Below are 72,089 nucleotides of genomic sequence, written 5' to 3'. Positions count from 1 at the left end.
GGTAGGTGCCGGTCACTCAGTAACATCTCTGTGGGTCAGGCTTGCTCTAACCTGCCCTCAACACCCAACACAACACTGTAGCTCAGTGAATTAGTGAGTGAGTGAATGAGTGAGTGAATGAGTGAGTGAATGAGTGAGTGAGTGAGTGAATGAATGAGTGATGATGATGAATGAATTAATGAGTGAATGAGTGAGTGAGTGAATGAATGAGTGAATGAATGAATGAATGAGTGAATGAATGAATTAATGAATGAATGAGTGAGTGAGTGAATGAATGAATGCATGAATGAATGAATGAGAGAATGAATGAATGAGTGAATGATGAGTGAATGAGTGAGTGAATGAGTGAGTGAATGAATGAATGCATGGATGAATGAATGAGTGAGTGATGATGAGTGAGTGAATGAATTGAGTGAATTAATGAATGAGTGTGAGTGAGAGAATGAATGAATGAGTGAGTGAATGAGTGAGTGAGTGAATACTTTATTGTCCAAGGTATGCAAATAGTGGCCACATAAAGGGCAGCAACAAAGTTACACCATGTACAGTGTCCCTGCTGGGACCCCCATTGTTGTCCCCCTCTCTCGTGGCGGCCCCTCCCCCACAACGGCCCCTCCTCACTTCCACGTGTCCGTCCTCGTCCATCGGTCAACGCCACCATTGACCGCCGCACCAACCTCTCCACTATCGCCGCCGGGTCCGATCCGGACACCTCAACTACGGCGTAAAACTGATAATTGGGTAAATATTTAACGGAACAGGTTTTGGAAGGAACGGTAGAATGGTGCTGACTGTATTTATTTGCTGTAAGTTGGTACAAACTTGGTGGTGAAAGGTTTGTTCCAGAGCGGGTGTGTAACGTACAAATGTACAATGACACCACTTGTCTTGCTCTCTCTCTCTCACCGCAGGAAGTGCCCCACACCGGGCTGCGATGGCTCAGGCCACGTCACTGGGAAATTCATTGGCCACCACCGGTTGTCAGGCTGCCCACTGGCCGAGAAGAATCAAGCCAAGATAAAGTTGGATCTGTCGAACGCTGAGGGGTCATCTCGAAAAAGAGATTTCTTGTCATTTGGACGAAGAAAGAAATCAAGACATCGCGGGAGGTAATCGTGATAAATGCCAGTGTACACAGCCAGACAAACTGCAAGATGCAGTAATGGGGATTTAGGCATGTTTGATGGTTCCACCCCCTCAGACCCATTTAGTCATGTGATAGGAGAAGAATGAGGCCATTTGGCCCATCAAGTCTACTCTGCCATTCAGTCGTGGCTGATCTATCTCTCCCTCCTAACCCCATTCTCCTGCCTTCTCCCCATAACCCCTGACACCTGCACTAATCAAGAATCTATCTATCTCTGCCTTAACAATATCCACTGACTTGTGGCCTCTTCAGCCCTCTGTGGCAAAGAATCCCACAGATTCACCACCCTCTGACTAAAGACATTTCTCCTCATCTCCTTCCTAAAACAACATCCAAATACACTTTACAAAGAATTAATTGTTTTATGAACTGCAGGAAATGTTTCGATGATGTTATTAATTTGTTTTTGGAATCAGGCCACAAGGAACTGGAGGACCTGGAGGTCAATCATTCCCTTGCAACTTATCTGCTCTTCAAAAGATTGTGGCTGATCCAATCTTATCTCAACAAAACCTGTCCCACTTTCTTCCATTCTCTTGCACGCTGCCTGATTCAGGGACACATTTCTCTGGGTGAAAAAGTTTTTCCTCAACTCAGTCCTAAATAGCCGACCCCTTAATCTTAAACTGTGACCCCTGGTTCTGGGCTCCCCCAACATGGGGAACATTTTTCCTGCATCTAGCCTGTCCAATCCTTTCAGAATTTTATGTGTTTCTATAAGATCCCCTCTCATCGTTCTAAATTCCAGTGAATACAAGCCCAGTCGACCCATTCTGTCATCAACATCTTCCACCACATTGGAAGTGTGTTAACATGACCCTTGCGTCAGTCTGCTCAAGTCCCTCTGCTTTTCCACTGTTTGTTGGCCCTCTGTATATCGCCAACACACACATTATGTTCATCCATGCATTATGGTACATTACTGCACTTATTTATTTAAAAAGAAAAATAAACTTATTCTGCATTGGCTTATAGACAAACTCAGCAAAAGAAAACTAAACAAATATTAAAACATGTCAGAACAATAAAGTAATTGAGAGAAACAGTAGGCAGTTTATTCACCAATATTCCATCAGCTTCTTGTGCAGACAGTGTTGCGTACAAAATTAAGATGAAAAACCATCTAACTAAAAAATAGTGCACAGATTTGCTGTTTGGTGATCAACACAGCAACTTAAAGGTCTTCACTGGCGAGGACAGCTAACCTCGAGGGTCAGGGGGGAACAGAGAGCTCTCTGTCATCCTTAGCTGGGGCTCTTCATCATTGAGCCCCATATAGTTCGCTCTGCTTCAGCTGGTCAACAGGATGTTAACTATTTGTTCCTATCGCCACCCAGATTACATGCACTGCTTTTAATATATTTACACACAGGCACTGAATCAAATTGCTTTAGCCAAACACAAAATGTTGGAGGAACTCAGGAGGGTCAGGCAGCATCTGTGGAGGGAATGAAGGACAGGCGATGTTTTGGGTCAGTTCCTTTCAATTTGTCAAATTTGTAGGAAATAAAGAGGACCAGTAGATCAGTGGAGGTAAGTACAGGCGGAGAAAAATAGTAGACCATTCGACCCTTTGAGCCAGCACCACCATTCAATACGATCATGGCTGATCATCCAAAATCAGTACCCCGTTCCTGCTTTTTTCCCCCATATCCCTTGATTCTGTTAGCCCCAGAGCTAAATCTAACTCTCTCTTGAAAATATCCAGTGAATTGGTCTCCACTGCCTTCTGTGGCAGATAATTCCACAGATTCACAACTCTCTGGGTAAAGAGGATTTTCCTCATCTCAGTCCTAAATGACCTAACCTTTATTTTTAAACTGTGACCTCTGGTTCTGAACTTTCCCAACATCGTGACATTTTTCCTGCATCTAGCCTGTCCAATCCTCTAAGAATGTTATATGTTTCTATAAGATATTCTCTCATCCTTCTAAATTCCAGTGAATACAAGCCAAGACCACCCATTCTTTCATCATATGTCAGTCCTGCCATCCCGGGAATTAACCTGGTGAACCTACGCTGCACTCCCTCAATAGAAGAATGTCCTTTCTCAAATTAGGTTCACAAGGTCATACATGACAGGAGTAGAATTAGGCCATTCGGCCCATCATGTCTACTCTGCCATTCAATCATGGCTGGTCTATCTCTCCCTCTCAACCCCATTCTCCTGCCTTCTCCCCTTAACCTCTGACCCCATACTAATCAAGAATCTATCTATCTCTGCCTTAAAGATATCACTGACTTGTGGCCTCCACAGCCGTCTGTGGCAAAGAATTCCACAGATTCACCACCCTCTGACTAAAGAAATTTCTCCTCATCTCCTTCCTGAAAGATCGTCCATTAATTCTGAAGAACGTCCTTCAGTTCCCCTGTGATGTCATCTTCACCATGCAGGACCTTGTCAAAAGCCTTGTCCAAAGTCCACGTGGACAATACCAGTGTGGGAATGGGAGGGTTAGGGCGTTAAAGTGTTTAGCAACCGGGAGATCAGGTAGGCCGAGGTTGACTGAGCGGAGGTGTTCTTACTTCACACATTGGTACTTGGAGCAGCAATACCGGTTTGTAAACATATCTCTGCTCTACAGCACATGGGTAGAAGCCTGGTCACTTGGAAGTCCAATATTCAAATCAACATCAAAAGCTGATTCTGCTGGGATCTGATCGGGAGTTGTGGCGGCCTACACAGTCAGAAAGAAACTCTAGCTTGGGGAGATTTTAATCTACCTTCCTTAAACCTTCTGCTGTTTGTCTTTTGAACAGAATTGGCCGGCCTCCCAAGTACCACAAACTCCAGCAAGACGAGTTGAAAGTCAGCTTTCAAAGTGAGTTGTAACGCAAGGCCCACTGCAGGCGGTGTTATTTAATTTATTTATTATTCGACTGGGCTGCACGCTAGTGTGTGTAGGGTTTCACCACATCTATTCAGAAGGGTATACATTTCAGTCGACAAACGTCACAGCCCGTCAGTCTGTTTTCCGTCAGTTCATGCAGAGAATATTCACCTATTTAAAGTGTTGTCAAGGAGCGAGCTTACAGCTATTGTAGGAATTCTCTGCCTCAGAGGGCGGTGGAGGCAGGTTCTCTGGATACTTTCAAGAGAGAGCTAGATAGGGCTCTTAAAGATAGCGGAGTCAGGGGATATGGGGAGAAGGCAGGAACGGGGCACTGATTGGGGATGATCAGCCATGATTACATTGAATGGCGGTGCTGGCTCGAAGGGCCGAATGGCCTACTCCTGCACCTATTGTCAATTATATGAGCATGAACATACACTCACAGAGTTTGTCATTTCCAGTTTCACCATACAGTTACCTGAGCACCAAGGTGGTACATCCAGAAGTTGGTACCTTTTGTGGAAACCATGGATGAAAACTAGATGTTGTCCAGTTTCCTTAATTGAAGTGTCCCATGAATGAACGCACACAAGACCTGACAAATCATTCCCACCTTATTCCTTGAGCTCTTTTATTTTGGTTTTGAATTCCCCTCTTCCCTTTCAGAGACGAGTATACTTGTTAATTTAGTTTATACATTAATGCGATTATCAACAATTTATCATGTTACAAATGCAATATCGACACAAATAACTGGAGTAACTCAGCGGGTCAGGCAGCATGTCTGGTGAAAATGAATAGGTGACGTTTTGGGTAGGGGCCCTTCTTCAGACTTGAAACATCACCTATTTCTTTACTCCAGAGTTGCTGTCTGACCCACTGAGTTATTCCATTTTTTTGTGTCTATCTTCGGTTTAAACCAGTTCCTTCCTACATGTCTCAAATACAGTTGGGTCTTCCTCCTATCTAAAAAAAAAAGCCTTTCAACCTAAGTCCAGAAAATAAAATAAATGTTTATGAGAATTAGAAGGGACCAGACGTTTAACAGGGGCTGAATTACCCATGGCCATCTTGGTGTTCTAGATGTTATTAGACATGCCACAATGTGGGATGCTACAAGTCCTACATTGATCATCAATGGGTCAAGGTGAAGGGGAAAAGATTCAATAGGAACCTGAGGGGTGACTTTGTCACACAGAGGGTGGTCTTCTACTTCTTGTGTATGGCGTGCACAGCCTAAAGTTGGAGGACAACTTGTTTTATTTGATCTTATTTGATTGTGCACGCCAGGTTGATTGCATTCGTCGAAACAGGGTGGACCACGTGAAGGTTGCAATCTCCCCACCCCACAAAGAGTGGTGGGTGTATGGAACAAGCTGCCAGAGGAGGTAGTTGAGGCAGGGACTATCCCAACGTTTAGGAAACCGTCAGACACGGATAGGACAGGTTTGGAGGGATATGGGCCAAGCGCAGGCAGGTGGGACTAGTGTAGCTGGGACATGTTGGCCGGCGTGGGCAAGTTGGGCTGAAGGGCCTGTTTCCACACTGTATCACTCTATGACTAGTATAGCTGGGACATGTTGGCCGGCGTGGGCAAGTTGGGCTGAAGGGCCTGTTTCCACACTGTATCACTCTACGACTCTAATCGACGTTTGAAGGGCCTGTCTGTCCTGTTGCCTGCCCACATGCAGCTCGTTCACTGTCCGTGTGTTGGGAACAACACTGCAAGCTGCTTCCAGGTGTCGCTGGGATCAGTGCCAACAAGGTGGCCAAATGGACCATCGAGGAGGTAAGAAAAACGAAGGGAAAGCAGCGAGAATGTCACCGTTTAAATAAAAACTCATGCGTTCTAGGAGCAGAAGTTCACCAATCAGCCCATTGAGTTAGTTTGTTCAACCATGGCTGATCTATCTCTCCCTCTCAACCCCATTCTCCTGCCTTCTCCCCTTTACCTTTCTTCTTCTTCTTTCGTGTGGCATGCTCAGCCTAAAGTTGTTGGACAACTTGTTCTATTTGATCTTCCGTTTGTGCACGTCCATTAGTCAAAACAGGGCGGACCATGTGAAGGTTGCAATCTTCCACCCCCCCATAACCTTCGATGCTCATTCTAATCAAAAACCTGTCAATCTCTGCTATAAAAATATCCATTGACTTGGCCTCCACCGCCGTTTGTGGCAAAGAATTCCACAGATTCACCGCCCTCTGACTAAAGAAATTCCTCCTCATCTCCATTCTAAAGGTATGTCCTTTTATTCTGAAATATGTTATGTTGCCAGGGACTGACCTGATCCATTGTTCTGGACTAAAGCTGCCTGATTGTATGTTTTAGAAGGAACTGCAGATGCTGGAAAAATCGAAGGAAGATAAAAATGCTGGAGAAACATAGAAACATAGAAATTAGGTGCAGGAGTAGAGGCCATTCGGCCCTTCGAGCCTGCACCGCCATTCGATATGATCATGGCTAATCATCCAACTCAGTATCCCATCCCTGTCTTCTCTCCATACCCCCTGATCCCTTTAGACACAAGGGCCACATCTAACTCCCTCTTAAATATAGCCAATGAACTGGCCTCAACTACCTTCCGTGGCAGAGAATTCCACAGATTCACCACTCTCTGTGTGAAAAATGATTTTCTCATCTCGGTCCTAAAAGACTTCCCCCTTATCCTTAAGCTGTGACCCCTAGTTCTGGACTTCCCCAACATCGGGAATAATCTTCCTGCATCTAGCCTGTCCAACCCCTTAAGAATTTTGTAAGTTTCTATAAGATCCCCCCTCAACCTTCTAAATTCTAGCGTGTACAAGCCGAGTTTATCCAGTCTTTCTTCATATGAAAGTCCAGCGGGTGAGGCAGCATCTATGGAGACAGCATCTATAGATGCTGCATCACCCACTGAGTTTCTCCAGCATTTTTATCTGCCTGATTGTACAATTGGTGATTCCAGTTCCACACCTGGGCCTCTATAGGTTGTCTTTGTTTAAATTCATAATTCTCTGAACTGTGCCTGGAGGGGTCATGAGCCCCGAGGAAGGGTCTCGACCCGAAACGTTGTCTGTCCATTCCTTTCACAGATGCTGCCTGACCCGCTGAGTTCCTCCAGCACTTTGCTTATGCTCCATGTTCCAGCGTCTGGAGCTCCTTGTGACTCCGACACTTCTCTCCTTGGCACTGCTTGATGTTTCTTGATCAGTACAGGTGACAGAGGTTATGGGGAGAAGGCAGGAGAATGGGGTTAGGAGGGAGAGATAGATCAGCCGTGATTGAATGGCGGAGTAGACTTGATGGGCCGAATGGCCTAATTCTGCCTTTATTCCTCATGACCTGATGGTCCAGTTTTAATTAACTTTGTTCAGAGTGATTTAAAATATTTAACTGCAACTGACTATGAAATAAGAATCCAAGCGCTTGCCTCTGTTTATTCACGGATAGATATTTAAAGGCACAACTTGTGTTTTGTGTGTTGCAGGTGGGAAACTTTGTTCAGAAACTTACTGGTTGTGAACAGCAGGCAAAGCACTTCAAAGAGGAGGTAAGGCCAGCGTTAGTTCAATCCTGACCTCAGCTGCTTTCTGTGAGGAGTTTGCACGTTCTTCCTGTGACTGAGGGAGGGATCCTATTTCCCAAAGACATGTAGATTGGTGAGTTGATTGGCCACCTGTATAGCCTTTGTATGAAGGTGTGGGTTAGAGTCTGGGGTAGTTGATGAGATTGTGTGGAGGGTGAATATGGGGTCAATTACTGTGAATAGCTACACGATGGGGTCAGCATGGATCCAATGGGCCGAAGAGTCTTTTCCCGCTATCATTAAGAGCTCTCTTGGAAATATCCAGAGAATTGGCCTCCTAAGGCAGAGAGTTCCACAGATTCACAACTCTCTGTGAGAAAAAGTATTTCCTCATCTCCGTTCTAAACGGCTTACCCCTTATTCTTAAACTGTGGCCACTGGTTCTGGACTCCCCCAACATCGGGAACATGTTTCCTGCCTCTAGCGTGTCCAATCCCTCCACAGATGCTGCCTGACCTGCAGAGTTCCTCCAGCACTTTGTGTTTTGTCTTTTTAATTTTCATGTCAAAGTCAGCATGGATTTACGAAAGGTAAATCATGTCTGACGAATCTTATAGAATTTTTCGAGGATGTAACTAGTAGAGTGGATAAGGGAGAACCAGTGGATGTGTTATATCTGGACTTTCAGAAGGCTTTCGACAAGGTCCTACATAAGAGATTAGTATACAAAGTTAAAGCACACGGCATTGGGGGTTCAGTATTGATGTGGATGGAGAACTGGCTGGCAGACAGGAAGCAAAGAGTAGGAGTAAACGGGTCCTTTTCACAATGGCAGGCAGTGACTAGTGGGGTACCGCAAGGCTCAGTGCTGGGACCCCAGCTATTTACCATATATATTAATGATCTGGATGAGGGAATTGAAGGCAATATCTCAAAGTTTGTGGATGACACTAAGCTGGGGGGGCAGTGTTAGCTGTGAGGAGGATGCTAGGAGACTGCAAGGTGACTTGGATAGGCTGGGTGTGTGGGCAAATGTTTGGCAGATGCAGTTTAATGTGGATAAATGTGAGGTTATCCACTTTGGTGGCAAAAACAGGAAAGTAGATTATTATATAAATGGTGGCCTGATTAGGAAAAGGGGAGATGCAACGAGACCTGGGTGTCATGGTACACCAGTCATTGAAAGTAGGCATGCAGGTGCAGCAGGCAGTGAAGAAAGCGAATGGTATGTTAGCATTCATAGCAAAAGGATTTGAGTATAGGAGCAGGGAGGTTCTACTGCAGTTGTACAGGGTCTTGGTGAAACCACACCTGGAGTATTGCATACAGTTTTTGGTCTCCTAATGTGAGGAAAGACATTATTGCCATAGAGGGAGTACAGAGAAGGTTCACCATACTGATTCCTGGGATGTCAGGACTTTCATATGAAGAAAGACTGGATAGACTCGGCTTGTACTCGCTGGAATTTAGAAGATTGAGGGGGGATCTTATAGAAACTTACAAAATTCTTAAGGGGTTGGACAGGCTAGATGCAGGAAGGTTGTTCTCGATGTTGGGGAAGTCCAGAACAAGGGGTCACAGTTTAAGGATAAGGGGGAAATTATTTAGGACCGAGATGAGAAAAAACATTTTTTACACAGAGAGTGGTGAATCTCTGGAATTCTCTGCCACAGAAGATAGTTGAGGCCACTATATTTAAGAGGGAGTTAGATGTGGCCCTTGTGGCTAAAGGGATCAGGGGGTATGGAGAGAAGGCAGGTATAGGATACTGAGTTGGATGATCAGCCATGATCATATTGAATGGCGGTGCAGGCTCAAAGGGCCGAATGGCCTCTACTCCTGCATCTATTGTCTATGTATCTATGCCCTGGCCTGTGTTAAAATGCTGCCCTTTCTCTTTACAGTCGATCGATGGCGAAGCTTTTCTTCTGTTAACGCAAGTAGATATAGTGAAGATTATGTGTATTAAACTTGGCCCAGCTTTGAAGATTTATAACTCTATCCTTATGTTCAAAAACGCAGACGACAGCAGTGTGAACTCAAGTTCTACATAATCCTATAAGTAAAACTGCTAGGGAAACGCAGAAAACTCTGTGTTATTATCATTGTTGTTTTTGCATGGCAAGAAAGTTGGATGAAAGTTGGCACGCGTTGTATTAGTAATCTTCACGATGAACGGGAAGTTACAGATTCTGTTACCGATTAGATTATATTCCCATTCCTGGAATCCACTGCGAGTATTTGTGAGTTTTACTGTGATATTTTAAATGTAATTCAATGACACGATTATTAATCACTTTTATAAAAGTTATCAAAAGTATTATTGTACAGTAAATAACATTCAAATAGTATATGGTGCAGTACTATTTTGAATTATTTAATAAATTATTGAGAAATGTAGTCGCAGGTGAAAACTCGGAAGAGAATGTGATGTATTTTGTACATGTTTAAAAGTTATACAATCTGACATAAAACTCAGATTGCAAGTTTTCTAACTGTTTGTGAGTTTACACTTGGATCGAGTGGAACTATCTTGCCACACTGACGAGAGTGGAGTTTCACTCTCAAACCTGCCCATGTTGTGTGTATTTCAGTATTATTGGGCAGTTACTTGCTGTCCTAACATCCACACTGAGTTTCAGAAAGCGGTGATGGCAGGGCTGTTTTAGTCAGAGTGTTGTGCCACACTGGGGAAAACATTCCAGGGAAGCTTCAGTCGAGGGCAAAGAAACTTCCAGATTGTTCTGAGAATTTAAATATGATTGTCAAAAATCAGTCGACATGAATGTTCCCTCTCCTGCTGTTTTTGCATGAGTTTACCGAATTAAAGTAGGGGTGACAGAAATGTCCTATCATGGTGCCAAGAAGTTTCCGCTCATACTGCCGGCAGCTGTTTGTGTATTTTCTATGTATGAGCTGATGTGAATCACACACACGTCGTGCCCCTGTGTTTCTACCCGAGTTCTGTGCACACATCATGTCTGGTTTGAGCTTTGCAGTGACATCACGGATCTGTATTGACTGTTGCTTCATCTCTTCTGTAAAGGTCCCTAAATAGGATAAAGCATTATGAATAAATTACTTTGTTTAAATAATGTTGTTCTATGTTTACTTTCTGAAGCCTCCCTTCTCATTTTGGAATATTTCTCATAACATTGTGTGGCACGGTGGTGCAGCGGTAAATCCGGATTTGATCCTGACCTCAGGTGCTGTCTGTGTGGAGTTTGCACGTTCTCCCTCCGGTGTGGGTTTCCTCCGGGTGCTCCGGTTTCCTCCCACATCCCAAAGTCGTGCGGGTTTGTAGGTTAATTGCCCCTCTGTAAATTGCCCCTGGCGTGTAGACAGAGCAAGCAAAAGTGACTTAACATAGAACTACCTGTACTGTGAACGGATAATCCATGGTTGATGATATTGGACTCAATATCGTTCAATCAAACTGCTTTTATAACATAAATGAAGAAACATTATCCCACATAGGAAATCATGGGTCACAAAATCAGATCAGTGGTGCAATAAAATCACGTAAGAATTGTTTTCATTGTAAATGAGCCCATTGTAGATATGTTCAGAATTGTGCAACATCTGAGGTAAAGGTACTAAACATAGTGAGAATTTGCAAGGAACATTTACAATGTGAACTGGAGCTTACATAAATGAATGTGGATCAATAGAAAGACTTTTATTGAAGTGACTCACATAGGCATAGGCAGGGAATGGATGGATATGGAGCAAACTATGATCTATTCAACATTTTTACCTTGATCTCCATTCCCCTTTTCACACCTTACATTTCCTTATCTATGTATCTCCCTCTCCCCTGACATCAGTCTGAAAAAGGGTCTCGACCCGAAACATCACCCATTCCTTCTCTCCAGAGATGCTGCCTGTCCCGCTGAGTCACTCCAGCATTTTGTGTCTACCTTTTGAGGGATATGGGTTATGTGCAGGTAGATAGGAGATGGCATCATGTTCGGCACAGTCATTGTGGGCCGAAGGGCCTGTTCTTGTGCTGTATTAGAACGTTCTAATATATATATATATATATAAATGCACATAATTAACTTTTAAAAAATTCCTTTGCAGTTATCCCGGTAAATGTTCTCATGCCGCTGTTGATCATCGATCTACATTGTGGCCCAGGTGAGAATCGATGTCACACAAAGGGTGAACACACAGAGGGTGAATGGAACAAGCTGCCAGAGGAGGTAGTTGAGGCTGGCACTATCCCAAAGTTTAACAAAGTTAGACAGGTACGTGGATAGGACAGGTTTGGAGGGGTATGGACCAAGTGCAGGCAGGTGAGACTAGTGTAGCTCGGACATGTTGACCGGTGTGGGCAAGTTTGGCCAAAGGGCCTATTTCCACACTTTCACTCGATGACTCCATTGTGGTCCAGGTGAGATGAGGCAGTCTACCCCATGGTACCCACTCCTCTAGTTGCCCATAACAACCGGTGGCATTTAATATCATATGACCATGTTCAATATGTCTTTTCAGGCAGCATCTGTGGAGAACATGGATAGGTGACGTTTCACAGAGTGCTGGAGTAACTCAGCGGGTCAGGCAGCATCTGTGGAGAACATGGATAGATGACGTTTCACAGAGTGCTGGAGTAACTCAGCGGGTCAGGCAGCATCTGTGGAGAACATGGATAGGGGACGTTTCACAGAGTGCTGGAGTAACTCAGCGGGTCAGGCAGCATCTGTGGAGAACATGGATAGGTGACGTTTCACAGAGTGCTGGAGTAACTCAGCTGGTCAGGCAGCATCTGTGGAGAACATGGATAGGTGACGTTTCACAGAGTGCTGGAGTAACTCAGCGGGTCAGGCAGCATCTGTGGAGAACATGGATAGGTGACGTTTCACATAGTGTTGGAGTAACTCAGTGGGTCAGGCAGCATCTGTGGAGAACATGGAGAGGTGACGTTTCACAGAGTGCTGGAGTAACTCAGTGGGTCAGGCAGCATCTATGGAGCTAAGGAAATAGGCAACGTTTCGGGCCGAAACCCAGAAGGGTTTCGGCCTGAAACGTTGCCTATTTCCATAAGGATTTTGGCTCCGAAACGTTGCCTATTTCCTTCGCTCCATAGATGCTGCTGCACCATAACTCAGCGGGTCAGGCAGCATCTGTGGAGAACATGGATAGGTGACGTTTCGGGTTGAGACCCTTCTTCAGACAACAGGTAGGGCAAAGAGGAAAAATTCCATAGTGCAGAATATAGTTTCTCAGCAATGTGGTGTTACAGTTACAGAGAAAGTATCCAATGTCCACAATGAGGTAGATTGGAATATCAGGACCCCGAGCTTATGTGAGGACCACTCAGAGACCTGATAATAGAGGTGCAAAGCTTTCCTCATTTACCTCACTCATCTTCCCACGAACGTCACATCCTCCAATCCAAATGCTGTCAACCTCTGAAATAAAATTGCAATTCTGAAACTGGTGTGCCTAGCCCTTGTAAATAAATAGGGAATATTTACACTGAACGTAAAGGCATGCAATTGTAAATATGTAAATACTCCATCGCTTGTTTCAAGACACAAAATAGCTTCAAAGCGGAATTGACACCTCAGTAAATAGCTCACAGCAAGAAAATATATCTCTGAATCAGCACTTGCAACTTATCTCTGCGAGTTTTATCTTAGCTTGTTAAAGATAAATACTTCCTGCGGAGTAATTAAACTGAATGTTCAGATATAGAAATGTACAAAGGAGTTCTCTGTTCTGGATTTATATGATCTATTATCATCATAACAAAGGAGGGATCCCGACCCGAAATGTCTCCAGAGACGTGATGTTTTTTTAATGTAAACCAGCATCTGCAGTTCCTTGTATCTCCAATCTACTGGGGTTTAGTGCTGGGTAAAACATAAAGACAGAAGGGCCTTGACCCGAAACGTCACCCATTCCTTCTCTCCAGAAATGCTGCCTGTCCCGCTGAGTTACTCCAGCACTTTGTGTCTATGGTATAAACCAGCATCTGCAGTTCCTTCTAACACAAGACATTTCATCGTTGTTCATGATAGCATTAAATTCCTGGCCATTCCCTGCAATTCTCTGTTCACGTGGTACACTTTAGTTGGCTTCACTGGAACATATATGTAATGTGGCCATAGGGTCAGTCTGTTGTGTGTATAGACAATAGGTGCAGGAGTAGGCCATTCGGCCCTTCAAGCCAGCACCGCCATTCACTGTGACCATGGCTGACCATGGGTGTCTCCAGGGTTGGAGGACGCCTGTGCGTGACTTTGTTTAACGTGGGGAGACTGGTGCACAGACAGCCACCCCATTGTCCTTGACAGATCTGGGTCAGGATCCAGTGGCATGGAGTCCAAGACGACCGGAGACCCTTTTCTGCTGCAGCCTTCATCCGCCTTCCCTGCCGTTGTGACGCTCCACTAAGGTCAGCCATCGTCCTCCGCCTGTTCCACCGTTGAGGTCTTGGTTGGATCGCTCTTTGTCAGAGTCCTCCCCCTCGACCTTACCGCCATGGGTGGCCCTACCAGGAGCCTAGCTCCAGACGGCATCGCTCTCAGGATCTCAGGTCCACACGAGCTTCTCCACCACGACAAGGTGACAATCCACGAGGACTAGTGGGGTTATTAATTGCCTGTATTTTGATTCTATCTTAGTGCTGGTACATTTACAGGCCTGTTGAGCTGCAGCAGATAGGAATGCCATTTAAACGCTGGTACATATGACAATTAAACCCTTCTGACCCCTGAAAACAACATATACTTTCAGGGCCATGATTTTGAACTTTAAAGGCTTTATCCTTTTTGGCATTGTTCAGATATCTATGTTCACAAAGGCTGGGAACTGTGATTAATTTTCAGAAAAGATTATAGTTGAAATGGCACAAAGTGCAAGCAGCTGTGCAAATATGTTTCAGGGCACCTCGACATGTCATTTGGAGCAGGCTCCATGGACAAGCAGTCATTCTGGAGAACAGTTCTGGGGATAACATTTTATCTTCATTCATATCTGCATGATGCTGCCTGTCCCGCCCGCTGAGTTACTCCAGCATTTTGTGTCTGAACAAGCATCTGCAGTTCCTTCCTACACATCAATGTGTTAGTTGTGGAGAGTTTCAATAGATGAAGAGAGTGAGTTACTGATGAAGCCAATGAGGAAATAGAGGGACATTTAATCTTGGAGAAAGGTGGGTGGTTGGACAAATAGCTGAAATGTTTTTGTGCCGAATGACGTTGGATAAATTACTGCTATTGGTTTATTCTTGTCATGCATGTCGAGATAAAGTCAAAAACGTTGTTTGCATGTTGTCCATTGTAAGCATATCGTACAGGATCACAGTACAGGCAGTGCAGAGACGAAAAGACCAGAGTATAGTGTTACTGCAATATCCTGTTACAGTTCCAGAGAAAGTGGAGATAGAATGAGGTGTAGGTGTGTGCCAGGAACACAACACCAACCCACACCCACTCTCACATTACCTGCTGTAGTTCCGGGAGCTTGGAGTGGGTGGGCTGGACCTTGGGTGGAGTGGTGCATGCAGCCATGGGTGGGATCTGGTCCACCCTGGATCGCCTGGACCTCAACATCGCCTCCTGCTGGTCGTGACTGAAGCTGCCCTCTCCCCACTCATCTTTCCGCGATTATGGAATGGTAATTGAGGGATGATCTTAGTTTAGTTTAGCACGGAAACAGGCCCTTCGGCCCACCGAGTCCATGCCGACCAGCGATCCCCGCACATTAACACACACTAGGGCCAATTCACACTTACACCGAGCCAATTAACCTACAAACCTGCACGTCTTTGTATTTAACAGAAACCTGAGGGGCGACTTTTTCACACAAAGGGTGCTGGGTGCATGGAATGAGCTGCCAGAGGAGGTAGTTGAGGCAGGGACTATTGCAACGTTTATGAAACATTTGGACAGGTACATGGATTGGACAGGTTTAGAGGGATATGGGCCAAATGCAGGCTAGTGGGACAAGTGTAGATGGGGCAAGCTGGACCGAGGGGCCTGTTTCCACACTCTATGACCCAAATTAAAAATAAACATAGAAACATAGATAATAGGTGCAGGAGTAGGCCATTCGGCCCTTCGAGCCAGCACCGCCATTCAACATGATCATACGGTGCATACAACTAACTAGCTGACTTTGTGCCTTCAGACTTAAGAGCATTTAGAAGCATTTGAAATGTGAAGATATATTTTATGCATTTCATAGTTTCCTGATTGTCTTTTCTTTGAGTGAAGGAACAATAAACATTTGCTGTCACTGAATTCACCACAACTTCAACATCTGCAACTGCAACATTAAAACAGAAACAGAAAATGCTGGAAAGTACAGCAGGTCGGGCAGCATCTGTGGAAAGACGAGCAGCACCGAAGCAGGCCCTTCGGCCCACCTCGTCCATGCTGACCCAGCCAGATACCTCATCCATGCCAATCATATTGTCCACATTTGACCCATATCCCTCCAAACAAGTTCACAGGTTAGAGGAGTAGAAAGCGTTCCTATTGTTCAATGAGTCATGAAGCAAATGCAACTTATAATCCTCATGACGTGAATACATAAAACTGTTGTACAAAAATTAAATCAAGGTTTGTCTTGAGAAATCCTGTTGACATTGCCAGCCCCAGTATTCCTGGAACCGTGACTGAGTCAGCGCCAATCCCAATACTTTATCCTGCTTCAGTGGCTCTGGTGACATTCAATGTAAATTGGGGACTCTCAACCTTAAACGTAGAAACATAAACAATAGGTGCAGGGGGAGGCCATTCGGCACTTCGAGCTGGCACCACCATTCAATATGATCATGGCTGAGCATCCAGAATCTGTACCCCGTTCCTGCCTTCTCCCCAGATTACTTCAGCCCTAAGAGCTGAATCTAACTCTCTTGAAAATATTATTGTGTTCCCGGTGGAGAAACTCAAAGCAAGGATTTCTTTATTACATTCATTATTACCTTTATAATATAGATGCTGCCTCACCCGCTGAGTTTCTCCAGCATTTTTGTCTACCTTTGACTTTTCCAGCATCTGCAGTTCCTTCTGACAGATTCCTTTATCAAGTTCATCACAGACTAAAGTTAATCATTTCCAAATGAAATATTGTACATTGTTAGGTCAGTGGTTACTCATGGATTTGATGGTTTCTATTCATTTAAAAGTTCAGCACTAGATTCTCTTTAGGCATGAAGAGATCACTCTCCCGACACCATCAATATATTCTGGCCCCAAAAAAATAGGATTTACTTTCTACGGTAAACTTAGTTTCTTGGCTTGGCTTTCGTGACGTATTTATTCTATCAAACAAACTTTCAAAACGTCATAAGGTCATACGTGACAGGAGCAGAATTAGGCCATTCGGCCCATCAAGTCTTCTCCGTCATTCAATCACGGCTGATCTATCTCTACCTCCTAACCCCATTCTCCAGCCTTCTCCCCATAACCTCTGACACCCGCACTCATCAAGAGTCTATCCACCTCTGCCTTGAAAAAGCCACTGACTTGTGACCTCCACAGCTTTTTGTGGCAAAGAATTCCACAGATTCACCACCCTCTGACTAAAGACATTTCTCCTCATCTCATAGAAACACATAGAAACATAGAAATTAGGTGCAGGAGTAGGCCATTCGGCCCTTCGAGCCTGCACCGCCATTCAATATGATCATGGCAATCTCCTTCCTAAAAGAACATCCAAATACACTTTACAGTTAATTAATTGTTTTATGAACTGCAGGAAATGTTTCGATGACGTTATTAATTTGTTCTTGGAATCAGGCCGGCACAGAAACACAAGGAACTGGAGGACCTGGAGGTCAATCATTCCCTTGCAACTTATCTGCTCTTCAAAAGGTTCTGGCTGATCCAATCTTATCTCAACAAAACCTGTCCCACTTTCTTCCATTCTCTTGCACGTCGCCTGATTCAGGGACACTTGTTATTAGGGAAAACCCACCGTCCTCTCATCAGCGGGAGAGCGCTCCTGAATTAAAACAGCCCCATAAACACGCAACACACACACGCACACACATATATATATATATATATATATACGCACACGTACACATACACACACATGAACACAGACATATACACACATGTGTACACACACACACACGTGTACACACACACACACACGTGTACACACACACACACACACGTGTACATACATATACACACACACCAGTGCGGACGAGCATTTAGGGGAGCGCACCCTGGGCTGGGGCAGTGACGTCAGGGCGCCGCTGGGTCCTGCCGCCCGCCCGCTCCCCGTCTCCACCGGCTCCGGCTCCGTCTGGTAAGCGCTACTTTATTCCACACGCGGTTACTAACGGCAACGGTGCCATGGGGGAGGCGGCTCACAGCCCGGGGACAGGGAGAAGGAGAGGGAGAGGGGCACAGGGAGAGAGAGAGAGAGAGAGATACAGAGGGAGACAGAGAGAGAGACAGAGGGAGAGAGAGAGAGGGAGAGGGAGACAGAGGGAGAGGTGGGCGCTCCGCTCCGCTCTGTGTATATCTGTATATCTGTGTCTGTGTGTGTATGTGAGTGTCCTCGGGACGGAGAGGCAGATTGTCCCCCCACCCCCCACTGGCCGTGTTGTCCACACATGCTGCCTGCGCCGCTGAGTTACTCCGACACTGTCTGCTCTACAGAGGCTCCGGCAGCTTCTATTTGTGACTCACGACCTCGGTCTGCTACAGTTTGTGGCTCCACAGATGTTGGACATCTGCACTGGACACATGTGCACTGATTACACGGTGGCCGCTGCTATGCCAGTATCAGTGTCAGGGTGAATGCTGGCGACTCTTCACCCATCTATTAGAGACTTTCTCACCTTAAATTGGTGGAGAACTGGGGAATATAAATGCGTCGTTCACCAACATGTCACTGAGGATGTCGTTAAACTGGAGAAGGTGCAGAATAGATTCACCTGGATGTTACCTGGGCTTGAGTTACAGGGAGAGGTGGATAGGCTGGGACTTTGGACCACAGGAGGCTGAGGGGGACCTTATTGGGGTGTACAAGATCATGAGGGGCACGGATAGAGTGAACGCTCACAGTCTCTGCCCCAAGTAGAGGATTCTAAAACTAGAGGGCATAGGCTTGAGGTGAGAGGGGAGAGATTGAAGACGGACCAGTCAGGGACAACGTTTTCACTCAGAGAGTGGACCATATCTGGGCTGAGCTGCCAGAGCGAGTTGTAGAAGCGGATGCAATTATTATGACTTTTAAAATATTCTTGGACAGATATATGGACAGTGAGGATGTTGTATTTCAGTACAAAAACATGAATGAAATTTAGCCTCAAATGGGTTGTTTAGTCAATCTGGTGAAAGTTAAAGAATTGTTCTTTGTATTGGAATGTAATGAAATTACAGACTTGTTGACTTGTTACTCAAGCATTGAGGAGAGAGATACGTGGACAGGACAAGTTTAGCGGGACGTGGGCCAAACGCTGGCAAATGGGACGAGGTTAGATGGGACATCTTGGTCGGCATGGATGAGTTGGGCCGAAGGGCCTGTTTCTGTGCTGCATGACTTTGTGACTTGTTGATTAGAAACACTAAACTGTGTGTAATTTTATATTTGGTGACAATTTGTAAGTGAGGGTTACATTCTGATTCTTATAACGAGAACAAATTAAATGTAGAGACACACACAGTTGCACATTCTCATCCCACGAGTCTACACATGTTAATAGTTTTTCAAAACTGCCGACCACTTGTTGCTGTAAATGCTGCAGGGGGGCAATCAGTGTTGTTTCTGCAGTAATTGTTTGAATGGGATTTGAATCTCATTTTGATACACTCTCTATGGAGGGCGAAGTTTGAATCCCATTGACTTGTTAATTTGTTCTGTAGTTTGTTTACGATCTGTAGTTGAATTCAAACCAAATACCAGTTATGAGTTGTTCTCGTGGTTTGTGTTTTATTCGGGATTTGTGTCCCCGCACCCTCTTGTAGCCGCCAGCTATAGACAATAACAAATAATAATTAATATGCCGCTGGCTCCAGATGTGATCACATCAACCCTATTCAACTTGAATGGGGTACGTTCAAGGGAGAGCTGGATTCAAACCAAGCCAATTAACCTACAAACGTGGACGTCTGTGGAATATGGGAGGAAACCGAAGAGAGAATCGGAGTCCAGTACAAACAGTCAGGATCGAACCCGGGTCTCTGGTGCTGTAAGGCGGCAACTCTCCCGCAGCGCCACCGTGCCTGCCCCAGATTGTGGAGTGGATGGTGGGGAGTTACAGTAGATGACTTGTCTCCACAGTGAGGTTTCTGACCGCACCGTCAACCTGCACTTGCTGTGATAACCAATGGTTTAAATCTGCCTCAGACGCTGTTGAATCTTACAAGTCATTGTTGATATGAGACACCTGGTTGTAGTTAGAGCGGTTACCCGGTAGCTGGCCAGTGCTGGGATTCCAACTGGGTCATGAAGGGAGTTCCAAGTGACAGGACAAGAGGCGGCACAGTGATGAAGCGGGTAGAACCGCTGCCTCCCAGCACCAGCGACCCGGGTTCGATCCTGACCTCGGGTGCTGTCTGTGTGGAGTTTGTACCTTCTCCCTGTGACCGCGTGGGTTTCCTCCGGTGCTCCGGCTTCCTCCCACATCCCAAAGACGTGCGGGGTTGTGGATTTATTTGCCCTCCGATATCCCCAAGTGGATGAGGAAGTGGGATAACATAGAACTAGTGTGAAGGGGGGGTCAGTGGTCAGCGTGGTCCTGGTGGGACGATGATCTCATGTTGTTTCTTTAATCACGGTGGAGCAGCGGTAGAGTTCTATGCTTTCAAGAGAGAGTTCGATAGACCTCTTAAAGATAGCGGAGTCAGGGGATATGGGGAGGAGGCAGGAACGGGGTACTGATTGGGGATAATCAGCCATGATCACATTGAATGGTGGTTCTGGCTCGAAGGGCCGAATGGCCTCAACTCCTGCACCTATTTGTCTGTTGTCTACTGTATTGGTATAACTAGATTGTCCCTAATGTGTGTAGGATAGTGTTAATGTGCGGGGATCGCTGGTCGGTGCCAACTAGGTGGGTTGAAGGGTCTGTTTCTGTGCTGTATCTCTAAACTAAACTAAACTAAACCTTCGGTGCAGCCTTGGTGTGTGTGTGTGTGTGTTTGTTTGTGTGTGTGTGTGTGTGTGTGTGTTTTTGTGTGTGTGTGTGTGTGTGTGTGTGTGTGTGTGTGTGTGTGTGTGTGTGTGTGTGTGTGTGTGTTTGTGTGTGTGTGTGTGCTTTCAACATGTGCAGCTGTTGTACATGACAAATCATGCCATTACTTGTATCTCTCTGTCGACCGTGACTCAACGCTCTGAGTCAGAAACCTTTCCTATGATTAAAGAAAGTTAAAGATAGGATTCTTATTGCAAACACTTCCTCTAATGGCAAAACAACATTGTTCAGGAAGTGCTTACTGAGGAAAATGAATGATGACCTCATCACATGTACACATGCCGTCTGTGCTCTGGGTTTCCTATTGGGGTCTTGGTCTCAGCTTTTGCAGGCAGGAGCCAACTGGTGCAGAATAACATTCAATAACCCCGTACCATCCTAAAATAAAAGGGGAGGTATCAGCTTGGCATTAAAAAAACAAACTATATGTTCTTAAGTTAATATTTTGAGAGCGCATTCAACGAAGGTCTGATGGTAGACACAAGAGGCTGGAGTAACTCAGTGGGACAGGCAGCATCTCTGGAGAGAAGGAATGGGTGACGTTTCGGGTCGAGACCTTTCTTCAGACTGACATCAGAACATCAGCCTGAAGAAGGGTCTTGACCCGAAACGTCACCCATTCCTTCTCTCCAGAGAAGCTGTCTGTCCCACTGAGTTACTCCAGCATCTTGTGTCGAATATCGACACCAGGTCCCTAGCACTGTGAGGCAGCAGCTCTACCCGCTGCGACACCATGCCACAGCAGTGGGGCAAGGGAGCGGGTGTAAAGAGGAGAGGAGGTTCGGGTGTTTGGAGCGCCGATGAGGCATATAGGAGCAGCTGAAGTCTGGGCTGCAGCCAATGGCATGTCCTGAGCTGGGCTTGGAGCCCATGTAAGCAGCACAGTAAACCAATGGTGATGTCCCGCTGCAGAGCTGGTGAATTCCAGCACCACTGTGCCGTGCAACAGGGGGTCAGGGTGACATCCAGCTGCCACATGGCCCGGCACATGAGGCACTTGTTACCTTCTGGTTGATCCATTTATTTTATCCTTCTCTACAAGGTGATACAAGCAGAATGTTAGACACACACAAGATGCTGCAGTAACTCAGCGAGACAGGCAGCATCTCTGGTGAGAAGATAGACACAAGATGCTGGAGTAACTCAGCGGGACAGGCAGCATCTCTGGTGAGAAGATAGACACAAGATGCTGGAGTAACTCAGCGAGACAGGCAGCATTGCAGGAGAGAAGGAATAGACGATGTTGTGCTTCTTCAGAAGAAGGGTCTCGACCCAAAGCATCGCCTATTCCTTCTCTCCAGAGATGCTGCCTGTCCAGCTAAGTTACTCCAGCATTTTGTGTCTATCTTCGGTTTAAACCAGCATCTGCAGTTCCTGGTTGCTCCATCAAAGCCCCTCCGGTTCTTCCTCGACCAGAGGAGCAACCTATGCCCAGCCACTGACACTCTCCTCCGCCTAGCGGAGCTGGTCCTTACCCTCAATAACTTCAAGTTTGACTCTTCCCATTTCCTCCAAATACAAGGCGTAGCTATGGGCACACGCAAGGGCCCCAGCTACGCCTGCCTCTTTGTCGGGTACGTTGAACAACCCTTGTTCAATACATACCAGGGCCCCATCCCCGACCTCTACCTCCGCTACATCAACGACTGCTTTGGGGCCACCTCCTGCACCCACACACAACTGACTGACTTCATCCACTTCACCACTAACTTCCATCCGGCACTCAAATACACCTGGACCATTTCCGACACTTCCCTACCATTCCTTGACCTCACCATCTCCATTGCAGGTGACAGACTTCTGACCGACATCCACTACAAACCCACTGACTCCCATGGCTATCTGGACTACACGTCTTCCCACCCTGCCCCCTGTAAAGACTCCATCCCCTACTCCCAATTCCTCCGTCTACGCCGCATCTGCTCCCAGGATGAGGTTTCACACCAGGGCATCTGAAATGTCCTCATTCTTCAGAGAACGGGGATTCCCCTCCTCCACCATAGATGAGGCTCGCACCAGGGTCTCTTCCATACCCCGCAACACTGCTCTCTCTCCCCATCCCCGCTCTCGCAACAAGGGCAGAGTCCCCCTAGTCCTCACCTTTCACCCCACCAGCCGGCAAATTTCCTTCGCTCCATAGATGCTGCTGCACCCGCTGAGTTTCTCCAGCATTTTTATCTACCTGCGATTTTCCAGCATCTGCAGTTCCTTCTTAAACAATCTACATTATGTAGTCGTCCATTTAAGCATATAGTTTGTTTCAGCTTTTCTCCCCTTAACGCCAATATGTCTGAAGAAGGGACCCAACCAAAAACATGGTCTGTCCATTCCCTCCACAGATGCTGCTTCAGTTCAGTTACATTTATTGTCACGTGTACTGAGGTACAGTGATTTGTTGCGTGCTAACCAGTCAGCGGAAAGACAATACATGATTACAATCGAGACGTTTACAGTGGACAGATACATGATAAGGGAATAATGTTTAGTGCAAGGTAAAGTCAGTAAAGTCTGATGGGCTGGGAGATTGCAACCTTCACGTGGTCCGCCCTGTTTCGACAAATGCAATCAACCCGGCGAGCACAATCAAATAAGATCAAATAGAACAAGTTGTCCGACAACTTTAGGCTGTGCACGCCACACGCAAGAATAAGAAGCAAAGTCCGATCGAAGATAGTCCGAGGGTCTCCAATGACGTAGATAGTAGTTCAGCACTGCTCTCTGGTTGTGGTGGGATGATTCAGTTGACATGCTCAGTTCCTCCAACTCTTTATGTTTTGATCAGCATTCCAGCATCTGCTGTCTCTTGTCATCATTTCCTTTCGGGCAGGTTTAGGCAGGTATAAACCTATCCAGGTGAGCATAGTTTGCAGTGGAATAAAGAATAGTGTAGATATTGTTGGTATTGTTGTTTGTTTTGTTATTTATTGTTACTGTGTATGACTGCAGGCAACGTAATTTCGTTCAGACCGAAAGGTCTGAATGACAATAAAGGAATCAAATTCAAATTCAAAATCAAAATTCAAATTCTCTCTGCTGTGGTAACTCTCCCAGTCTAACACGGGGCAGCGCTAACACAATTTAAATACTGATTTAAATGTTTAGGCTGGTAGTATACTGAAACATCACATGCAGTTTAACATCAGGGGAGTAGATGGGGTAAATGCTGCAATCTTTTCCCCGGGGCAGAGGAATCAAGAACCTGAGGATGTAGGTTTAAGGTGAGAAGGGGCAAGATTTAATAGGAACCAGAGGGGTAACTTTCATGGATATGGAACGAGCTGCCAGCGGAACTAGTCGAGGCAGGTTCTATAACAACAGCCCTGGGCCTGTACTCGCTGGAGTTTAGAAGGATGAGGGGGGGGACCTCATTGAAACTTACCGAATAGTGAAAGGCTTGGATAGAGTGGATGTGGAGAGGATGTTTCCATTAGTGGGAGAGTCTAGGACCAGAGGGCACAGCCTCAGAATTAAAGGATGTACCTTTAGAATGTAGATGAGGAGTAATTTCTTTAGTCAGAAGGTGGTGAATCTCTGTCGAGTCCAAGTTGGTGCATATTTTTAAGGCTGAAATTGACATATTCTTGATTAGTGCGAGTGTTAAAGGCTATGGGGTGAAGGCGGGAGAATGGGTTTGAGAGGAAAGATAGATCAGCCGTGATTAGAGTGATCTGTGCCAAACGCGGGCAGTGGGACCAGGTTGGATGGGGCATCTTGGTCCATAGCATGGCCGAGTTGGGCCGAAGGGCCTGTTTCCTTGCTGTATGACTCTGGGATTGGGACAGTGTGAATTATCTGAACTAAGGATCGATCATCAGTGGTTCAGTGAGAGATCTTTGACCATCTCGAGGATGTAACCAACACCACTTTGGTTCAGACCATGTCACAGTCTTGCATCGACACGAACCGTCCACCACAACTCATTTACTCTTCCCCCTTTCTTCTCCACTTCTCCATTCCCACTTCCTCTTTGGAAGGTGTTTACTTCAAAATATCTGATTTTGTGGCTGGTTGCTAGACTGTATTTATGTTAAATCTTAGTCATAGAGGCATACAATGCATAAACAGGCCCTTCGGCCCATCTCGTCCATACTGACCAAGATGTGAATGAATAGGTTTATTGGCCAAGTATGTTCACATACAATGAATTTGCCTTGGTGCTCCGCCCGCAAGTAACAACACGACATACAGTAAACAATTAAGAAAGAATGACACATAAAACATTAAAACTTATAATACAGTTTAATTACAGTAATACAGTATTTTAATTACAGTAAAAATTAAGATTAAAACATTATAGTTTAAACATGTGAATGAAATAAAATTCCAGAGCAAATGGAGGCTGCAGACCTTTGCCGTAGCCTCAAGCCTAAGTTGGTCCCATTTGCCAGCATCTGGCCCACATCTGTGTAAACCTGTCCTATCCATGTACCTGTCCATCCATGTACCTGTAAAAACATTTTTCACACAGAGAGTGGTGAATCTCTGGAACTCTCTGCCACAGAGGGTAGTTGAGGCCAGTTCATTGGCTATATTTAAGAGGGAGTTAGATGTGGCCCTTGTGGCTAAAAGGATCAGGGGGGTATGGAGAGAAGGCAGGTACGGGATACTGAGTTGGATGATCAGCCATGATCATGTTGAATGGCGGTGCAGGCTCGAAGGGCCGAATGGCCTCTACTCCTGCACCTATTTTCTATGTATCTATGTATCTAAATCTCTTTTCTTGCTACCTCCTCTGGCAGCTCGTTCCATAACTCAGATGGATAAATCTGTCCCTCAGTTCCCTGTTAAGTCTCCCCAACTCTCACTCTAACCCTATGTTCTCTGGTTTCTGATTCCCCTATTCTGGGTAAATGACTCTGTTCCTATCTCTTCCCATCGTGATTTAAATGTGAAATGTGAATATAAATGCTGGCATCTGCGGACTGTGGGCTTACTCTCTCATCTATCGATCTCCGTGATTACGCTGCCAGCCCTATTGCACAACTGGGCCCTGGTTGTTGGGAAGATGCTGTTCTTGAACCTGGAGGTCACGGTTTTCAGGCTCCTGTACCTTCTCCCCGATGGTAGCAGCGAGAGAGATGGGAGCGTGGCCATTACCTGAACGTTGGAGGACCTGCACCATTCACCCAATTATTCTGCAGTCACTTAGTTTAGAGATACAGCGCGGAAACAGGCCCTTTGGCCCATCGAGTCCGCACCGACCCAGCGATCCCTGCACGCTAACACTATCCTACACACACTTATCCATTTACACCAAGCCAAATAACCTGCAAACCTGTACGCCTTTGGAATGTGGGAGGAAACCAAAGATCTGTGAAAAAACCCCACGCAGGTCACGGGGAGAACGTGCAAACTCCGTACAGACAGCGCCCGTAGTCGGGGTGGAACCCAGGTCTCTGGCGATGCAAGCGCTGTAAGGCAGCAACTCTACCACTGCACCACCGTGCCACATTCTTCCAAACAATGAGTTTTCTAGAGAACTGGGAGATGCCGTTAGACTTTGTGGTTGTGGTAAAACACAGGGTGATCCAGGTGTCTGTGTGGAGACCTGGCCTGGATACACGGACCAGGGTGAAGGGGAGGAGAGGATGGGAGAGGAGCTGACAGTCTCTGATGGACTTGGATCATGGCCAGGTGGTCTACATGGACTTGGATCATAGCCAGGTGGTCTACATGGACTTGGATCATGGCCAGGTGATCTACAGCACCGGGCAACGATGCCAGGACAACGAACGACCACACCAGGAAGGCAAACATCAGCAGGAATCTTTGCACAGGGTATGTAAACACTTTGGAAAGTGTGTTGTACCACCAATGTTTGTGTTCATTCAGACACACAAACATATTGGATTCAACCACGACTGCAGGAGCACTAAGTGGGCACAGCGTAAAGAACTCTGCAGGAAACCAATGTCATTACCGTAGCTTCTCAAAGCTCATGGTCAGTGTTAGCTGAACAGTAAATGAACAGTAAGTGTGAAAACCCAGACCTCCAGATTCAGGGACAGTTTCTTACCCAGGTGTTGTCAAGCAACTGAACCGTCCTCTCATCAGCTAGAGTGCGTTCCTGACCTCCCATCCACCGCTGGAGACCCTTGAACTTGCCTTTCATCGGACCTCAATGTTACATGTCTGCAATAGATGTTGCAGTCTTCATCCTTTATCAGTGGACGGCTTGATTGTGTTCATGTGTCATCTTTATTCTGACTGGCCAACACACAAACACAAGCCTTTACCTGTACCTTGTTGCATGTGGAAATATAATGAACAACATTAGTAATGAAGGCTCGAGGCCCCCAACTACGGGAGAGCAAAGAAGGGAAGAGTTGAACTTTGTTTTTTTGCCTTCCATCACAGTGAGGAATGTGGACGAGTCACTGTGGTGGAAGTTTATGTTAAAATGTGTTTTGTGTGTTCCGTGGTTTTTTGTTTGTATGACTGACTTGGCGTATGTTGCAGAACATACTTGGCTAATAACATGGATAGGTGACGTTTCACAGAGTGCTGGAGTAACTCAGCGGGTCAGGCAGCATCTGTGGAGAACATGGATAGGTGACGTTTCACAGAGTGTTGGAGTAACTCAGCGGGTGCAGCAGCATCTGTGGAGAACATGGATAGGTGACGTTTCACAGAGTGCTGGAGTAACTCAGCGGGTCAGGCAGCATCTGTGGAGAACATGGATAGGTGACGTTTCACAGAGTGTTGGAGTAACTCAGCGGGTGCAGCAGCATCTGTGGAGAACATGGATAGGTGACGTTTCACAGAGTGCTGGAGTAACTCAGCGGGTCAGGCAGCATCTGTGGAGAACATGGATAGGTGACGTTTCACAGAGTGTTGGAGTAACTCAGCGGGTGCAGCAGCATCTGTGGAGAACATGGATAGGTGACGTTTCACAGAGTGCTGGAGTAACTCAGCGGGTCAGGCAACATCTCTAGATAGGTAACCATGTTCTTTCCTCAGACATGAAGAAGGGTCCCAACCCAAAACGTCACCTATCCATATTCTCCACAGATGCTGCCTGACCCACTAGGTTACTCCAGCACTTTTTTTGTAAATCACCATTGCAGTTCCTTGTGACTGCATTTCATGGTTTGGTTGCCGGGACAATAGACAATTAAACACTCGCGTCTTGAGAAACCACTGTTGCGGAACAAGGATGTTGGCTGATAGTTCTGTCGCCATCTCAAGGTCTCTGCGGCCAATTCATGTCATTCCCAAATGTTGGCCTTGACTTGTCCCAGGTCAGGCCAAGGTCACTCCTACTGAGGCCATCAGCTTCCCTGACCGTCTTGGTGTCAGACCCTGGGCTGATGGAAATGTATTTGTAGCAGGTCAAAGTTCTGTGCCACACTTGACTCAGTGATCGTGTACACACCGAGTATTTGTACACACCCTGCATCAAGAGGAGTTTCATAAACTTCCACAGAGAGGGCCGCTTGTTGGTGCCAGCCTTTGACTTGCTTCTGTGATATATCCACCTCCCTCTCCACCCCTCCCTCTCCCCTCCCCCTCCCCCTCCCTCCCTCTCCCTCTCCCCCCTCCTCCCCTCCCTCCTCCCCCCTCCCTCCCTCTCCCTCTCCCTCTCCTCCCCCTCCCCCTCCCTCCCTCCCTCCCTCTCTCCTCTCCTTCTCCCTCTCCCTCTCCCCCTCTCCCTCTCTCCCCTCTCCTCTCCCTCTCTCCCCTTCCCTCTCTCCCTCTTCTCTCTCCTGTCTCTCCCTCCCCTCCTCTCTCCCCCCCCCCTCTCCCCCCCTCCCTCTCCCTCTCCCTCTCCCTCTCTCCCTCTCTCTCCTCTCTCTCTCTCTCTCTCTCTCCCCCTCCCTCTCTCCCTCTCTCCCTCCCTCCCTCTCTCTCCCCCCCCCCCCCTCTCCTCCCCCTCCCTCTCCCTCTCTTCCCCCCCCTCTCCCCCCCTCTAACAGTGATGGACCATCTGCGCATTGTTGCTCTATGTCACTGGGCCTTGCGTTTCCCCTGTAACTGACCTCGTTGACCACTAGTCTCGGCAACACCACCCCAATGGGCTTATTATTGGCATGACAATCTTTGAGGCATCAAATATGACCATCCCTTCCTCTTGAATTGGATTCTTACCATATAAAGTATTGTGTGCAGAAATTAAAAACATGATGTTGGTCCCACTCAGATACTGTAACTTTATGATGTTATGATAAGCTTGAAGCCATCCATTAACTAGTAAAGTTTTCTTTTGTTGACTTTTGCCAAATCAAAATCTTCTTTTCAAATTGTGGCCTCGAAACCTTTGGCTTTTACTCAGCTCTGTGCATCACAAGAATACTATTTGTGGAAAAACCTACAAAGAGCAAAGTCTTCAGATGACAGTGGAGTCGGCACAGAAGTGATGTCAGGTTTCTCTGTAGATTGCCAGGGTCGGAGTTCCTCATCAATGCAGTCTGTCAGAAGAAGCAATGTGGAGGAAGGAACTGCAGATGCCGGCTTGAACTGAAGATAGACACAAAATGCTGGAGTGACTCAGCGGGACAGGCAGCATGTCTGGAGAGAATGAATGAGTGACGTTTCGGGTCGAGACCCTTCTTCATATCTCTGTGTTTAAGAAGGAACTGCAGATGCTGGAAAATCGAAGGTAGACAAAAATGCTGGAGAAACTCAGTGGTTGCAGCAGCATCTATGGAGCGAAGGAAATAGGCAACGTTCCACTTCGCTCCATAGATGCTGCTGCACCCGCTGAGTTTCTCCAGCATTTTTGTCTACCTTCTTCAAATCTCTGCTTGAACCACCCACCAGTTCTGCCTGGACCCTTGTCAATGGCAGGATGTGTCTGTGGGTCCCACCCTGAGTTAAACCCTTCTCCATATCTTATTATTTATTACATCAACGTTTGGTAGTTACTAGTACCTCCTGACTGCTTTGTTACATTTTACTAATTGATTTAATTTCTAATCAGTAAGGTCACGCTTTCACTTCCAGAACTAGGGGTCACAGTTTAATCCAGAACTAGGGGTCACAGTTTAATCCAGAACTAGGGGTCACAGTTTAATCCAGAACTAGGGGTCACAGTTTAATCCAGAACTAGGGGTCACAGTTTAATCCAGAACTAGGGGTCACAGTTTAATCCAGAACTAGGGGTCACAGTTTAATCCAGAACTAGGGGTCACAGTTTAAGGATAAGAGGGATCGAGATGAGAAAATCATTTTTCATACAGAGAGTGGTAAATCTGTGGAACTCTCTGCCACAGAAGGTAGTTGAGGCCAGTTCATTGGCTATATTTAAGAGGGAGGTATCTGTAGATGTGGCCCTTGTGGCTAAAGGGATCAGGGGGTATGGGGAGAAGGCAGGGATGGGACACTGAGTTGGATGATCAGCCATGATCATATTGAATGGCGGTGCAGGCTCGAAGGGCTGAATGGCCTACTCCTGCACCTATTGTCTATTGTCTATTGAACTGAGCTGTAAAACTGAATGTGCATTGAGAGGGGGCCCTGTTTCTATCCACTACCCACCCCCCACTGCCCACTGAACTCACGTCCATTCTGTAGTGGGCAGCTGGAGCTGGGGTGTAGGGCGCCAATAATGAGCTTCACCACAGAAACACACAACACACTAGAGCTTTGTACTCTCCCTGTGGCTGTCACACTGTACAACTCCTCCCCCCTCAATCATGGGGTAGACTTGACTCCCCTCCCCCCCCCACCCAAATAAAACAGGTCAGCGGGTCAAACAGCTTCCCACTTCTGGAGACAAGGAATAGGTGACATTTTGGGTCGAGACTCTTCTTCAGACTGAAGTTTACCAGTTTGCTGAATTACTATTTGTCACTTGCCGGATCGAGGTGTTGTCTTTGATGAATCTTCTTCACATTCAGCCTTGTGTTTCCAGTTTGAATCTTTTATTCTCTATATGGTTTGATGATACATGCCTTGGGTGGACAGGGGAGTGTCCGATCCCAGGCGGAACACAGAAACACTAATTGAGCTGGATCGGTGTGGCTGTCGACTGTTGGTAGACTTCCCTTGTGAATCCCCCTGCTTGTTCCCCCCCCCCCCCCCACTGAACCCCCCCCCCCCCAGTTGCAGCCCATGTGATCAACTGGGTCAAAAAGCTTTGCATGGAGGTGACACGTTCTCTGGAGACTGGTGGTGTCTGTGACTGCTTGTTGTTCAGCTGTGACTGAAGTTTGTGTGTGTGTGCTATTTGTCGTGTGTGTGTGTGTGTGTGCGCGTGTGCGTGTGTGTGCGTGCGTGTGTGTGTGTGTGTGTGTGTGTGTGTGTGTGTGTGTGTGTGTGTGTGCGTGTGTGTGTGTGTGTGTGTGTGTGTGTGTGTGCGTGTGTGTGCGTGTGTGTGTGTGTGTGAGTGTATGTGTGTGTGTGCGCGTGTGTGTGTGTGCGTGTGAGTGTGTGTGCGTGTGTGTGTGTGCGTGTGTGCGTGTGTGTGTGTGTGCGTGTGTGAGTGTGTGTGTGTGTGTGTGTGTGAGTGCGCGTCCCATCTCATTGAGGACTCACATTGTGAGCTGCTCGTGTTGTATTTTGAACTGTGCAGTGTTTCATTCATAGACAGCACAGTGCGGGCAAGTTCTGCTTGACAACAGCTTCTGATGGAGTTCCACGTACTCAACGCTTGCTCACGATACGATGCGATACGATAAAACTTTATTGATCCCAGGAGGGAAAATTAATTTGCCAACAGTCATAAAACACAAAATACATGAAATAAGAAATTAAAGTGACGAGTGGAAAGGATTGGGGATGTGGAACGATTGGGTGGGGAGGGGGTGGAGGAGGGGAGTGAGTGAGGGAGGGGAGTCAGTCTCAGTCTACCCCACGACAGATGGGGGAGAAGTTGTACAGTTTGGTAGCCACAGGGAAGAAGGATCTCCTGTGGCGTTCTGTGCTGCATCTTGGTGGAACCAGTCTGTTGCTGAAGGTGCTCCTCAGGTTGACCAGTGTGTCATGGAGGGGGTGAGCTGTATTGTCCAGGATGCTCCACAGTTTGAGGAGCATCCTCCCCTCCAAGACCAACCTCCCATGAATCCAAGGTAGACAGAAATGCTGAAGGAACTCAGCAGATGAGGCAGCATCTATGGAGAGAAGGAATTCCTCCAGCATTTTTGTCTACCTTCAATTTTTCCAGCATCTGCAGTTCTTTCTTACACATCCCATGAATCCAAGTTTAATTTGTAGAGAGGAATGGTGCAGCGTGTGTTGAAGGTTGTAGACCACACACCATAGGGAATAGTGGCAAAAGATTTGTATCAACTGGTGTAAATGTGGACAGAGAAATGGGAACCAGGAAGTAGAGGAGTGGACGTTGCTGGAGGGACGGTGAGTGTGGAGTGAGTGTCGACAGGAGTCGCTGGTGTAGCTGCAGAACGGGACATCTCAACGCTTGGATCTATCGCTGCAAACTCTCCAGGCTGTTAAAGCAGGAAGTGTAGATGGACACAAAAACCGGAGTAACTCAGCGGGACAGGCAGCATCTCTGGAGAGAAGGAATGGGTGACGTTTCCGGTCGAGACCCTTCTTCAGACTGAGATTCAGGGGAGAGGGAAACAGAGACATAGAGATATAGAACAGATAAGCAAACAAGTAACAATGATAAAGGAGACAGGCCTTTGTTAGCCGTGGCCCAGATGAGAAGAATAGAAAGTGTTGTAATGCAGAGACGGGTGTGAAGCGGGTCCATACAAGGTGCTGGAGGAGCGATGGGCCAGGCAGCATCTGTGCAGGCAATGGACAGGTAACGTTTTGGGTTGGGACCCTTCCTCAGACTAAGGGCCATTCTGAAGCTGCGTTTGGCTCTGATGAAACCAATCTACTGTAATAAAGTTGTAGAATCTCATTTCTAGAAACAAACTAACTTGTCGTTCAAAGAAAGTTCATCCCAGAACGTTAGTTATAACTGGAAAATAATTCCCCCCTGCATTTTTATAATATATACAGACTGCAGGGGAATCTGAGAGTGGTTTTCAGTTTGAAAGTTCTGCTATATAATTGCCTGTATTTCTCTGCCCTGCAGCAGATGTAACCCGAGGCGTAATGTTGACAAATGATACAAGGTGGGGGTTGTGGAGGATGGTTTAGACAGAGTGACATTAAGTGTAGGTTTCACTGGGATTGGTTTGTGTTGGTGATGTAATGGGCAGGACCTCACCTGTCGGAGACTATCATCGTGAGGCATTATTGTGATGTTGTGTAATTGCATCTGAACGACACAACAACACCATCTTTCACATAGTAGAGACCAAGCTTTGCTCAGGGCTTTGCTGAATCAGCTGCGAGCATACGGTGAGCGTTTGACAACACTGGGCCTGTACTCGCTGGAGTTTAGAAGGTTGAGGGGGGACCTCATTGAAAGTTACAGAATAATGAAAGGCCTGGATAGAGTGGATGTGGAGAGGATGTTTCCACGGGTGAACTTGTGAACGACATTAAGCAGCAGACTGGAGTAAAATAACCCCAGGCATCTTTCTGTGATCACCCCTCTACACACTACAGGGCCTGTCCCACTTGGCAAGTTTTTAGGCGACTGCCGGCATCATTGACTGACGCATCAGGTCACCGAAACATTCGCGGCGTGACCCGGTGAGATGACCTATTGACGTTTTCTCAAGTGTCGCAACATTTATTTTGTCGTCGCTGGATTTTGAAATGTTCAAAATCTCTTGGCGACCCTGATATGACGCTGGGCAGTTGATACATAGAAACATAGAAATTAGGAGCAGGAGTAGAGGCCATTAGGCCCTTCGAGCCTGCACCGCCATTCAATATGATCATGGCTGATCATCCAACTCAGTATCCCGTACCTGCCTTCTCTCCATACCCCCTGATCCCCTTAGCCACAAGGGCCACAGCTAACTCCCTCTTAAATATAGCCAATTAACTGGCCTCGACTACCCTCTGTGGCAGAGAGTTCCAGAGATTCACCACTCTCTGTGTGAAAAAAGTTCTTCTCATCTCGGTTTTAAAGGATTTCCCCCTTATCCTTAAGCTGTGACCCCTTGTCCTGGACTTCCCCAACATCGGGAACAATCTTCCTGCATCTAGCCTGTCCAACCCCTTAAGAATTTTGTAAGTTTCTATAAGATCCCCTCTCAATCTCCTAAATTCTAGAGAGTATAAACCAAGTCTATCCAGTCTTTCTTCATAAGACAGTCCTGACATCCCAGGAATCAGTCTGGTGAACCGTCTCTGTACTCCCTCTATGGCAATAATGTCCTTCCTCAGATTTGGAGACCAAAACTGTACGCAGTACTCCAGGTGTGGTCTCACCAAGACCCTGTACAACTGCACCTTCTTACCTGGGCACCTGCTGTAGGACTAGTCTTTGTTATTACTTCCCTACCACCTGTACAAGAGTCAAGAATGTTTTATTGTCACATGTTGTTTAGTTTAGAGATACAACTTGGAAACAGGCCCTTCGGCCCACCAGCTCCGTGCTGACCAGCGATCTCCACACACCAAAACTATCCTACACGCCGGGGACAATTTGCAATTTTACTTAAAGCCAATTAACCTACAAATCTGTTTAAGAAGGAACTGCAGATGCTGGAAAATCGAAGGTAGACAAAAATGCTGGAGAAACTCAGCGGGTGCAGCAGCATCTATGGAGCGAAGGAAACAAATTGAAAAAGAGTTTCGGCCCGAAACGTTGCCTATTTCCTTCGCTCCATAGATGCTGCTGCACCCGCTGAGTTTCTCCAGCACTTTTGTCAACCTACAAACCTGTCTGTCATTGAAGTGTGAGAGGAAACCGGAGGACCTGGTGTAATATTCTTGGCTTGCCCTTGCTGCTCTCTTGCCCTTTACACTGTTCAAATATAGCTGGGCCGAGGCGAGCAACAGGATCTCATCTTTCTGTTTCCAGTCTCTGGACTCAACACTAAGTCAGCAATTCTGATCCTCACCAACAACAGCAGCAGCAGGAGCAGCAGCAGGAGCAGGAGGAGCAGCAGGAAGAGCAGCAGCAGCAGCAGCAGCAGCCATGACTCTGCCGTTGATTTTCAAGTCTATACAACTTTAGTTTTCCACCATCTTCACTTTGTCACTTAATTCCTTCTGCTTTCCATTTCACACACACACACCTTTGCAGCATTCCTGCTTCCCCCCCTCCACACCTGTTTGAAATGTAGTTTACATGATCAACATAGAAACATAGAAATTAGGTGCAGGAGTAGGCCATTCGGCCCTTCGAGCCTGCACCGCCATTCAATATGATCATGGCTGATCATCCAACTCAGTATCCTGTACCTGCCTTCTCTCCATACCCCCTGATCCCTTAGCCACAAGGGCCACATCTAACTCCCTCTTAAATACAGCCACTGAACTGTGGCCTCAACTACCCTCTGTGGCAGAGAGTTCCAGAGATTCACCACTCTCTGCGTGAAAAAAGTTCTTCTCATCTCGGTTTTAAAGGATTTCCCCTTTATCCTTAAGCTGTGACCCCTTGTCCTGGACTTCCCTAACATCGGGAACAATCTTACTGCATCTAGCCTAAAAAAACATGTAGTGTCTCTCTTCACACACACGGTGTCCAGTTGCCGATTGTTTCCAGCGTGTTCTGCTCGTACATTCATATTTATTTAACTGTTAAATGATGACCTCTTCCTGTTTCCATCTGGATGAGATTATTGTGCAACGCGCCCAGGCTGCGACTGTGTGTGAGGCAGAAACATCTCAATCCCTGATTGTCGACAGTTCTCTGCACAACAGGACAGAGCTTAAAAAATTAAACGCCAGGAACTGCAGATGCTAGGTTACAAATAAAAAATACAGAGTGCTGGAGTAACTCAGCAGAATGGGCAGCATCTGTGGAGAACATGGATAGGTGACGTTTCACAGAGTGCTGGAGTAACTCAGCGGGTCAGGCAGCATCTGTGGAGAACATGGATAGGTGACGTTTCACAGAGTGCTGGAGTTACTCAGCGGATCAGGCAGCATCTGTGGAGCTAAGGAAATAGGCAACGTTTCGGGTCGAAACCCGTAAGGGTTTCGGCCCGAAACGTTGCCTATTTCCAGAAGGATTTCGGCCCGAAAAGTTGCCCATGTCCTTAGCTCCATAGATGCTGCTGCACAATAACTCAGCGGGTCAGGCAGCATCTGTGGAGAACATGGATAGGTGACGTTTCACATAGTGCTGGAGTAACTAAGCGGGTCAGGCAGCATCTATGGAGCGAAGGAAATAGGCAACGTTTCGGGTCCCTCCTTCGCTCCATAGATGCTGCTGCACCCGCTGAGTTTCTCCAGCATTTTTGTCTGCCTTCGATTTTCCAGCATTTGCAGTTCCTTCTTAAACACGATCTATCATGGACTGAGTCTTTAGTTGCTCTATAGACTTGGGTTTTGTACTATTATCCTGCTATTAGTTTATTCTATTATTGATGATACATTATCTGTGTGTTGTTGCGTGAACAGGCATGTACGGTGCAGTACAGAAGAATCGCACTGTTTCATTGCCAACACATTTGAGAATTGAACACTCTTGACAATTTTGGTGTTCCATTCTTGATTCCATCACTGTGCATCAACCGTGAATTTGGGAACTCTATCTCAAAATGATGGGATCTCCAGAAAATATGTTTTGGTGGGAATTGTTTACTGGAAGGAGAATTGTAGGTTCATCAGGTCCATTGTGGTTCACAACTTATAGGAGTAGAATGAGGCCATTCAGGCCATCAAGTCCACTCTGCCATTCAATCATGGCTGATCTCTGCATCCTGCCTTCTCCCCATAACCCTTGACAGCTGTGCAGGTGATGTCATTACTGGTTCAGCATCCTGTACCACACGGAACTGCTTTTTTTGAGGAGCAGAATGGATGCAAGAAGGGATTTGAGCAACCTGCAGAGGAAGACAAGAGGCAATTGGTGCAGGAGTAGGCCATTCGGCCCATCCAGCAACCTGCAGAGGAAGCTATGGAAACAAATGCAATTACAGCTGTGAATAAGACAGATATGTGGATAGGAATGGTTTAGAGGAAGGCGGGCCCAATGCAGGCAAATGGGACTAAACCAATATGCCAACTTGGTCGGCATGGACAAGATGGGCCGAAGGGCCTGTTTCTGTGCTATACAGTTCTATGACAGTACTGTGTGAGATTGCAATGTGCATTAAACGTTAACTTCAACAATATTCACCTCCTCATTAAACGTTGATGGTGATCTCCAGACGTCAACATCTGACTCTTGAATTTACCAACAAACATTTAGCCAATTGCTGCTGCACAGATCCCCTCTGTAACAATAGCCAAATTTAGTAATGTTATGAACTTATCCAAGTGGCACTATGGTTATGAATTATCATTGATGATAATTGACTATAGAAATGACTCTTTGTGGATTGATAGTACCAGCGTTTTATAATTTGGAACCGGGATCATATATTGTCTTTCTGCTGACTGGTTGGCACGCAATAAAAACACGACGTTTCGGTTCGAGACCCTTCTTCACACTGATGGGAAATACATAGATAAGGAAGTGTAAGGTGTGAAAATAGAATAATGGGAATGGAGATCAAGGATCATTGTTTGCTCCATATCCATCCCATTCCCTGCATCAACATATGCCTGTTGTGCTGAAGCAAAGCAAGTATTTCATTGTCCTATCAGGGACACATGACAATAAACTCACTTGAACTATCCTAAAGTCACTTCAATAAAAGTCTTTCTCTTGATCCACATTCTCGTATGTAAGCTCCAGTTCACATTGTAAAGATTCCATGCATATTCTCACTGAGCTCGCAGTGTTTATAACCTTTACCCCAGACATTCCACAATTTTGCACAATTCTGCATGATTCTGCACAATTCTGCACAATTCTGAACTGCATGTTCATGGTGAGGAGAGGTATATGTGTTTCCCTCTTGTGGAAATGCAGGAACAGTGCAGACTCCACTCTGATCAGATGCCTCCATTTTCTCTCTGACACTCGGCAGCCAGTGAGCGGGAACCAGGATATGAATATTGATTTCTCTCACTTCAAGTAACCCCGGCATTCCCTCTCTCTCTCCACCCCTCCCCCACCCAAGTTGCACCAGTTTCTCGTTTAAACCCAACAAACAGCGAACTAACAATGGCCTGTTTCCTTTATCCGTTTTACTTTTTTTGCATATCTTTATCTCTCTACACCACCGAATGTATCTCTCATTTCCCTTGTCCCTAACTAGTCTGAAGAAGGGTCTCGACCTGAAACGTCACCCATTCCTGTTCTCCAGAGATGCTGCCTGTCCCACTGAGTTACTCAGGCATTTTGTGTCTCTCTACGACAATCATAACATTGTCTTGGCGATCGCAACACTAGGAATATTTCCACTCAGATTGCTGCCATTCACCTTCTGCTGCCAACGTCTTAACCTGATCCCTCTCTGGGAAAAGCAATCATTCAAAATGGCATGATTTGATTCAAAGTACGAAAGTATATACATGGCATCCTTCAGGGTGGTAATCAGCAGCATCTCATTATACATTGTTGGATTTGATCTGAAAAACAGGCCCTTCGGCCCGCCAGGCCCATGCTGCCCATCGATGACCATTGGTGAAATTGTCCCGAGTGTGTAGGGCCGTGTTAGTGCATGGGATGATCGCTGATTTTCACCGACTTTATCTCTAAAGCCTAAAGCAAACAGTTCTATTAATAGATCTGTGTTTTCATTGGCTAAAATCCAAAATATAATGAAATGATAATTTGCCTACTTGCTTTAAGTTCACGCAACCATCCATCCTCAAGTACACTGGACTGTCGTGAAATCTGGCTCTAGATATCCAATCTACAGTTGACGAGTGGGGTGGGGGGAGGGGAGGGGGGGGTTAGAATAGAAACACTGGAATGGTTGTGGAATGGTTGGGATTAACAGGCTAATGGAATGGTGAAGAGTAGAGACAAACCAGGGGTAATCCAAACCTGTCCTATCCATGTACCTGTCTAACTGTTTCATAAACGTTGTGTTAGTCCTAGCCTCAACTACCTCCGCTGGCAGCTTGTTCCATACACCCAAGTCCCTTTGTGTGAAAAAGTTTCCCCTCAGATTCCTATAAAAAAAATGTCCCCTTCACCACCTTGTCCTCTGGACCTCGATTCCCCTACTCTGGTCGAGGGACTCTGTGCATCTACCCGATCTATTCCTCTCATGATTCTTCTCTTGGTTTAGTTTAGTTTATTGTCACGTGTGTCGAGGCGCAGTGAAAAGTTTTTTTTGCTAAATCCTCTCCCCAGTCAGCTGAGAAAACAAGTTGAGTTTATGTTTAAGAAGGAACTGCAGATGCTGGAAAAATCGAAGGTGGACAAAAATGCTGGAGAAACTCAGCAGGTGAGGCAGCATCTGTGGAGCGAAAGAATAGGTGACGTTTCGGGTCGAGACTCTTCTTCAGACTGAATTTTATTTTTTGGATGTTTTTAGCTTGGACCAGTGCTTTTAAAAGAACGTTAAAGTTCACCAGCCCATGACGGGACGGACTACTGGTTATCAATCGTCAATACGTAACTTTGTGAAGTCTGGAGATGGTGACGTGGCCTTCAGTCGCTGCTGAACACCATCAGGCACAGTTTCTGTAAAACCTCAATGTAAGAGGAATGATCCTCTCTCGCTGCCCGCCCTCTGTGATCTGAAGAAGGGTCTTGACCCAAAACATCGCCCATTCCTTCTCTCCAGAGATGTTGCCTGTCCTGCTGAGTTACTCCAGCGTTTTGTGCATCTTCAGTAGACAGTCGTCAGTTTGGCACCATTTCCAAGTCCCAGTTGTTGTAAATGCAGGGTGCTTGACCTGACCATGAAGGTCTGTTGTCCTGGCGGCGTTGCACGGTCGGCCTGGCCAAGCTCCACCACTGTAGGCCGCGTGCGGTCCACGTGCTCGGCCTCTTGTAGCGGCGCCCGGACCTACCGAGCCTCAGGCTGCTGCAGGGCCTCTAGGCACCCGGTCTAATTGAGCCCCAGGCTGGTGCAGGGCCTCTAGGCACCTGGTCTAATTGAGCCCCAGGCTGCTGCACGGCCTCCAAGCACTTGGTCTAATTGAGCCCCAGGCTGCTGCAGGGCCTCTAGGCACCTGGTCTAATTGAGCCCCAGGCTGCTGCAGGGCCTCTAGGCACCTGGTCTAATTGAGTCCCAGGCTGGTGCAGGGCCTCTAGGCACCCGGTCTAATTGACCCCCAGGCTGCTGAAGGGCCTCGTGGAGCAGCGGCCGGTCCAGCCAAGCCCCAGGCTGCTGTTAGCTGAGGACGGTGAAAAGTTAATCTGTGGAACATCAGAAGTTGAGGGAAGACTTGGTAGAAATTGTAGAATTATGAGGGTCATAGATAAGGGCAGACGGTCAAGATCTTTGTCCCAGTGGAAATGCCCAATACTAGAGGCCGTAGTGAGGGGCAAAATTAATGGAGATGTGCGGTTTCTTTATTATACACAACATCTGTCCGTTCCCACCACAGATGCTGCCTGACCCCTCTCTAAGTTCCTCCAGCACTTTGCGTTTTGCTCAGGATTCCAGCACCTGCAGTTCCTCACACCTCTTGCCCAGCTGCGCGGGGAACAATGCAGGGGACTGGAATGATTGGATTGTGTACAAGCCTACACTGTGCAGTGATTCACTCCTCAACAAGAATGAAGTTGAACCTGCTCAACACAGCCCGCAATCCAGCCCCTTGTTTGTGACCAGCAGCATTTCAAAGAAACATTTCCTTTAAAAATTAGAATCGTTTCAGGCTGCGGAAAAAGGACCCAGGAAACAGACGACTCTTGTGCAGAGACATGTTGGAATATGCAAGATGGCTAAACAGATAGTGAAATATTGAGGTGAGAACCGTGAGTACGGGGGTGGGGCTCTCGTTACCGAGCCAGAGCGAGCTGCTCCTGTTGCTATCTTGCCAGTGCCTCTCTCCTGAGCTGATCACACCCTCACCCACCCACCCACAAGCAGACAGACAGACAGCAAAGAGTATCAGGTAGTTACTTTTCCTTTCATCGAGTCTCCCCCTTGTGAGTTGTGGGTGTCGATCATCAGGCAGCTGAGCAACTCAATATGGACAACAAGAAAATGGACAGAATTTCCCAAACAACCTCTCGGATCCCAAGACCCAAACTCTACGTGAATTCGATGCCATCGACCATACGCAGTTTCACACGTCCAAGATATACCCACAGGTAGATATGCATGTTGTAATTTGCCGATCAGAGAATGAGAAGTAATGCAAGATGAGACAAGATAGAGAGTGGTGTGTTGTCTTGGGTTTGCAGCCTTGAGTACTGTTTTTTGTCTCGATTATAACCCTGAGTCCTGATTGTTGTGGTCCAGAAATGAAACTGGCTTCAGTGGAGACACCCGACTATTACTTTGGTCAAATTCAGATGGATGGAGCTTTAAAGATTCTTGTTTACGGAACCATTTAATTTTCAATCAGAGATTCGTTTTGCGGAATAATAGTTAGGTCGATTCACACTACTTAGATATGTTTTAACACTTTACATTCTTGTCAAGGGATCATGTGATATGGGGGAAAAAGTAGGAACGGGGTAGTGATTTTAGCTGATTAGCCGTGATCATATGACTCAAAGATGCCAAATGGCCTATTCCTGCAACTAGTTTTCTATGTTTTTATGTAACTTTTCAAGAACTTTTATACAAACAAGAGCAGAGTTTAATGTTGAGGAGTGAGATTCTCTTGGCATCTGCTGTTCCTTCCTACACATTGAACAAGTCACTGCAGTACACAACACCGTCAGGTTCTGTAGCTAGGTATTGGCATTGTATGCTATGTGGGAAGGAACTGCAGGTGCTGGTTTAATCCGAAGATAGACACAAAACGCTGGAGTAACTCAGCGGGACAGGCAGCATCTCTGGAGAGAAGGAATGGGTGACGTTTCGGGTTGAGACCCTTCTTCAGACTGATTTAAGCAGTTCTATAATCTAAAGTGAGTGTCCTTAATTGTCATAAATACCAACAACGGAACGATGAAATTCTTACTTGCAGCAGCGTAAATGACCGAAGCACAATCCTCATCAATAACATGATCAGCAAAAACATTAAATAAATTAAAAACACCAATATTATTGCAAAATGCCAGAAGTCTCTAAAGTAACCAAGCCAGGTCATAGTTTAGTAGTTGGTGTTTAATAGCCTGATGGTTGTTGGGAAGAAGCTGTTCTTCAACTTGGTTGTCACGGTTTTCAGACTCCTGTACCTTCATCCCGATGATAGCAGGTGTGAGATGAGAGCGTGGCCAGGGTGTTGTGAGTCTCTGATGCTGGCTGCCTTTATGGGGCAGTGACTCCTGTAGATCCCTGCGTTGGTGGGGAGTTCAGTACCCGTGATGGGCCTTCGATGGTGGGGAGGTCAGTACTGTGGTGGACCGGCCAGTGTCCACTGCTGTTTGTAATGGTCCTCGTTCCTGGACGTTATACTGAAATGTTCTCACCCTGACACCTAGTCTCTGCTCGTTACTTTATTACCAGAGGGTTTAATCCATAGTTGAAATTTAGAATATAAGTTTTACAAAATTCACCACACAGGTCCGTCACTTCTTCTCACAGTAAAACTCTAACAATCTGTGATCCAGATGTTTGGAACAGTTGACGATGCCACATCTGGCTTCCCACCGCTGGGACCTTTGACCCCCCCAACCACACCCCTACCCCTGACCTCCTGGACACCATAACCCCTGACCTCCTGGATGCCTCCGACCGCTGCACAGACCTGACCCCTGGACACTGACCCCTGGACAGACCCGACCCCTGCTCCCTTTAACGCAAGGGGCCCTGGTTCCTGTGTCCCATTGGACCCATTGTTCCCTGTTCCGCAGCTCTCTTGAAACTTGCAGGAAAGATGAAACTTACTTGGAAAATATATTATATAGCCGTGTAACATCTTACAAAAATTAAAAATGATTTAAAATAAAATCTGGAATCACTTCCAACAGTTCAGAAAAAGTGCCCATCCGCATCACCAGGTGTGTGGCATTAACGGAGACTCACTGAGCTAGTTCCACTGCGTGATGTCCCGGGTTATGTCAGTAGGGCCATTATTGTAAAGGGACAAGCGAGGAGTTTTGTTTTGTTTTGTTTTGTTTCGGGACATCAATGATAATGAAAAGTTGCTGTGATTAAAATGAACGAGTTGTGGGCTGAGGTATATTTACTGGACAGAGTGGGAGTGGAAGATGCTGGAGTAACTCAGCGGGACAGGCAGCATCTCTGGAGAACATGGATAGGTGACGTTTCACAGAGTGCTGTAACTCAGCGGGTCGCAGCATCTGTGGAGAACATGGATAGGTGACGTTTCACAGAGTGCTGGAGTAACGTCAGCGGGTCAGGCAGCATCTGTGGAGCATGGATAGGTGACGTTTTCGCAGAGTGCTGGAGTAACTCAGCGGGACAGGCAGCATCTCTGGAGAGAAGCAATGGGTGTATTGGTCCCTAGTTCTCTGAAGGCTGTGATTGGCAGGACGATGAAGATGGCATTTGGCAAGTTTGCCTTCATTGGTCTGGGCATTGACTACAGGAGTTGGGACAACATGTTACAACCGTACACAATGTTGGTGAGATCGCACCTGGAGTATTCTGTGCAGTTCAGACCACCTTTAGTTTAGTTTAGAGATACAGCACGGGAGCAGGTGATCAAGTCCATGCCGGCCAGCGATCACCCGTTCACACTAGTTCCATGTCATCCTTGCCTTACACACTCGGGCCAATTTACAGATGGCTAATTAATTTATAAAACAGCCTTCCACAGATTCATCACCCTCTGACTAAAGAAATTCCTCCTCATCTCCTTCCTAAAGGAACGTCCTTTAATTCTGAGGCTGTGAACGGGGTCTGAACGCGGGCAGGTGAGACTTGGTCAGGTTGGCAACTTGGCCAGTATGGACGTGTGGGGCTGAAGGGCCTGTTTCTGTGCTATAACACTGGTGACTGACTTTCTGCATATCCTGCAGCTGAGCCGGGTGCAGAGGTGAGCAGCGAGAGAGATTACTGATCTGGACTTGAACTATGCAAAGCTTTATTTTGAATGGAGGATAAAAATCTCCTGCTTCCTGTTTTGTGACCGCTGGCATTTGTGTCGTTGATTTAACCCGCTGTGAAAAGCACCGAAACTGTCGAACAATTCACGATTGTTCTGTTATCTTGCATGAAAATGAGGCAGCTTCAAGCAAGGTCCCGTGGACCCCTTGGCAAACGGCGAAACATGTTTCTCATGCCTCATCCCAAAATACACAGCGATACCTGTCAGATTGGTGTTGTCATTGTTGATGGCTCTTCAATTTATTCATTCTAGCTGAGTTCTCTAATCCCCCCCACTATCCTCTCCCCCCTGTCCCCTTCCACCCCATATCCTCCTCTCGTGATCTCACATCCATTTGTCCCCTTTCCCCTCCAGCCTTTGTTACTTACTCCACCCAGCTGCCTATCACCCCCCTTCACCGTCTCCACCTATCACTTGCCAGATTTTGCCCCACCCCCACCTCTCGCCTACTCCCTCAGTCTGAAGAGTCTTTTTCCTACTAATGCCACTCTTATCCTTTTTTTAACCTTAATTTTACCCATGTAATATCATTGCTGAAGTGACCCGTTGTCTTGTCAAACACATTTACAATACAATACAATTTATTTGTTGTAATTTGAACCCAGAGGTTCAAACAAAATTTGGTCTCTGCAGTCATACAAACAAGAACCAAGACACAACACAATTTACACGATCATCCATCACCGTGAATCTCCTCCTCACTGTGATGGAAGGCAAAGTCTTATCTCATTGTGTCGTTGACCCTGTGTTAACCTACGTGTGACAAATAAAAACTGAACTGAACTGAGAAGTGTCCCGACCCAAAATGTCACCTGTTCATTCCCTCCACAGATGCTGCCTGACCTGCTGAGTTACTCCAGCACTCTGTGAAACGTCACCTATCCATGTTCTCCACAGATGCTGCCTGACCCGCTGAGTTACTCCAGCAGTTTCTCGCAGTTTCACTTCTGAGTTACTCCAGCAGTTTCTCGCAGTTTCACTTCCTCATGCATTCCATTTTGAATTACCGTCATGTTTTGCTTGCTGCCAGAACACGGTCCCAGACAGCCATTAACATGAAGTAACATCAGCTTCAGGAATATTGTTTAAAAGAACTTTGTGGCGCTATATGGTGAAAAGATTTTAGTTTTGTTTTCAGTTTTGGAGATACAGCGTGAAAACAGGCCCTTCGGCCCACTGAGTCCGTGCCGACCAGCGAACCTATGGCATTAACACTATCCTACACACACCTACGCACACTAGGGGCTATTTACATTTACACCAAGCCAATTAACCTACAAACCCGCACGTATTTAGAGTGTGGGAGGAATCCGGGAGAACCCGGAGAAAACCCACGGGGAGAACCTACAAACTCCGTACAGACGGCACCCGTAGTCGGGATCGAACCCGGGGCTCTGGTGCTGCAAGTGCTGTAAGGCAGCAACTCTACCGCTGCGCCACCGTGATGCCCGTAAAGACATCTGATGCCTGAATACATCAGGGGCATTGTTGTTGAGATAGCAGGGAGATCGGTCTGTGAATTGGAAAGGACTTGCATTTACCTGCGATGGAATCATCTCCCTGCATCTCTGTGCCCAGGCTACTGATGGGTTTACAATCTGTGTTTTAGTTTCAGATTCCTGGTACATCAACTATTGTATTTCTTGCATCCTGCTCGTTACCCTCGTGGGGATGGCAGCTCCACACAAGGAAACACTAACTCACCTCCTCCAGCATTTTGTGTCTGTCATCTGCTCAAAAATCCACCTTGTGTTCACACCTTGAGCAGCGCATGCTGACATTCAGTTTCATTTGTTGCATTTGTTTCACAAACATTGCGATGCTTTGAGACTTGGTGAACGACTTGTTTACAGATATTTATTGAAAGTCAGGTGATGATTGTGTTCCTTGAAATTCCTCGAAGGGCCATTTATGTGGTGACTTGAGTAGGGAAGCAAAGAATTTGACTGTGGTTGTCACATGAGGCAATAAGGTGTTCAATTCCATTCAATGTTTGTGTCTGAGTCACTTCCTTTACGTTTCTCTGCGTTACAGGAGAGACCTGAGTCCATCCATTATGAGTGGGATTCAGGGGCAGAGGTTCCCGGAGCAGCCGTTTTCCGACTCTTCCAGCTGTCAGGATTCCCTGGACAACCAGTCACTGGAAGATTTCTGGTCGGAGGTGAAGCACATCAAGGAGAGCCGTGGGAGTGAGGCTGACGAGAGCAGTGATGTCAAAACCCCCGATGGTACGTTGTAGCGACACAGTAGACCTGTGGTCGAAGATGGGGCCTGACCCAAAACGTCACCTATCCATGTTCGTTCTCCACAGATGCTGCCTGACCCGCTGAGTTACTCCAGCACTCTGTGAAACGTCACCTATCCATGTTCTCCACAGATGCTGCCTGACCCGCTGAGTTACTCCAGCACTCTGTCTTTTTCAGAAGTAAAATCATCTTTGTAACATCACCCATCACTGTTTCAATGTGTTGTGAGAAAATTAAACTAGATTATAAATGATGAACAATAAAAGTTTTAAAAACCCCGACTTCGCGGGTTGGTGTAAGTCTGGCCTTCAAAGAGGGGGGGACGGGCTGGTCACTGTTTAACGGGGTCCTCACTAACCCTTGCTCCATGATCATGGGGTCATAGGTCATAAGGTCATATTTATGAAGTCAGAATTATGCCATTCGGCCCATCAAGTCTACCCCGCCATTCAATCATGGCTGATCTATCTCTCCCTCCTAACCCCATTCTCCTGCCTTCTCCCCATAACCCCTGACACCTGCACTAATCAAGAATCTATCTCTGCCTTAAATATATCCAAGGGTTAATCCAAGCCCACAAGTACTTTGCAACTGACCCAGAATCAATACAATCACATTTGTCCCCATTGAGCCAAGTTAACTCCACTGAGACCAAGTGCAGTGACAATAACTCTGGGCCTGGACTGTCTTTGTGAGTTGGCCCAGAAGGTGGCAGTAGAAAGGCACTGATTGTGAAGCTGCTGTCTGTATGTGGCACGAGAGACCAGCTACAATGTGAAACACTGCTCTCTGTATTTAAGAAGGAACTGCAGATGCTGGAAAATCGAATGTACACAAAAAAACTGGAGAAACTCAGCGGGTGCAGCAGCATCTATGGAGCGAAGGAAATAGGCAACGTTTCGGGCTGAAACCCTTCTTCAGACTGATCGGGGGCGGGGGTGGGTGGGGACAAGAAAGGGAAAAGGAGGAGTAGCCAGAAGGCTGGGGGATGGGAGGAGACAGCAGGGGGACTGAGGAAGGGGAGGAGACAGCAAGGACTAACAAAATTGGGAGAATTCGATGTTCATGCCCCCAGGATGCAGACTCCCCAAGCGGAATATGAGGTGCTGTTCCTCCAATTTCCGGTGTTGCTCGCTCTGGCCATGGAGGAGGCCCAGGACAGAGAGGTCGGAGACGGAGTGGGAGGGGGAGTTGAAGTGCTGAGCCACCGGGATTTCCTCTGGGTTTCGGGACGAAACGTTGCCTATTTCCTTCGCTCCATAGATGTTGCTGCCCCCGCTGAGTTTCTCCAGCACTTTTGTCTACAATGTCTTGTCGCTTCTTGCGTCTGCTGGTGGAAAGATTGGTGGAAACAGGGCTGCGATCGACGTGAACACTCGTTCCTTGACCCCTGCATCCTACTGACACCCCCCCAGTTACATCAGTCTAGTTTATTGTCACATGTACCGAGGTACAGTGAAAAGCTTTTGTTGCATGCAGAAAGACAACACATGATTACAATCGAGCCGTTTACAGTGTAGATGCCGGATAAAGGGAATAACGTTTAATGCACGATAAATAATAATAATAATATCTTTTATTGTCATTGCACACAAGCGCAACAAGATTTGGTACGCAGCTTCCATCCGATGTCATAACTTAAATAACTAATAACATTTAACTAATAACTAATAACAAGAGAGAGTACAGAGGAGATTTACTAGAATGTTGCCTGGGTTTCAACAACTAAGTTACAGAGATAGGTTGAATAAGTTAGGTCTTTATTCTTTGGAGCGCAGAAGGTTAAGGGGGGACTTGATAGAGGTCTTTTAAATGTTGAGAGGGATAGACAGAGTTGATGTGGACAAGTACCACTTTTCCCTTTGAGAATAGGGAAGATTCAAACAAGAGGACATCCTTGACTTCAGAATTAAGGGACAGAAGTTTAGGGGTAATATGAGGGGGAACTTCGTTACTCAGAGAGTGGTAGCGGTGTGGAATGAGCTTCCAGTGGAAGTGGTGGAGGCAGGTTCATTGGTATCATTTAAAAATAAATTGGATAGGCATATGGATGAGAAGGGAATGGAGGGTTATGGTATGAGTGCAGGCAGGTGGGACTAAGGGGAAAAAAAAGTTGTTCGGCACGGACTTGTAGGGCCGAGATGGCCTGTTTCCGTGCTGTAATTGTTATATGGTTATATGGTTATTTAGATTTAGATATAGATATCCCGAGAACATGGTTTGTAAAAGAACAATAAAATAGTCAAAACAGTTCAAACTAAAGTCCAGTAACAAAGATAATGCGAGGGTCTCCCATGAGGTGGATAGTAGTCCAGCATTGCTCTCTGGTTGTGGTATTCAGGGTGATTCAGTTGCCCGATGGCAGCTGGGAAGAAGCTGTCCGCTTGTAGCTGGGTGCCCGTGTGTGGGGGGAACGTGGACAGTGCGGTACATTGTGATCTGTTTCACAGCTGAATGTTGCTCCCGTGTAGATGGAGATCTGGAGGTGGATTGGCTTCGCGACACAGGCTTGTCCACTCTTATCAACGACAATAGCCACGATGATGCCAGCCTGGTCCTGCTCTCCACCCTGACCCGTACACAGTCGGCCGCAGTGCAGCGCAGAGTGGACAACTACACCTTGTCCTTGCGGGTCAAGAACAAGCAGCCGGTACGTGACGTCAGGGACATCTTTGCTGGCCCAAAGTTCTCGGTAAGTGGAAACAATCTTCATAAGTTCACAAGTTCCAGGAGCAGAATAAGGCCATTCGGCCCATCAAGACTACTCTGCCATTCAATCATGGCTGATCTACCTTTCACTCTCAACTCCATTCTCCTGTCTGGGCCAATGGGTCATTGAGATCTCCCTGAGAATGTTTCCCTTTATCTCCCCAGCCACAGATTCTATCCATGCTTTAATGATGGAACTGTCCTGGACTAAAACACTAAATGCTTTTGCAGTTCTTATTTATTTCACAAACTCGGTGTCTTTCTGGAATTGGATTCCCCAGTTCTCCACAGATGCTGCCTGACCTGCTGAGTTACTCCAGCACTCTGTGAAACATCACCTATCCATGTTCTCCACAGATGCTGCCTGACCCGCTGAGTTACTCCAGCACTCTGTGAAACGTCACCTATCCATGTTCTCCACAGATGCTGCCTGACCCGCTGAGTTACTCCAGCACTCTGTGAAACGTCACCTATCCATGTTCTCCACAGATGCTGCCTGACCCGCTGAGTTATGGTGCAGCAGCATCTATGGAGCGAAGGAAATAGGCAACATTTCGGGCTGAAACCCGGAAGGGTTTTGACCCGAAACGTTGCCTATTTCCTTAGCTCCATAGATGCTGCTGCACCCGCTGAGTTACTCCAGCAATCTGTGAAACATCACCTATCCATGTTCTCCACAGATGCTGCCTGACCCGCTGAGTTACTCCAGCACTCTGTGAAACGTCACCTATCCATGTTCTCCACAGATGCTGCCTGACCTGCTGAGTTACTCCAACACTCTGTGAAACGTCACCTATCCATGTTCTCCACAGATGTTGCCTGACCCGCTGAGTTACTCCAGCACTCTGTGTCTGTCGTCAGTGCAGTTCCTTCCCACACATTCTTTCTGGAATTGTTTATTTCAGAGCCTGGACTCAGAACCAGACGACAAGCATGGCTCCATTATTGACTCGTTGCAACAGAAACAGCATCTTCTCCCAGGGGAAGAGAAAGGGGAAGGTACGTCTGGCTTTCGTTCAGTCCGCGGTTGATCAGGAAGCGGTGCTTTATTAGTGATGGTGTTCAGGCTGGGCGTTACGCCCGTGCCTGGGGGTTGCTAGAAAAAGGGCACCCTGCGGGATTCCCGAGATTGCGGGGTGTGGTATGCCTCCTCAATAGGGATTGTACTCTCGTCATTTGAAAATTTAGTGTCTTAGATAATTTGGTGATTTTGTACTATGGTGATCGGTGTGTCACCATGGTTTTGTTTTGCGTTATTTTGTACTTGAATACATTTATTTTGATACAAAAACGGCAATAAATGGTGTAAAAGCAGCTCTAAACAGTTAAATGTCACGGGGTTGTTTTCTTTGCGACGTGAATTTGAGTTGAGTTTATTGTCACGTGTACCGAGGTACAGTGAAAAGCTTTTGTTGCGTGCTAACCAGCCAGTGGCAAGCCTATACATGATTACAATCGAGCCGTCCACAGTGTACAGATACAGGATAAAGGGATTGACATTTAGTGCAAAATAAAGCCAGTAAAGTCCGATCAAAGACAGTCCGGGGGTACACGACACATTTGTTTATTAATCGTGTGAGTCGGCTCATTTATGTCCACGACTAAACCACTGAGTTGAGGGATGAATGTTGTGCATTTTACATTTGATCATGGAACGAGTGCTTCTTTCTTTCTGCAGCTTGCTCTGATGAACACGAGATTCCATCGCCGACACAGTGCAATCTTTCCAAAGAAGAAATTGTGCTATTTCATGTTTCTTATTCTGAACAAGCACAAATTTTCCGAGACGATCTCTGGCGAAAGAAAATGTCACGAAAGAAAAACAATGACGGGGATTTGCCCGTAAGTATTCGTTGTAATTTTCCATTTCTCTGTTCAGAAATCTGGCGAAATTTAGACCTTCTCGTTTTCACCCAACAAACAGCGAACAATGGCCTGTTGTCCTTAGCTTCGTTACTTTTGTGCATATCTTTCATTCATTGTTCTTTGTCTCTTGACATCATCGTCTATATCTCTCTTTTCTCTAACTAGTCCGGAAGGGTCTCGACCTGAAACGTCACCCATTCTTTCTCCCCAGAGATGCTGCCTGTCCTTTGAGTTACTCCAGCTGTTTGTATCTATCTTGGGTTTTAACCAGCATCTGCAGTTCCTTCCCACACGTTAGATGTTATCACTTCCGTACTGAGAAGCTGAACATTGTTTTATGCCTAAAGAAGGGATATTTGTGAGAAAATTATTCCCTATTTCTTGCGTGTGGCGTGCACAGCCTACATTTGTAGGACAACTTGTTCTATTTGATCTTATTTGATTGTGCACACCGGTTTGATGGATTTGTCGAAGCAGGGCGGACACGTGAAGGTTGCAAAGAAGAAGTCTTTGAAGAAGATTTGTGAATCACATCTCACCAGGAATGAATGTTCACACTCGAGTGAACACGGAGTTACGGACATCTATTCCTGTCATTAGCATCGCCTCATTATCATATCCTATCCAAACAAATATGTGTACATCAACAGTGTCAGGGGTTATGGGGAGAAGGCAGGAGAATGGTGTTAGCAGGGAGAGATAGAGTGGCCATGATTGAATGGTGGCGTAGACTGGATGGGCTGAATGGCCTGGTTCTGCTCCTATCCCTGTGGCCCCACCAAGCCCCAGCTGTCCTGTCACCAGTGACCAGTTTAGCTTTAGAGGGACATGGGCCAAACGTAGGCAGGTGGGATGAGTGTAGATGATGCATGTTGGCCGGCGTGGGAAGGTCCTGTTTCACTGCCGTGCGACTCTATGTGGACGGAGCCAATGTGAATTCTCTTTCATTGCGCTGCCTCTTGCTAATGTACACTGTGATGCTGCTTTTAACAGCAATACAGAATACACAGGAACAAACTGGGAACGACCAGAATGGAGGATCTGTCGGAGCTGGACATGAAGAAAGTTCGCACTCTGGCACTGATCGAGCTGACCGCTCTCTTCGATGTCTTGGACATGGAGGTGAAGCGGCAGAAAACCACAAAGGTCAAAGTGCAAGGTAGGTGCGGAGGTGAACAGTAAACATATTGGGGACTGGCTGAGTTGCCGTTAGGGTCTAACTCGGACCGACCGCAGCACTAATGCAGCCTTTGTTTCTGACAGAAAATAAACTGTTTGGTGTGCCTCTCGCCCAGCTGATTGAGAATGATCAGAAGATTGCCCCCTGTACCAAAGTTCCTCTCTTTCTCAAACAGGTGCGTCCCACTGTCAGATCATGCGTTTCAAAACTAAATAACTGCTCTATCTTATTGATGAAATATTAAAGTTCCAAGTGGCTGGGAAACCTCAAAGTGAATGGCCTTGTGTATCAACAATTACATCCGGCTGTCCATCAAACTGACTTGAAACTTGAAACACATAAAATTCTTAGAGGGTTGGACAGGCTAGATGCAGGAAAAATATTCCCGATGTTGGGGGAGTCCAGAACCAGGGGTCACAATATAAGAATAAGGGGTCGGCCATGTGGTTGGGTTAACTCCTTGGACAGAAGGAATTTTCAATGAGTGGGTAATGCATGCATATAGTCTTTAACAAGACAAAGCTAATTCCATTTACCCTACAGTTGCTCTGCTGTTTGGAAGATAACGGCTTGGAAACCGAAGGAATTCTTCGCATTTCAGGGTCCCTTGCAAGAATAAAGGTACAGTTGTTGAACGGTCTACAATAAACATAAGTTTCTAAGTATAATTTTAAAATTACCAACTATTATTTAAACTACCAACTTCTGTCATTTTTCCATTAGTACCATTCAGCTGTCGTTTTGCACAACTATTGATCTTGTTTTGCTTTGCCCACAGAACTTGCAACAAGAGCTTGAATCAAATTTTTACCAAAATAATTTTGACTGGAAGAAAGTTCAGCAAAATGACGGAGCGGGCTTATTGAAGATGTTTATTCGTGAAATGCCCTATCCCTTGTTGACCACAGAGTATGTGGCAGCCTTTGCAACAGTCAGGAGTATGTCCTTTTACATTCTTTGATTTTTGTACAGATTTCATCCATGCGAGGCAGAGTGTAGAATTCGAGACTGATTAGTTGAAGGATGTTTCCTGGGCTTGTGGGCTTGAGTGGTTGGGAGAGGTTGGATATGCTGGGACCTTTAATCTATGGAGCGTAGGGGGCTGAGGGTGACCTTTAGAGATACAGAGCGAAAACAGGCCCTTCGGTCCACCGAGTCCGTGCCGACCAGCGATCCCGCACATTAACACTATCCTACAATAGGGACAATTTTTACATATATATATACCAAGCCAATTAACCTGCAAACCTGAAGAAGGGTCTCAACCCGAAACATCGCCCAATCCTTCTGCCTGACCCGTTGAGTTACTCCAGCATTTTGTGTCTATCTTCAACCTAGAAACCTGTACATCTTTGGAGTGTGGGAGGAAATCAGTGCACCCGGAGAAAACCCACGCAGGTCACGGGGGGAACGTACAAACTCCGTACAGACAGCACCCGTAGTCAGGATCGAACCTGGGCCTCAGTCGCTGTGAGGCAGCAACTCTACCCTTTGCACCACCTTTATTGAGGCGTGCAAGAATTTTCTCCAGTAATTTCCCTACAAATGGCAGAAGGGTCTCTGGCGTGGAGTTGCCCAGCTTCTCCCCAATAAACTTGTTTAAATAAAGGAACAACATTCGCCATCATTCAATGTTCTGGTCCTTGACACAAACATCTCTGCTGTGCTCCCAGCTCTCTCCTCCTTAGCTCCCACTGCACCAGCGGTAGACCTCACCTGAGCAGAACCATCTGAAATGCAGCCAGACACATATGTCACTTCCAACATATGGAGACTTGGATGGTTATATGGATGGGAAGGGAATGGAGGGTTATGGTCTGAGCGCAGTTATATGGGACTAGGGGAGATTATGTGTTCGGCACGGACTAGAAGGGTCGAGATGGCCTGTTTCCGTGCTGTAATTGTTATATGGTTATATGGTTATATGGTTGGAGAAGAGAGGGAATGAATGAGAATGAATGGATGATCTACCAAGTTGCTGAGATGGGCATGCTTGGTTTAACGGGTCTGGACTGTGTGGATCCATTGTCTAAACACATGCTTCCATTAAATATAGCAACACCACAGCGTTGATATCTAATTCCCTCCTTCAGTTATACGATTGGTAGATCTGGCAACAACATTTTCTTTTCCACAGATTTCACCGACCAGATACAGATGATCCACGCTCTGAATCTCCTGGTGGTGATTCTGCCCGATGTATACCAGGCCACGTTAAAGGTAGGATTTAACATGGAAGGAAAGGATTCCATACCCAAACTATGACCTTGGTAGCATGATATCTGTAATACAGTGTCGTGTATAAACGTCACCCATTCCTTCGCTCCATAGATGCTGCCTCACCCGCTGAGTTTCTCCAGCATTTTTGTCTCCCTTCGTGTATTACTTTGTCTGTTATGAAGTAAATTAACAAAAACTAAACTTGTCACCTTCGATAGAAAGTGACTTGATCAACATTGTAACTGATTATAACAAGAGAAGTTGAGTATAGGAGCAAAGAGGTCCTTCTGCAGTTGTACAGGGCCCTAGTGAGACCACACCTGGAGTATCGTGTGCAGTTTTAGTCCCCTAATTTGAGGAAGGACATTCTTGCTATTGAAGGAGTGCAGAGTAGGTTTACAAGGTTAATTCCCGGGATGGCGGGACTGTCATATGCTGAGAGAATGGAGCGGCTGGGCTTGTACATTCTGGAGTTTAGAAGGATGACAGGATATCTTATTGAAACATATAAGATTGTTAAGGGTTTGGACACGCTAGAGGCAGGAAACATGTTCCCGATGTTGGGGGAGTCCAGAGCCAGGGGCCACAGTTTAAGAATAAGGAGTAAGCCATTTAGAACAGAGACGAGGAAACACTTTTTCTCACAGAGAGTTGTGAGTGTGGAATTCTCTGCCTCAGATGCAGGTTCTCTGGATGCTTTCAAGAGAGAGCTAGATAGGGCTCTTAAAAATAGCAGAGTCAGGGATATGGGGAGAAGGCAGGAACGGGGTACTGATTGTGGATGATCAACCATGATCACATTGAATGGCGGTGCTGGCTCGAAGGGCCGAATGGCCTACTCCTGCACCTATTGTCTATGTTTCTCTGTATTTAACCTTTTGCTAAACTCTACAAGAACAGTGACGGCTCTGACATCCATGATCAATTACATTGGAGAACAAAATAACAACCTTCAAAAAGGTAACAACAAATACATTTAAGACCATAAGGTCATAGGAATAGGAGTAGAATTAGGCCATTCGGCCCATCAAGTCTACTCCGCCATTCAATCATGGCTGATCAATCTCTCCCTCCTAACCCCTTTCTCCTGCCTTCTCCCCATATGATAAAACCTCTGACACCCGCACTAATCAAGAATCTATCTCTGCCTTAAAAATTTCTATCATGGCTGATCAATCTATGGCTCCCTCCTAATTACAGTAAACTTTCTCCTACACTGCCTTCTCCCCATATGAGTGGAAAACCTCTGTAACAGCGGGTCCCGCACTAATCAACGGAAACATCTCTCGACCCTTCTCTGCCGAAAAATCTCCCCTAGTCCCTACTGACTTGGCCTCCATAGCTGCCTCCACCACCTTCACTGGAAGCTCATTCCACCACAGCTACCACTCTGTGGCAAAGAATTCCACAGATTCACCCCTAACCCTCTGACTAATTACAGTAAACTTGAATTTCCCTACTCTCAGTGGGAAAATGTTGTCCTACACTGTTCATCATGTAAAAATAACCTTCTGCGCTCTAAAGAATAAAGCCCTAACTTGGGAAACCTTTCTCTGGAGGCATTCTAGTAGAGTAGAGAGAGTTGACAGACACAGAGTGCTGGAATTGGTAACTCAGCGGGTCACTTCTATACTCAATGCTCTGTGGAGAACATGGATAGGTGACATTTCACAGAGTGCTGGAGTAACTCAGCGGGTGGGTCTATGGAGCAGGCATCTCGGGTGGAGAACATGGATAGGTGACATTTCACAGAGTGCTGGAGTAACTCAGCGGGTCAGGCAGCATCTGTGGAGAACATGGATAGGTGACGTTTCGGGTTGAGACCCATCTTCAGAGTAGGGAGTGGAGATGGGTTAGCTGAGGCTCATTGAGGTAACTGTGGGAGTAGGGGGGCAATTGTGAATTTGCAATGACATGGTTTAAAATATTACACCTTCAATATTGCTCACTATTAGTAAGGCATCTGTAACACACCAGCTGATAAACACATGGTTCATCGTGCAAACCTACAGAGTCCAGGGCAACCATTTATTCAATCCCTCGTCCCCATCTACAAGTATTGGTTTAACCCCAGCGTAATGATCTGTGAACTTTGACAAGAACAGGTGTATGAAATCATGAGCTACTGTGATGGGGAACTGGCCATAATAGTTGTATATTTATAATAGACATGTCTGCATAGTGTTGTTGTAGAACTTCCTGTATGATCGTCACTTTAAAAGTACTTGCCCATCCTGAGAGCGTGAATTGGGAGAAATGTTCCCTCTGGAGATAGTGGGTTAATAAAGTATTACTGTTGATGTGCAGAAGGCAAGTGAGCGGATACACATACCCTGGGGGTTCAGCAGACGGCTCGTACAATAACAGTATCATTCCTCCACCTTGCCGTTGTATGGAGCTTATTTGCCATGGTCACAGAATCAATTTCCCTCCTGGGATGAAGAAAGTTCTATCAATAGACAATAGACAATAGACAATAGGTGCAGGAATAGGCCATTCGGCCCTTCAAGCCAGCACCGCCATTCAAAGTGATCATGGCTGATCATTCCCAATCAGTACCCCGTACCTGCCTTCTCCCCATATCCCTTAACTCCACTATCCCTAAGACTCTATCTAGCTCTCTCTTGAAAGCATCCAGAGAACCTGCCTCCACTGCCCTCTGAGGCAGAGAATTCCACAGACTCACCACTCTCTGTGTGATGAAGTGTTTCCTCGTCTCCATTCTAAATGGGTTATCCCTTATTCTTAAACTGTGGCCCCTGTTTCTGGACTCCCCCGACATCGGGAACATGTTTCCTGCCTCTAGTGTGTCCAATCCTATTGTAAAACCAACTGGCGACTGTTGCATGAATAACCAACTCTCCCCCCTGTTCTAGTTGCTGCTGGAGTTCCTGCGCAAAGTGATTGAGAAGGAGCAGAAAAACAAGATGAATCTCTGGAACGTTTCCACCATCATCGCACCCAACCTCTTCATGCACAAAGGAATCACCAACAAGATGCCGGAGGGGAACGAGAAGCAGCAGGCGGAGCAAGCCGCCAACGTTGTCCGCATGCTGATCCACTACCAGGACCTGCTCTGGACGGTACGCTGAGTGTGTCCGACACAACATTTCATTTACCGCTCTCCCTGTGCCAAGAGAAGTGTTAATTACTTGTCTATATCGGGGCTGATTACAAATGCTCCCACATACTGCAGTGTGGCACCAAGACACTCAATGGGGGAGAACTTCAGCTGCCTGCCACACCTAACACGAGGAACTGCAGATGCTGGCTTACCAAAAAAATGCACAAAGTGCTGGAGTAACCCAATGGGTCAGGCAGCACTAGGAGGACATGGATAGGGGGCGCTGTCCTGTGTACTGCTACCCAGCCAGCAGCTGTTTGTCTTTTCATCCTTTATTTTTATTTTAAGTTAGTTAAAGTGTTTTGTTGGAGGTCTAGACTTTTTTATGTGGGTGGTGGGGGGGGGAGGGGGAAACTACCTTTCAGGGTCCCTACCTGGTTGGAGAGGCAGCTTTTCTCCGGGCTGCAGTTTCGACCCGTCCTCGCGGCCTACCAGTGGGGCCTAGAGCGGCGTTTCCTGTCGGGAACCGCCCAGAACCACGGCTTTCGGCGGCGGCACAGCGCTGGAGCACTATCGCGGAGCGGGCGATGTCTTGCCTGGGTCGCCGCGCTGGAGCTCTGGTGAGCTGAGACCGCCGGGAACAACATCGCGGAGCTGCGGGTCTGAGGAGCGACCAGCTGCGGGCGGCGGTGCTGAACTTTACACCGGGAGCCTGGGATCTCTAGATGAGATCGCCAGTTGTGGAGCTCCAACCGGCGCGGCCTTGTCGGCTTCGGAAGCCGTGGCCTCCAGTACGGAAGCGGCCGTTCCAGGGTTCCCATGCCGCTGTGAGGGCTCTCCCTACGCCGGAGCAACATCACCCGGCGAGAACGGCCTGGAACATCGGGCCTCCGTAGAGGCAACTGTGGAGGCCTCAATGGGCCCGACTATGGGTGAACTGGGGTTGGGGACTGGACTTTGTGCCTTCCCTCATGGTGGGAGCCATTGTGGGGGGATGTTCTTTATGTTTGAGACTCTCATTGGTGTTATGTCTGTATTCTTTTTTTGTGTACTGCAAAATGGCAAAAAGCATTTCACTTCCCTACACCTGGGTGTATGCGAATGTGACCAATAAAATACCTTTGACACCTTTGATAGGGGGTGTTATGGATCAAAGGTCCTGACCTGAAACGTCACCTATCCGTATTCTCCAAGGATGCTGCCTGACCCGCTGAGTTACTCCAGCACTTTGTGCATTTATTTCTAACTCGAACAACAGCCAGCCCTGTAGTCTAGTCTCCCGGACACGTCCCAGATTGACGGGGAACTTGTGTGTGTATTACTATAGTGGGAGCGGAGAGCGGAGAGCTGGCCCTTGAGGCTGGGAGCCAAGTACACATGAATAGAAGCAAATATTCAAACCGAAACGTGACTGATAAACGCTCTGCTCCAGATAAATAGAAGTATGTTTTATGTTTTCAGATTCAGGTTATTTTGGAAATGAAATACATAGAGATGACATTTGTGATTGAGCCAAATTTGCCAGATTCTCCATGTTTGTTTAGAATGCAGGTGGAACATGGGGGTGAGAGACACAGATGGCTAGAGCTACAGGGAGAGGTTGGATAGGCTGGGAATTTATTCGTTGTAGTTTGGGAGACTGATGGGTGACCTTATGGAGGTGAACAAGATCATGAGGGGCACAGATAAAGTGAACACTCACTGCCTTTTCCCCAGCATAGAAGATTGGAAAACTAGAGGGCAGAGGTTTAAGGTGAGAGGGGAGAGATTTAAGAAGCATCTTTTCCACTCAGAGGGTAGTACATATCTGGAATGAGCTGCCAGAGCGAGCTATCGAGGCAGATTCACCACTCTCTGTGTGAAACAATGTTTTAAAGGATTTCCCCCTTATGTTTAAAATGACCCCTTTTGGGACAATCTCCCGCATCTAGCCTGTGGATGTGATTTTGTAAGGATCCCCCCTCAATCTTCTAAATTCTAGAGAGTATAAACCAAGTTATCGAGGCACATTACAATGTTGATGTTTAAAACGCATTTGGACAGATATGTGGATGGGATGTGGGACTAATGCAGGTTAATGGGACTAGCCCAGTATGCCCACTTGGCTGGCATGGACAAGGTGGGCCGAAGGGCCTGTTTCCATGCTGCACTGCTCCCTGACTGTGTCCTCCCAATTATTTTGTACGTTAGGTTCCGTGCTTCCTTGTGGCGCAGGTGAGGAAGCTGAATGAACACAGCAGGAAGCACGATAAACGTATCAAGAACCTGCTGAAGAAGATCCACGCGGACAAGCACGAAAGGCAACTTTCAGAGGTGTGTATGTACAGTTTGGGTCTTTAGCCTTTAGGAAACAGGCCCTTCGGCCCACCGGGTCTATGCTGACCTGCGATCACCCCTGTACACAAACATTACCCAACACACTAGGGACAACTTGCAATTTACAGAAAGCGATGAACCTACAAACCTGTACGTCTTTGTAGTGTGGCAGGAAACCTGAGCACCAGGAAAAAACCCACAAAGTCACGGGGAGAACGTGCAAACTCCGTACAGACAGCGCCCGTAGTCAGGATCAAGCCCGGGTTTCTGGTGCTGTGAGGCAGCAACTCTACCGCTGTCATAAGGTCATAAGTGATAGGAGCAGAATTAGGCCATTCGGCCCATCAAGTCTACTCTGCCTTTCAAGCATGGGTGATCTATCTCTCCCTCCTAATCCCATTCTCCCCATAATCCCTGACACCCGTACTAATCAATAAGATATCTATATCCCTGTCTTTAAAATATCCATAGCCTTCTGTGGCAAAGAATTCCACAGATTCACCACCCTCTGACTAAAGAGCCATGCTGCCTCCCAGTGGCCGTGTCAGTGAGCTGTCCACTGTAGTTGGGCCCATGGTGTTATGGCCGGTTGGAGCAGGCATGGGCATCTTGGGGACAGGGGACAGGGGACAGGGGACAGGCACAGTCTGGTGGCAAACACAATCCATCTCATTCGCTGCAGCTTCTCAAACAGTGGGACTAAATGAAATATTATTTTTCCCTACTCTAGCACCAGTGTAACAAAGCAATAAAAATCCAAGCTCCACGTCTACTGAAGGGAAACATGGATATCCAATTGGATCCCGATACCACAACTCGGGATCTTGTCCAGCAGTTTCGGAAGAAATTGGACTGCAGTAACTGGACTGTTGCAAACACTGCACTTACAAACCGGTAACTGATCTTCCATTCATGGCACGAAAATTAATGTCAAGTCATAACTGTTTAATTATCATATCACTCGGCTTGTACTCGCTAGAATTTAGAAGATTGAGGGGGGAATCTTATAGAAAAGTACAACGTTTTTAAGTGATTGGACAGGCTAGATGCAGGAAGATTGTTCCCGATGTTGAGGAAGTCCAGAACAAGGGGTCACAGTTTAAGGATAAAGGGGGAATCTTTTAGGACTGAGATGGGAAAAACATTTTTCACACAGAGTGGTGAATCTGTGGAATTCTCAACCACAGAAGGTAGTTGAGGCCAGTTCATTGGTTATATTTAAGGGGGAGTTAGATGTGGCCCTTGTGGCAAAAGGTATCAGGGGGTATGGAGAGAAGGCAGGTACAGGATACTGAGTTGGATGATCAGCCATGATCATATTGAATGGCGGTGCAGGCTCGAAGGGCCGAATGGCCTCTACTGCTGCACCTATTGTCTATGTTTCTATGTTTACTGGCTATGGAACAGTTACATTCTTGCTGCGTCTTCATCGGCTCATAAATTCAATAACACACAGATATATATATAGTAATCAATATTAACCATTAATATCCAGAATACTACGTGACCATAATATTGCAAAAACAAACTGCGTAATGCAACCAAAGACACTCCATAGAAGATCATAGTTGTTGAGGTTATGGAAGTGCAGATGCTGGAGTAACTCAGCGGGTCAGGCAGCATCTGTGGAGAACATGGATAGGTGACGTTTCACAGAGTGCTGGAGTAACTCAGTGGGCCAGGCAGCAGCTGTGGAGAACATGGATAGGTGACGTTTCACAGAGTGCTGGAGTAACTCAGCGGGTCAGGCAGCATCTGTGGAGAACATGGATAGGTGACTTTCAATGTGCTCCCAATTCCAGATATGAGCAGCGCAGCAGAGATATTTTGGAGAACAATTAGATTGCGTGAAATTGCACGAAATTCACACAGAGAGTGGTGAATCTGTGGAATTCTCTGCCACAGAGGGTAGTTGAGGCCACAGTTCATTGGCTATATTTAAGAGGGAGTTAGATGTGGCCCTTGTGGCTAAAGGGATCAGGGGGTATGGAGAGAAGGCAGGTACAGGATACTGAGTTGAATGATCAGCCATGATCATATTGAATGGCGGTGCAGGCTCGAAGGGCCGAATGACCTACTCCTGCACCTATTTTCTATGTTTCTAGGAAACATTATTCCCTTATCATGTATCTGTACACTGTGGACGGCTCGATTTTAATCATATGTTGTCTTCCCGCTACCTGGATAGCAGCAACAAAAGTTTTTCACTGTACCTCGGTACACGTGACACTAAACTCAACTTTCACCAACAAACAGCTAACACTAGCTGCTCGTTTGTTCCTTTACCATCGTTACTTTTTTGCATATCTTTCATTCATTTGTTCTTTATCTCTCTACATCATCGTCTATATCTCTCGTTTCCCTTATCCCTAACCAGTCAGAAGAAAGGTCTTGACTCATTCCTTCTCTCCAGAGATGCTGCCTGTCCCGCTGAGTTACTCCAGTTTTTTGTTTCTATCTAAACTAAACTGATGATCCATTCTGAATGTATCAGGTCCAGACCACTGCTCCCACCAGCAAGTAACAGGAGGCAGTTTCAGTCAATGCTTGTAAAAGAATATGTGTGTTATGATTGTGTTTATAATTTGTTTTGTTGTTTGTCTTTTGCACAAAAGTCCGCGAGCATTGCCACTTTCATTTCACTGCACATCTCGTATGTGTATGTGACAAATAAACTTGACTTGACGACTTGACTTGCTTGGAAGTCATCATTTGGTGGTTGGCAAAGTGTGTGAGGTTACTACTCAATACTCCATTGAATCTACCATGTTGGACCTTTGCTTTGGATATGATACTGCTGAGGTTTTGCCGCAAATTCTTTCATTATAGAAAGATATTTACACTGACAGTACCATATCTTGCTGATAAATACCCAGCATTAATTCATACGTGATTGTACATTTAAAATATTCTGCCCTTCTACGCTGCAGAGTCAATGTCAAAGTCAATTTTATTCATCACTTACGCCCGAAGGTGCAGTGAAATGAATTTGTCAGCAGCGATACACAAAAAAGAACACACAATACACAATAGAATTTAACACAAACATCCACCACAACATTCTTCACTGTGGTGGAAGGCAACAAAGTTCAGCTAGTCTTACTTTGTTCACCCGTGGTCGAGGCCATGAACTCTCCGTAGTTGCCGCTACGTACGGCCCGATGTACAGGCCCTCTCGTCTGGATGATCAAACCTCCGACGTTGGGTTGGTCGAACACACAAGGAACAGACTCACCAGAAGGTGTTTGCACGCTGTGACCTGATGGGGGCTCCTTTATACTAATATTATTTAAATTGGTATTTTTAACACTTGGATGTCCATTTTCCCGAGTAACTTTCAAGATTAATTTAGTTATGAATGATGTAAGTTTTATTCGAGTAACTTTTGAATCACATTTTTTTCTTCTTGGTTTATTCTTCCCTTTATGTTTGTGTGAACTTTCTGGGTGAGGATGGATTCTGTGAGAATCTGTCCCGTTGATGTGTGGTACATAGTGTTGGTCCTGCACCTCTCCTGCTTCCATTGCAGGTTCCCAGTTACAGAGATGCAGCTTCAGCATGGATATCATGCGGAACGAGAGCTCGGACACATTTCATTCCTGCTCTGGAATCCTTGTTCAAGAGTCAAGAGAGTTTTATTGTCATGTCCCAGATTGGACAATGAAATCCTTACTAGCTGCAGCACAACAGAATATGTAAAGATAAATACAGAACAGGAGAAAAAAGTTCAGTGTGTCTATCGACCATCGATCATATATACACACAATAAATAAACAGATATCGTGCAATAATAATAATAGACTGTTGTAGTTCAGAGCTTGTTTGATGTTGTGTTTAATAGCCTGATGGCTGTGGGGAAGCAGCTATTCCTGAACCTGGACGTTACGGTTTTCAGTTGAGGGTGAAGAAATCCAACATTGGATTAGTGCGGGTGTCCGAGGTTATGGGGAGAAGGCAGGAGAATGGGGTTAGGAGGGAGAGATAGATCAGCCATGATTGAATGGCGGAGTAGACTTGATGGGCCGAATGGCCTGATTCTGCTCCTATCACTGAAGACTTTATGAAATCCAACATCATTGAACATTATGTTATTTTCTTCCTCTTTCAGAAGTAACGACTCGACAGACAGCTCGGAGTTCTGCTTGTATGAAGTGGGTGGTAATATCGGTAGGTGACGCATTTATACCTCAGTATCTTTCTGGCATTTGGGGTCAAACTTCATTAAGTCGCCGTGAGTTTGAAAATCTTGATGGACAAAACGGAATCTATTTAAAATGTTCACTCGTTAGGGAAACTATGGGAGCTATAAGTTGGATTCTGTAGATGTAGAATGTGATTCCATTTAAAATGTAATCAATTATTGCAAGTCAGATCCTGGCTTCTTTTGAGTCCCATGAACTAGTCCTCCCCCCACCATCTGCTGAGAGCACCAAGACACAGAGGAGATGGAACAGGAGCCACACAGTAATAAAAAGGTGCAGCATTGTGGGAACTAAAAAAACTCGAGCACGTTGTACAACATTCAACCTGGAATTTCTCAGCATGGAGTATTGGTAATATTTTGACGAATAAACAAGTTAAAATAATACAGACAAATATGCTTATACAAGAAAACAACAACTTGGCTACAGTGCAGAAATAATAGTCCTTTTATTATAGAAAGATATTTATACCGACACAGTAAAGTATAAGCAGGAACTGCAGATGCTGGTTGAAATGAAGATAGACACAAAAAGCTGGAGTAACTCAGCCGGACAGGCAGCATCTCTGGAGAGATGGGATGGGTGATATTTTGGGCCGGGACCCTTCTTCAGACACGTACCCAGCCTGTCCTGCTGAGTTACTCCAGCTTTTTGTGTCTGATGGCACAGGACCATATCTTGCTGATAAATACCCAGCAGTAATTCTTACGTGATTGCTTATTTAAAATATTCTGCATGGTAAATGCAAACCTTATGTCCTCATCGGATGCAGACTCAGTCCCGTGGAATAGTGCTGTCTCCCACGCTGTTCTAGTGATCTCACCAAAAGGTGATCTGATGTGAGCTCCTCTAGTTTCATTGTATTTGAAATGTTATGTTTAAAACTGAGATGTGCAATTTTCCAAATAATTTCCTAGATTAATCTAATTATGATTTATGTAAGTTTTATTTCAAGTAACTTTTGAATTACACTTTTTCCTTGGTTTATTCTTCCATTTAAGTTTCTGTGAACTTTATCAGTTGGGATCAATTCTGTGAGAATCCATCCCATTTTATACATTGCTGAGTATCAGTATTGGGTGATGATGTGTAAGGTGTTTCACTAATCACTAACACTGCTATAATAACACACTAATCACTAACATCTAACACTGTTATAAATCCATATTAACACACCAAGTTCAACTGAAATTTTCCATGTTCCTTGAGCCCAATGTAAAATTACACTGAACCATTTCATTTATCTTTAGAATTGGACTTAGCGATACATGGCAGAAACAGGCCCTTCGGCCCACTGAGTCTGTGCTGACCAGCGATCACCCCGTACTATCCTACACACTAGAGATAATTTTACAATTTTCCCGGCCAATGACGCTACAAACCAGCATGTGTCTGGAGTGTGGGAGGAAACCGGAGCACCCAGAGAAAAGCCACGCGGTCACGGGGAGAACGTACAAACACTGCCCCCTCTTACATTAAAAGTCTTGTCATCCACCACTCCACCTCCAGGTCCCTCAGATCGGCCGACTTGGGGCTGCTGAACATCCCACGGTCTAGGCATAAGCTTAGGGGCGACCGTGCCTTTGCGGTTGGTGTGGAACAGCATCATTCAGATTCAGATTCAATTTTAATTGTCATTGTCAGTGTACAGTACAGAGACAACGAAATGCATCATCCCCCTTCCCATCAGAACTGCCCCCCTCCATCGACTCCTTTAAGTCAAGACTAAAATCTTATCTATACTCCCAAGCCTTTCCTGACGTCCACTGAGTGAGGGCTACATGTATATATGTATGTAGTTTATTTTGTTGTGCTATTCTTATAACAAATGTAAAGCACTTTGGCCAAGGAGAGTTGTTTTTTAAATGTGCTATATAAATAAATGTGACTTGACTTGGCTGCACGGACAGCACCCGTAGTCAGGATCACGCTGGGTCTTTGGCGCTATGAGGCAGCAACTCTACCGCTGCGCCATCGTGCCACCCTTACCATTTCTGTGTTCCATTTAAAAGTAACTGGTGGCTTCTTTAAATGATTTGAATTTGCTTTAATTTGCCAGGTGAACGGTGCCTTGATCCAGACACACGTATGTGGGACCTGTTCAAGGTCAACCCTCAAGCGGAGTGGGTCATAAGACCATGCGTTACATTGTCAGACAAAAGCTAACTTCCTCTAAACCTTCACCATCAACGTCCACGGCTAAATAAATAAATACCATCAGCGCTATGGGTTGTAGTTTGTGACCATAGTAGAGGTGAAGGAAGGAAAGGGCACAAGATATCTCTATCAAGGCAATCCAAGAAGCAATGAATCCAGCAGAGTACGTTAGCACTTTCATGAGCAAAGGGGATTTACCACTGATTGAAAATAAAATAGACCAGCTGTTTTATTTGAGACCTCTTGGCGTGTGAAGGTGAGAACTCGAATCTTATACGTGACATATTTAATCGTGACTGTTTATTGCCGTGAAGTTGGTTTAAACGCTGCCAAATATCACCAGGAACATTTAACATTCTGGATCTGTCATCAACGCTACTGTCTCTGCAGTCTGGGACAAAGAGCCTGACTAGTCCCATACTTGCGGGCGGGCTAGCTACAGAGAACGCTGTCTTTACTAAAGTATAATGAAACACTGATGAAGTTTGCAGGTTTTATGATGTACAATATAATTTGCAGCCTGTAGCTGTGAGGTTTTGCTGAAGCACTAAAACCCACTTGTAGTTGATGAAACTTTCCTGCTGAAAATGTCGTTATGTTTATATTTGTATTTTCCACGTCTGCTCACTAGTGGGATTTTTAATATTCTGTTTAAATAACTATTTTAAATCTGTTTACTTGTGCCTGCTGAGGTGGTGGGTATTTTAAGAAAATGATTAAAGATATAATCTTTATCATATTTTTGATGCTAATGTTTGCAAGAATTAATTCATAAACAATATGTTGGAACTGTGCCCGCTTATTCATGTTGGAATTAACACGTTTGATTAAAGAGACAGATCCACAAGATTATCTGTCACTGTTTATCCTATAACCAGGGTGCTGGAAAATCAGTAAATGCTGATCCTGAGACGTGAACTTCATGGTGGGATTGTAAATTCACACAAACGTATGAATCTGGGATCGATCATTAGTAAAATAAACCAATCACTTAGTTTCTAAGAGATTTTAGTTTCTAGTTTCTAAGATATTTTGCAACAACGAATATTAGTTGTTACAAAATCCCACCTGGTTCACTGATATTCTTCAGAAGAGGATCTCTGTCATTTCCCCAGTAAATGCAATCCAGACACGGCAACCCCAACAAACTGCCCCCTTGTTCGAAACAATATATATATATATTGGTTCGAACAGGATCAACATATGTATATGTATATGTATGTGTATGTATATAGATAGATATCATGTTTTTAAGCATGTGGCTTATTCTTAAAACAAGTACAGATATATAATATAACCACTATTGGAGATTACTTCTTGTGTTTTGGTGATCAGTTCAGGATGACTGAAGACCTTGAATGTTCATCCATAGTTTAGTTTAGAGATACAGTGCAGAAACAGGCCCTTCGGCCCACCGAGTCCATACTGACCAGCGATCCCCGCACACTAACACTATCCTACACACACTAGGGGCAATTTTACATTTACACTAAGCCAATTAACCTGCAAACCTGTATGTCTTCAGAGAGCGGGCGGGAGGAAATCGAAGATCTCGTAGAAAACCCACGCAGGTCACGGGGAGAACGTGCAAACTCCGTACAGACAGCACCTGTAGTCAGGATTGAACCTGGGTCGCTGGTACTGTAAGGCAGCAACTCTACCGCTGGGCCACCGTGCTGCTGTTGAATGTGTGGCTGTAACTGCACTCTTGCCGTAGTCTAAAGTTGCATTGGAGGGAAGGCAGTGGCGGACTTGTTGCCTCACAGCACCAAAGAACGGGGTTCGATACTGACTACGGGTGCCGTCTGTACAGAGTTTGTACGTTCTCCCTGTTACCAGGTGGGTATTCTCCAGGTGTTCTGGCTTCCTCCCACATTCCAGAGGTATTCCAGGGTGGAGAGAAGGGTTAGTGGATGTAATGGCATCTGCTGGTGGGCTGGACCAACTGTGGTTCTTGGTCCCCAATAGTCTAGTCCACAGTTTAATCATCATATATATATATATATATATATACCAACAATTGAACGATGAAATTCTTACTTGCTGCAAATTAACAGACCCATTAATACCATAACACAAAGATAAATATATAATAACACAATAAATGATCAGTGATGCTAGGTACCAAGCCCATACTAGTGTAAACTGTAGACTGTATTACAACCAAACGCAGTCCATGGAAGATCACAGTTGCTGAGGTCAGTGTTGTGCGGTGTTCAACAGCCTGATGGTTGCTGGGAAGATGCTGTTCTTGAACCTGGAGGCCACGGTTTTCAGGCTCCTGTACCTTCTCCCCTGATGGTAGCAGTGAGATGAGAGTGTGGGTCTTTGATATTCTGCACATTTTAAATGTTTGAAATACATATTATAGGTAGTTAATTTGCTTAAATAACTGACGATTAGATTGTAAAGGAAGTGGATCATTCTAATATTAAATGCTACTACTTCCATGAATGTTACATTGAGATTCCGGGCGATTGGAAGACAATTCTTGTGACAACTCCACTTACATCTGTACCAATAACACTTCCTCAGGTTAATACTCTGAAATACAAACGTTAGATGCAAACAAAATAAAGAATTATGTTCTATTAAACTGTTTGATTTTTGGAACTTTTAATATATCTGATCACGTCATGAGTTTGAGGGGAATTTTGAGCCACTACCTCACGAGAGAGAAAAAAAACATTGACCCCAAAATGAAAACTGCCTCGAGTGTCAACGTTGCTAACCCTCTGGTACATTTAACACCAGTTTTATGGGTCCCAACTAGATTAACATTAAAATGGAATTACAGAACACAGAATGAAGTGGGTGACCAAAGTGAACAGCCCACGTGAAGGATGAATGGAGACACAAAGGGCACAAAACTCCATGTATATTCATATCTTGCTGTCGTTTATCAAGCTGCGGGTAACACCACACTCATTATTGTTGATACTGTAGATAGCTTTCTCAGGCCCCCTTCGGCCGTGGCTGACCATGGGTGTCTCCAGGGTTGGGGGACGCCTGTGCGTGACTTTGTTTAACGTGGGGAGACTGGTGCACAGACAGACACCCCACGGTCCTTGACAGATCTGGGTCAGGATCCAGTGGCATGGAGTCCAAGACGACCGGAGACCCTTTTCTGCTGCAGCCTTCATCCGCCTTCCCAGCCGTTGTGACGCTCCACTAAGGTCAGCCATCGTCCTCCGCCTGTTCCACCGTTGAGGTCTTGGTTGGATCGCTCTTTGTCAGAGACCTCCCCCTCGACCTTACCGCCATGGGTGGCCCTACCAGGAGCATAGCTCCAGACGGCATCGCTCTCAGGATCTCAGGACCACACGAGCTTCTCCACCACGACAAGGTGACAATCCACGGAGAAGAGTACATACCCAATCACACACATTCCATAAGGATTGGAAAATTTGTGTTTTAATTGGAAAATTTGTGTTTTGGCCAGTGAAATTCCTCGTATGTTGCAAACATACTTGTCGAATAAAATCTGATTCTGATTCTGATTCTAATGACAAATCCATTCTTTTTTTCAAATGCTTTAGTTTAAAACTTGAAAACTTTAAATCTCATGAGCTCACGCCACCAGCAGTTGGAATCTACTAGGTTACTGTGGCCAGCAATAATCCATAGAGTCATACATCACAGAACCAGGCCCTTCGGCCCAACTCATCCATGCTGACCAACATGTCCCCCCAACTCAGCTCGACCCACTAGTTTGGCCCATATTCCTGCAGCACAAATCACTGGAGCTCGGTAACTCTTGTCACATTGAAATCCACCTTCAGCAATTCACCCCATCTGCATTTTCACAAGCTGTTGGAAGAAGGACATGAGCTAGAAATGACTGGGAGAATAGTTGTGAATATAATTGTATGCAAGTTGGCCCGCTAGCAGGGAAATGAAACATTACAATTCAATGTAGAAACAGGTGCTGCAGGTGCTGGTTTATACCAAAGATAAACGCCAAGTGCTGGAGTAACTCAGCGGGTCAGACAACATCTCTGGAGAAAAAGGATAGGTGATGTTTTGGGTCGGGACCATTGTTGTGTGAAATGTGACAATTCCTGTGGAGACTGAACCAACTTGGCATCTGGCCATTTAGCTCCCCTTCAAACACACAATAGGTGCACGAGTAAGTCATTCGGCCAAATGTACTGTGACGCAAGGAACTGCAGATGCTGGGACTTGAGCAAAACACAAAGTGCTGGAGGATCTTGGTGAGTCAGGCAGCATCTGTGGGGGGAATGAAGGGAGGATGATTCAGTCTGAATAGGAGTGCCGACATGAACGGACCATTGGTGGGAGATGGGTGGCACTATTGAGGAGTCTCCAACAACTGCAACAGTTACCAGAACGGACCAGAAGGGGCCGAATGGCCCACTCCTGCACCTATTGTCTATTGACATTTGCTATTCTTGCTATTGCGGGAGTGCAGCGTAGGTTTACAAGGTTAATTCCCGGGATGGTGGGACTATCATATGATGAGAGAATGGAGCGGCTGGGCTTGTACACTCTGGAGTTTAGAAGGATGAGGGGGGATCTTATTGAACCATATAAGATTGTTAAGGGTTTGGACACGCTAGAGGCAGGAAACATGTTCCCGATGTTGGGGGAGTCCAGAACCAGGGGCCACAGTTTAAGAATAAGGAGTAGGCCATTTAGAGCTGAGACAAGGAAACACTTTATCTCACAGAGAGTGGTGAGTCTGTGGAATTGTCTGCCTCAGAGGGTGGTGGAGGCCGGTTCTCTGGATACTTTCATGAGAGAGCTAGATAGGGCTCTTAAAAATAGCGGAGTCAGGGGATATGGGGAGAAGGCAGGAACAGGGTACTGATTGTAGATGATCAGCCATGATCACATTGAATGTCGGTGCTGGCTCGAAGGGCCGAATGGCCTCTACTGCTGCACCTATTGTCTGTTGTCTATTGACACTATATTGATGCCCACTGTAGTACTGGATGGGGGACAACATCCACATGTGTAGGAAGGAAATGCAGATGCTGGTTTAAACTGAAGATAGACACAAAACGCTGGAGTAACTCAGCGGGACAGGCAGCATCTCTGGAGAGAAGGAATTCCCAGCTGTGGTTTCATGCAAGAGGCACAGAAAGTGATGACTGCACTGCTCCCGCCCTCTAGTGGTGTATTGTAAAGTCACAAGTGCCTCATCACTGATCCAGAAACTCATTGCTTTGTGAATCTGTAATCCAAAACTGAAACCTTGGAAAAAAGCACTTAAAATTATTGTGATTAATCATGCAGAATTTGAGTTGGAATTTTCTTAGAATTGTTATGTTGTAAATTGCAGTAACCTTACCTCTAGAACCTCTCTAGAACCTCTTTGTGTGAAAAAGTTACCCCTCAGATTCCTATGAAATCTTTTCCCCTTCACCGTGAACCTACATCCTCTGACTCATGGTTTCCCCAAACCTAGGTCTGATCTATTCTCCTCATGATTTTATACACCTCTATAAGAGCACCCTTCATCCTCCCGCACTCCAAGGAATAGAGTTCTAGCCTGCCCAACGTCTCCCTGTAGCTCAATGCCCTCAATGTCCTGGCAACATCCTCGTAAATCTCCTCTGCACCCTTTCCAGCTCAACAACATCCCTCTTATACTATGTGATCATTCTTGCGGAAATCTTTGATGTGTGTGCACTTGTTTTTAATTGTTCCTCCAGTAAATCTGCTGGATTCCTTGACACTTGGTGGCGCAGCGGGTAGAGCTGCTGCCTCACAGTGCCAGAGACCCGGGTTCGATCCCGACTACGGGCACTGTCTGTACGGAGTTTGTACGTCCTCCCCTAACCCGTGTGGGTTTTCTCTGGGATCTCCAGTTTCCTTCCACACTCCAAAGACTTACAGGTTTGTGGGTTAATTGGCTTGGTAAATGTGTAAATTGTCCCCAGTGTGTGTGTGTAGGATAGTGTTAATGTGCGGGGATCGCTGGCCGGTGCAGACTCGATGGGCTGAAGGGCCTGTTTCTGTGCTGTATCTCTGAACTAAACTGAACTAAACTAAACTTGTAGGAAGGAACTGCAGATGCCGGTTTAAACCGAAGATAGACACAAAAAGCTGGAGTAACTCAGCGGGTCAGGCAGCATCTCTGGATACAAGGAATGGGTGGTGTTTCGGGTCAAGTCCCTTCTTCAGACTGATCTAAAATCTAATCTAAACCTGTATCGTGCAACACTGAATTACTCGACCAGTTTGCCAAGAAGCTGTTTGCTGGGCAGGATCCTCACAAACCAGACACAGAGACAACCAATCTCACATTCACCTGTGGGTTTATCACCCGACATCACATCCTAAACAAACAAGCATCCGATATGTGAAATGTTCTGTTTGCAGTTTCCTTGTAAAATTCAGCCGTGGATTAACAGTTGTGAGTGTTTAAATCAAGATAATTGGCTAACATTTCCTGCATGGATTAAGAGTCTGTGTTTAAATGTCAAGCTGGGATCAGGAATTCTCTGCAACAGGAATAAGTGGCAAAGGATCCA

The 72,089-nt window shown here is 46.0% G+C and overlaps 2 protein-coding genes across 4 annotated transcripts in view; both read left to right on the top strand.

Annotated features, from left to right (window-relative positions):
- The window catches only part of l3mbtl1 (L3MBTL histone methyl-lysine binding protein 1), a 44,666-nt gene extending 34,090 nt beyond the window's left edge, over window positions 1-10,576 (top strand). Inside the window, 6 exon segments of the mRNA XM_055652693.1 lie at window position 1; window positions 912-1,109; window positions 3,908-3,969; window positions 5,673-5,770; window positions 7,449-7,511; window positions 9,392-10,576. The exon segment at window position 1 is cut by the window's left edge and continues 102 nt beyond it. Coding sequence (XP_055508668.1) covers window position 1; window positions 912-1,109; window positions 3,908-3,969; window positions 5,673-5,770; window positions 7,449-7,511; window positions 9,392-9,541 — 572 coding nt within the window. The 3' untranslated portion in view covers window positions 9,542-10,576.
- A 7,079-nt stretch (window positions 10,577-17,655) lies between these two features.
- On the top strand, window positions 17,656-68,185 carry LOC129707553 (rho GTPase-activating protein 18). 3 transcript variants are annotated; one of them, XM_055652692.1, is made up of 15 exons: window positions 17,656-17,762; window positions 45,664-45,857; window positions 48,347-48,567; window positions 49,490-49,583; window positions 50,263-50,426; window positions 51,444-51,609; window positions 51,714-51,805; window positions 52,174-52,251; window positions 52,409-52,568; window positions 53,768-53,850; window positions 56,727-56,933; window positions 59,105-59,227; window positions 59,961-60,124; window positions 63,339-63,397; window positions 65,492-68,185. In XM_055652692.1, the coding sequence occupies exons 2-15, from the start codon at window positions 45,686-45,688 to the stop codon at window positions 65,596-65,598; spliced, it is 1,890 nt and encodes a 629-aa protein (XP_055508667.1). In that variant the 5' UTR covers window positions 17,656-17,762; window positions 45,664-45,685; the 3' UTR covers window positions 65,599-68,185. The 3 variants fall into 3 exon arrangements, with proteins under 3 accessions (XP_055508667.1, XP_055508666.1, XP_055508665.1); XM_055652691.1 differs by lacking the exon at window positions 17,656-17,762 and adding an exon at window positions 40,227-40,405; XM_055652690.1 differs by lacking the exon at window positions 17,656-17,762 and adding an exon at window positions 40,457-40,753.
- The last annotated feature ends 3,904 nt before the right edge of the window (window positions 68,186-72,089 follow it).

Source organism: Leucoraja erinacea, chromosome 21 (assembly GCF_028641065.1).
Source record: "Leucoraja erinacea ecotype New England chromosome 21, Leri_hhj_1, whole genome shotgun sequence".
Taxonomy (NCBI): Eukaryota; Metazoa; Chordata; class Chondrichthyes; order Rajiformes; family Rajidae; genus Leucoraja; species Leucoraja erinaceus.
The sequence above is the reverse complement of the archived record's forward strand: the minus strand, read 5'-3'. Positions and strand labels throughout refer to the sequence as shown.

What these genes read in the sequence shown, in the direction of transcription:
- LOC129707553 (XM_055652690.1), top strand. Translation starts at nt 40,632, where the DNA reads ATGGACAACAAGAAAATGGACAGAATTTCCCAAACAACCTCTCGGATC. An exon ending in TTGCTGGCCCAAAGTTCTCG is followed by an intron (nt 48,568 to 49,489) that starts GTAAGTGGAAAC and finishes TGTTTATTTCAG; the next exon opens with AGCCTGGACTCAGAACCAGA. An exon ending in ACAATGACGGGGATTTGCCC is followed by an intron (nt 50,427 to 51,443) that starts GTAAGTATTCGT and finishes TGCTTTTAACAG; the next exon opens with CAATACAGAATACACAGGAA.